Below are 64,876 nucleotides of genomic sequence, written 5' to 3' on the forward strand. Positions count from 1 at the left end.
TCAGATTGAGCTATATCCTGGGGTTGGGGAAATGATGCCCACCTATTTTCTGATTTTAAGTTGATAAGAAGTCTAGCTTTCTGCTGGAGTAATTTGGAGGCATCTTGGTGAAGCATCTCAACCCTCGCTGGCTCTGGGAACTAATGTCTGAGCCTGGAAACATGGGGGGCTGAGTTGGGGACATGGCGAGGTTGAACAGGGCAGCCAGAGGTGGGGGAATGAGGCAATTCTGAGGTGGTTCTGCACTTTCGTTTCCCCCAGTTGTTACAGAGACTGTATAGCTCACATTGTTTGGCTTCTCATGTTCAGGCCTTGCCTATTCCAGCTGCCTTGGCATGGTGGGGACCCAGGTGGTTGTTTTCCCCAGGCTGTGGAGGGCTGAGGACTCCATGCCTGTTCTCTGACTTTTCTTTCCCCATAGCAGATGGTACTGTTGCACACTCTCCTTTGCCATAGAAAGAGCTCATTTATGCCATTCATTGAGGGTGGACTCAGAGCTCTGCCTTCCTTCATCTGCCCCGGTCAGCGCCCCCACCCTATTCTGAAGTCACCCTCATGTGCTGACTTCCTCACATTGGCCTGGTGCAGCACACGATCCTGGGTAGCACTGGCTGCTGAGGCCAGAACAAGGGAAGTGCAAAATGGCTCCGTTCTCCTTAACGCTAGTGGGAGGCGCCATCCAAGTTTGTGGAGGGCTCAGGGTAGTGTCAGTAGTCCTGGCTGAAATCTGCATGTGCCTCACAAAACAGCCTATGGGAAGCAGCTAAGTTTATAACTGGAACCTGTGTTCCAGTCCCCTTCCTCTAGTTATGAGGAACCCAGGGGCCCTGCAGGATCTTAGCCCAGGCTGTGGAACCTTTTTTGGAAGTTATTTTCTCATCTTGTCTCTGTCTTTGGTGTGTTCACCTTGATCCAAAACTCTCCTTCAATGTCTTGATGCTTTAAAAGCCTTTGTGTACCTCACATTAAACATTTTCTGGAATGGTTTCCGCTTCCTCCCCTTTCACATCAACTGTTCAACTCTTGGAGGACAAACTTCTGTGGTTGGTTCCCCCCCACCCCCCAAGTTGCCAACAGCCTCATTGAAAATCCCAGGAGCAGCTGTGGTGCCTGAGACCACGGGCCCACACCTACCACTTGTAACCTGCCCTGTGGTTTCACCATACAGGAGGCTGCTGATTCCCATGACTCTGCCTACTCCCCTGGCAGGGATTTCAATTTGGGCACTCTCCTCTCTGGACACACAATGTCTGGAATGGTCTCACTCAGCCCTGTTACTCAGCTCTGGTGTTCTCTGCTCCTGTACCTAGATCCAAGTTTGTCTTGTGGTGGCTCAGCAGTTAATCCTGGGCTCCCTTTTGGCCTCAACAACTGGGACTTGTCCTCTTAAATTATCTTTGGGTCTGACCCCATTTTCCACATGCCTCCCCCCCAATTTGGTCCTGATTTGTTCCTGCAATAGCCTCCATGATAAATTTGCTCTTCAGCTGCTCAACAATGTTACCAGATTGTGGGATGCCTAACCCCTAAGTGGCATGACTTCAGCTAGTACCAGGACTAGCAATCCCCATGGGAGAAGGGCACATTTACCTTTTCAGTTTCCCACAGTCTTTCTGTCACTTTGAGGAAGAAGTCTCATCAGTTGCTAATCTCCCTTTGTATACATTGAGTGCTGCTAAGAATCTTGGCCTTCTAGAAGCCATGCCAACATTGTTTTCATTGTCCTTATTTTTACACTGACTTTCTCTTTATAGCAGTTGGTGCTGGTTTTTAAGTTAATGACTTTTTTTCTTTTAATTTTGAAAATTTTCATAGCTACAAAAAGTAGATTTACCAGTTAACATTTTGCCACAGTTGTTTTATTTATCGATGCACAGGTTTGTTTTTTTTTCCCTCAGTCCTTTGAAAGTAAGTTGCAAATGTGATATCTTACCTTGTGTACTTCAGCAAACATCTCTTTGAGAATAAAGGCATTTTCTTGAAGGCAGGGACTCCAACAGATATTTGTATACCCATGTTCATAGCAGTATGTCATGATGATGAAAAAGTGGAAGCAACCCAAGTGTCCATGGAGGGATGAGTGAACAAATAGGGTGTATCTATACGATGGAATGTTATTCAGCCGTGAAAAACGAAGGAACTTCTGATGCATGCTACACATGGATGAACCTTGAGGACATTTTGTTAAGTAAAAGAAGCCAGACACAAAAGGACAAATCCTGTGTGATTACACTTATATCAGGTACTTAGAGTAGTCAGATTCATAGAGACAGAAAGTAGAATGGTGGTTACTAGGGGCTGGAGGGAGGAGGAAATGGGGAGTTAGTGTTTAATGGGTACAGAGTTTCAGTTTTGCAACATGAAAGTTCTGGAGCTGGACAGTGGTGATAGTTGCCCAACGGTGTGATTGTACTTAATGCCACTTAACTGTATGCTTAGAAAGGGTTAAAATGGTAAATTTCATATTATGTGTATTTTGCCACAGTAAAAGGATAAGTAGTATAAAAGGTGTAAGTTTTTATTCTTTTTTTTAAAATAAGGGCATTGTCCTATAAAACCACAATAAACGTAGTGGAAAATCAACAATAATTGCATCCCATATTAAGAATTCCCATGTTGTCTCCCAAAATGTCTATCTCCCATTCAGACAGGTTCACACATTGCATGTGATATGTTCATGTTTTCTTTTAAATAAATACATTTGTTTATAAATAGCAAGTTGGTGTAAAGCACAGGTGGATCTCTGGGTGATGAAGGTGGTGGGTGTGAACTGACTAGGGTCAAACCAACCCTGAATGTGTAATGGTCTGGGTCCCTTTGGCACCGGAGCTGAGTTCCTAATATGTATGCCCCAGCCCTCCTAACTTCTACGGGAGGAACCTTCTACATCTTTACAGTAAGATCAGCCCATACCTCTTGGGGCTCTTGAACATCATCAAAATGATGAGTTGCAACTGGAACTGAGGAACTGAATTTTTAAATTTTATTGAATTCTAATTAAGATTTTAAAACGGATGCCAATTTAGTTTTGGAGAACATTGAAGTATGTTTGGAACATCTTGGGTATGTGAATCTACTTTTTCTTTTTTTTTTGGCCACGCCGTGTGGCATGGGGGATCTTAGTTCCCTGACCAGGGATTGAACCCATGCCCCCTGCAGTGGAAGTGCAGAGCCCTAACCACTGGACCGCCAGGGAAGTCCGTGAATCTACTTTTTAAACTTTAAACTTTGTAAAATCTACATACAGAGCAAATACTTTGAATGAAAAAGTTAGCTCCTGAATTGAGATGTGCTGAAAGTGTGGAGTACGCATGGATTTCAGACATTTAGTATGAAAAAAAACGTAAAATGTCTGTTTCTTAGAGTGGTTACACATTGAAATGATATTTTGGGTGTATTGGGTTCAGTGAAATATACTGTTAACTTGCTTGAGTGATCACATTTATTTCTGTGAGGCACATGTAGATATAGTACAAGTGTGAAGGATCTCTTCCTCTGTGCAGCAGCCTGCATTGCCACCCTCCACCAGGTCCTCCTTTGACTTCCTTTTCTAGGCTACTGAAGACTTTGGGCCCTATTGTTTTTTGGTGAATTCTTAGCTGGATTCTCTTTCTCATTTCTGTCCTGTCCTAATAAGGCCTGGGGGCCTCTGAGCCCTTGACGCTGGGCACACCTCTTGAAGCCTTTGCTTCTCCACTAAATGTTAGACTGGTGGAGGGAAGGGACCCAGATGCATCTCTCATCTGCGTAAGGCTTCTGGGGGGTGGGAGGAACATGGCGATACATCTGTGTTACTGGTTACATGGGAGGAGAAGACTTCTCTGCTCCTCTTCTGTGTAGCTCTTTGCCCCAGGTCCCAAGCAGCACAAAGATATGGGAATCATTGGTGGGAGAACATTGAGACCCCAGAGAGGGTAGTGGGGGCACCAGCCCAGTTCAGCTCTGCTCTCTGCTGGGTGAGACACGCCAGGCATTGAGTCTAGAAGAACTCATAGAATGCCAGAGAATTATGTGGAGAGGTAGGGAAGGGCCATGGACCTCAAGCTGCCTAGCATTGTGGGTCTCCAGCTTTCCCCATGCACGGCTTGCAAACCAGTTAACTAAACCCAGTGAGTGCAGGTGGCTTTTTCACTGAGATGTGTGTGTGCACACATTTTCATTTTTTTATTCAGTCATTCTGTGCACTAGACCTTGGTTTGAAGCTTCATGTGTGATGAACGTTAGTTCCACACCCTTAAGTGTTATTCCTGATTTTAATAAAAAAGCGGCAAGGAGTTCCAGGAAATGCTGCAGGTTCATTGGGAGTGTGATAGTCTGTGTACTGGGGCAGGGGTTTTGGTTTCTGATGGGCTGAGAGCTCCTCAGCAGTGAGCAACTCTTATTTTCTTAAGTGGATGCTGAGGACAAGCTGACCTGACCATGTCTGCCAAAGGAGTAAACTCGGGCTGTGCAGAATCTGAGTCTGTGAAATTCTGCTGCAGCTGAGGTCCCTTGGGGCACAGCACCTAGGGCTGGCTTTGCCAATGGCCACTGCCTGCGGCAAGGCCCAGCTACCCAGAGCAGAGTGGCTGGAGGCTTGGGATGGGGGAATGGGGGCACCCCACCCCCACCCCCGCCTTAGAGATCAAACATGCTTTGTGGTGTTCGACATTTTCTCTTTAGCACCTGTATCCACTTTCCTGTCTGTGTCAGAGTTGGGGCACTTGACCTCTGTGGATCATTTACTTCAGTGGGAGTTAGGTGGAATTAATGGCAAGCAGAAACATGAGTTTTCACAAAGAAACAGATCCCTATCAAGTTCTTTGCTTCCCTAGCTGTTCTCATCTGAAATAGTGTGAGTTTTGTCCCTGATTGGCTTCTTTGCACTCTGAAAGTTACTGAGATCTAGAGGGGGTTGTTATTTAAATCCACACATCCATCTGAAACTGACATGGGTAGATCCTGAGGGCAAAAGTAAACATTGAATGTTTGCTGAGGGCAGAGACCTCCTTGCAGTGCATGGAGGTGGCTTGCCCTTACCTGAGAGGAGAAGCACCTGTCTGGAAGTCAGTGGTGTGTGGAAGCCAGGGACACTCGGCCTGTTTCCCTGGGGCTGCTTGACTGTTAGAGCACCAGCCTTTGCTGTAACCTTGGCAGTGCATGTCTAGTTTAGACACTGTCAGCTCTCATTGTTATTTGGGTTCTGTACCTGATGAAAGGTGAGGCAAGGTAAGAGGAAAACTCATCTTAGCTGGAGCCACCTCTTGAGAGTGCCTGATAATGACAGATGTATCCTTCTTTTTCTCAGATCTTTCTTTTAAAATTCAGCTTCACAGTGAAGGTCAGAGGGTAATATCATTAAAGAAGAGGTCACCCATAAGCATTAGCTCTTCGTCAAGGTAACTGGGCTCTCCTGCATCTCTAAACTCTGAGTCAGTGTGTGCCCTTGTCCTTGATAGATGTGTCTGTTCCTGGCTCCTTGGTGTGTCTCCATGTCTCCTCTTGGCCTTTGAGGGGCTGATTTGGCCTTGCCTCTCAGTGAGGAGTCTTGGTGGTCAAGGCTGAAGCGTCACTTGGATGTCAGGATAATGGTGTCTGTGGAAGCTCTTGTGTTAGCCATCTTCCTGGGCCCCTTTTTCCCCCAGTAAGTGTAGTCTTGAGTCTGCCTCTCAGCTACCATTCTGCTGCTTTGAAGAGAAGCTTAGAGACATGATGTGCTCTTGTGGGGTTATCTCCCACCCTGTTAGCCTTGCATACTCATGGAGGTTGCTTCCCAGGGAATGAAATTGTAGGAAAGTTGGTTGGAATGTCACCTTTCCCACTCATGGGTCTATTCATCAGTTTTATGTTGTTTCCACTTAAACATAGCAGGACTAACTGTGTGCCTGTGAGCTGGCATGTTCTGGAACATTTCAGCCACAGACAGTAAACTGCTTCTCACCCATGTGGTGCTCCCCATCGGCTCTTGGAGGTTGTTCATTGTCTGCACTTCATTTACCTTCCTCTTTGCCTCTCAAATTCCCAAACAGCTTGACTTTGACCACTTGCTTGGAGGTAAGCACTAACATGTTTCCCTGGTGTTTGGTGTGCTAGAAAACACCATAGTTGTTTTTTTTTGGTACTAGTTTTAAATTTCATTCATAAGGACCATGAGCTTGGATTTTATCCTTTTGTTGGAAATGGGAGGGTTCCAGAGAACCAATGTGATGTCACTCTCAAAAGCTTTCTGATCTACACCCAGGCCACCCAAGACTGTACTTTGAGCCTTGTTTGGTTAATCCTAGTTTCTCACTCTTAGACATTTTCTTCACTTCAGTACTTTATCTTTTGTAAAGGGAGCACCATCTCCCATTCTTGCCTCCTTGCAGATTCTTCTGTTCTCCATCATTACCTATGCTTCCTTCCTACTGGGGAACTGTCATCTAGGCAGAGGAAGTGCCTCGCCTCACTGCCTGCCTTGGCTTTGCAATCCGCATGACTCTGTGGCCATATTGGAGTCCACCTCTCAAAGCAGGATCTTTCTACATGAAATAACAGCCTGTTTTGTTGGCATTTCACATTGTAGTGTAGGTTAATCTCAGTGTTACACCAGAACAGCTCCTTTGGAAAACAAAATCACTTAAAAATAAAAGGTTTAAAAGTAATGGCAGACAGAGAAGTAGGAGTAATAACTTTACAAGAGGCAACCAGAAGGAAATGTCAGTCTTACCTTACCTATGAAGGGCACAACCTGAGACCTAGGTCAGTGGGAATGCAGAGTTTGAATTAATGGCACTGTTATTTCTGTCAGTCTTCCAGCCTCTAACTTGGAGACTTGGGCAGGTCAAGCCTACTTTGAGAAGCAGTGCCTGGAGGCCAGCTCACCAGGTAAAGAGGCAGACAGATCAAAAGATGACACTAACAGAGAGGTCAGTGGGGGCTTGTGAAAGGGGGCAGATTGTTAGTTGGTTGTTTTTTGTTGTTGTTGGTTTTTTAAAATGTATTTAATTTATTTATTCTTGGCTGTGTTGGGTCTTCTTTGCTGCGCGCAGGCTTTCTCTGGTTGCAGCAAGCAGGGGCTACTCTTTGTTGCAGTGCACAGGCTTCTCATTGCGGTGGATTCTCTCGTTGTGGAGCATGGGCTCTAGGCACGTGGGCTTCAGTAGTTGTGGCACATGGGCTCAGTAGTTGTGGCTCACGGGCTCTAGAGCACAGGCTCAGTAGTTGTGGCGCATGGGCTTAGTTGCTCTGCGGCATGTGGGATCATCCCAGAGCAGGGGTCAAACCCGTGTCCCCTGCATTGTCAGGCGGAATCTCAACCACTGCGCCACCAGGGAAGCCCCAGTTGGTTGGTTTTTAAATGTAAATAGGTGTAGTGGTCCACAGACCAACCACCATATCCCACTTCATTTTATGGTTTCACGCACTCACCCACTTGTACATCTTTACCTCATTTCATCTGTATTGTGCATTTTGCTTTTCTAACGTAGCATTTTTGTCACCTACATTTCCCTCACCTTGACGCAAAGTCTAGAAATCTATGGAATGGGTTGCAAACTGAGGCCTGTGGGCCAATCTGAATTTTATCAGCACACGGCCATAGCTATTCGTCTAAAGATTGTTAGCAGGCTGCTTTCATGATACAACAACAGTAGAACAAGGAATTGTAAAGACTGTATGTCTTGCACAGCTGAGTATATTTACTGTCTGGCCCTTTGTAGGAAAAATTAGCCTCCCCTTGCTGTTTTAGTAGTTTTGATCTTCTCCATATCAAAGTTTTGCTTTCTTTTTAACTGCATGCCCATCTCAGGAACATTTTAAATTCACACATTGTCTGCCCAGATTTAACCATCAACACCATGACGTAAGCCGTGTGTCACGATGGAACCTTTTACTGTACCTCCAGCTGCTGGCAACTTTCATAGGGAAAAGATGGTGCAAAACTTTCACTGCCCCTAATTTAATGTGCCTGCTGATTGGTTTCTAAAGCAAAGGGACTGGAATTCTCATTGATGGGGTTTGTGGCGTGCCGGGGTCTGGCTCCTGGTCTTCCTGGCTGCAAGGTCCTTGTGGGCCTGGTTCCCTCCAGTGGGGGACAGAGAGCTAGAGTATGTCTACACACCCTTAGCAGGAAGGCTAGCTCATCTCCACTTTGGGTCGCCTGGTTCAAGGCAGCTGCCAGCTTGAGTTTGAGGTGATGGGGCCCCGCTTGGCAAGTCCAGGGGGTAGGGGGCGGGGCATGTACAAGCTGCATGAAGGAGGATTAAGGCTTCTAAGAGCTGCCTCAGCACACAGCCACTGGCCAGGCTCCAGACACGTCAGTCTGGCTGATGACACGAGCACTGTTCTCAGCAGCCGCCTGAGCCAGTCAGATGGAAAAGTAATCCTGTTTATGCTTCCCTTCTGACACAGATCACACTGTGGAACGGGCCTTCACTGTGAATGGGAAGTAGCTTCTGCTCTGGGACCAGGAGGAAACATACCTTTTGATATTAGTGTTCCATAGCCAGTGTAACTAACATTTCAAGGAAGATGTTCCTAGCACAGGATAAGATTTACTGCATATTGACTGGTATTGAGAAATTGCCAGGTTTTTACCAAAGTCAGGGTCTCCCATCCCCTTCTCTGTCCATGGTTAGACTCTTGCTCTTGCCTCTCAAGTGATTCTTTATAAGAGAACCTTGCAGTGATGAGGAGGGTTCCTCCTTTGTCTGAAGGGTGAATGCTACTGTGAACTTGTAATTTCTTGAGAGACTGGGGTCAGCTGGCATTGGCCAGCATTTTTCTTGGCATGAAACAAATTCAAGCCATAGCCACTCTGACCATTTACTGCTTGGGAAGCATAAATAATTTGGTCTCCACTCCTTGACCCCTCCCTCCCCATGGCATCAGCAGGGAAGTGTACCGCTGATTTCACCCATGACGTGGGCCAAGTCACAGATGGCCAGGTGCTGCGAGAATTATCTTGACTTTGATTTGTTCGCGGGGGTGAAATTCTTTGGAACTTGCTTGAGGGTCATGTGACATTCAGCTGCTTCTGCAGAGCGGGAAAGTCTGTTGATTAATACGTGCCAGGACATGGAGTTGGGGTGCCCTTAGCCAAACAACAGACCCTCTGGGCCCAGCAGTTGACTAGGCCTTTGCCCCTGGGCTTGGTGAGCAGAGGCAGCGGTGGAGCAGAGCACTTAGGAGACACACGGCCCCAGGTGGCCTTCTGACCAGACCACCACTCACTCTGTTTCTGTGTTGCCAGGAGGATGAAGATGAAGGTGAGGATGCCACCACCTCCCATGTAGGCTTGCTGTGAGGATTAAATAAGTGTTCAGTACAGAACATCAGCCCAGGAAGCAGCAGTTACCTACTGGCGAGCTTTTCTAGGCCCTAGCACAGATGTGTGTGTTGGTAGCTTGCATAAAGCTCTGCTGAGTATGGTCACTGTATTTCATGGGAGAGTTCATGAAGCTTTCCAGTTAACCTGCACTGTTCCTGCCTTCCCTTGCATCTTGCTCCCAGCGTGCTGTATCACTTTAGGATGGAGGTGAGTGAATAGACAGGACAGAGTCAAGGTGGGGTCACTGGGCTTCGTGGGCCCTCTGGGACACCAGGAGTTAAGGTGGAACTACAAGTACAGAGTGTAACTGTCAGCCTCTCACAATGGACAGAACTGGAACCGAATCTCCAGGAATCGGCCTTTCTCTTTTCCTCTGTTGCTTGCTTTCAGAAGCCTAGACCCAAGCCTACCCCATGTCTGTCCCGCCTCTGAATCTCCAGGGAAGAGTTTCTGTTGAAATATGAAAAACATTGCAATTGTGTTGGCTGCTAAATACTACCTGTCCTTAGATGAGTTGGAATGATAGCAAACAATATCCTTGAAAGCAGGAGTGCTTAATCAGGGGTCTATAAACATAGGAAAAGAACTGACATTTTTATTTTCATTAGCCCACCCAGAGTTTCCCAAACTTTCTTGGTTCACAGCATCGTTAGCATCTCAATTTTTTCATCATGATCTTAGGCCAAAGGAAATACCTAACAATTTTGTTTATTAGGTAGTTAGATACAAACAACTAAATAAATACTAATGTCCCAACAGTGGTATAGCTGTTTTGGAGGGGAGGGCACATAAATTGAAGGGGAAAATATGATATTCTTGCATTACTACAGCCAGTTCCTTATGGAATGTGTGTGCCTGTTGGGTACCGCACAACTCCTCAAACCTTAGAACCAGAACCTTAGACACCTGCCACCCACATTTCCTATCCCACGTTGGTTTTTACATGGTACAGTCGTCCCTTGGTATCAGTGGGGGATTAGTTCTGGGACACAACACACACACACTGCTAGGCACCCAAATCCGCAGGTGCTCGAGTCCCTTATATTGCAGCAATGTGGATGGACCTAGAGATTTATATTAAGTGAAGTAAGTCAGACAGAGAAAGACACATGTTGCTTATATGTGGAATCTAAGAAAATGATACAAATGAACTTACAAAACAGAGTCACGGGTGTAGAAAACAAACTTACGGTTACCAGTGGCGAAAGGGGAGGGGAGGGATAAATTGGGAGATTGGGATTGACATATATACACACTATTATGTATAATATAGATAGCTAATAAGGACCTGTTGTATAGCACAGGGAATTCTACTCAGTACTTTGTAATGGCCTATATGGGAAAAGAATCTAAAAAAGAGTGGATGTATGTATACGTATAACTGATTCACTTTGCTGTACAGCAGAAACTAACACAACATTGTAAATCAGCTATACTCCAGTAAAAAAAAATTTTTTTTAATGGCATGGTGTTTGCATGTCCTCTGTCCTGTACTTTAAATCATCTCTAGGTTACTTATACCTAATACAATGTAAGCATTATGTAAATAATTGTAAACACAGTGTAAACTCTATGTAAATAGTTGCCAGTGCACAGCAAATTCAAGTTTTGCTTTTTGGAACTTTCTAGAATGTTTCCCCCCAAATATTTTTGATCTGCTGTTTGTTGGATCGGCAGACACAAAGGGCCAACTATATTTGCTTTTTATCACAGCAACCTAAATTCAGGCTTTGTAAGATACGATATTGTCGAAAGGAATATGGTGCAGTCTAACATTATGAATTACCTTGTGCTGCTGGTTCCTACAGTGCCTCTCTGAGTTACTGTGACACATCCTGTGGTGCTTCAACACTCAGTTTGGGAACCAGGACACTGACCATCTAATGTCTCTTCATCTTTTTCTTCTTATTCCTCTAAACTGGGAATATGTTGTAAGATACCTGTTGGGAGTAGATCCAGAAATTAGACACACAGTTGGGTCATGCAGCCTTTTTTGGGTTGGAAACAATAGGTGAAATTCTCTTCCTGTCCCTTGACCTTCAACTATCTCAACACAGTACCTGCTGGCTCCCACCTCGACGACAGATCAGTGTGAAAACAGAGAGGGAACAGCGTATTTGGATCTTTCAGATGTAAAACTTTGATTGAATTGGTTGAAGACGGTATACTTTGTCATGAGAATCCAATTAATTCCTCCATATCTGCAGATAGATTTATAAGTTTGAGTTTTCAGCCTCCTTTCCCCATTGGGCCATGGTGCTGAGAGCCATTCATTTCCTGTAGGACTGAGAGCACACAGAGAGCACCCTGCGTGCCCCCTCATTGATTTACCCTGTCCCCATGCATTCCATCTTTTGCATCTGTAAACAGCGTGCTGCTGTGTGCAGGTATGGTTGAAGATGAACTACTATTCCCTACCCCACAGTCTGGGACTTGTGAAGAACAAAAGCCCAGCATGGTCACATGGCCCTTGCACTGTCCCATCCTGCCTTTCCTCCTTTCAGCTCTTCATATGCACTGGTATCTCTCCTGCCTCCAGACCTGTGCCTGTGTTATTGCATCAGTTGTGCCTTCCCCTGTCCATCACAAGCCTTGTCCCTCTCTGCCTTACCCACCACAGGGGAGTGCACACCCTCTCTGTCCATGGCCACAGCAACCCTGCCATTCTTTTTCACAATACTCACCCAGGTATTGCTTAATCACTCAGAGAACATCATGTCGACTGCAGAGTCCCTAAGCCTGGCATGTAGCTCAGATGAGATACATTGGCTGAGCAATTTTCTGTGTGAGATTGTGAGCTGATTTCCTTTTCCAGAGCTTTGAAATTGAGCTAGAAGCCCCAGGGTGACAATCATGTGTGGTCACTGTAGCCCCTGAGTCATTCACTGAGTACTTGCTATGTACTGAAAGGACAAGAGTAAAGTAAAGATGGCCCTGCCCTTGGGCTCCCAGGTGTGTGTCTGTGGGGCTGCCCATCAGAGTCACTAGACAGAGATCAGGGAAGCACCAGGTACAGCAAATGAAAGGCATGAAGGTGACAGAGAAGGTGCCCATTGTGGCCACCATGTTGTTCGGAGTATTGATGCTAGGGGCTGGGACAGAGGTAGAGGCGACCACTGTGGGAAGAATTTACCCAAGGTTGGATCTGTGCCTTAGAAGAGTCGTCCTGGCTCTCACATAGTGTTGCTCACCAGTGCCTCTCTTTCTTGGCCCACAGCAGACTAGAGATTCTGGTGTTTTGCTGCAATATGCATGAATGACTTCTTAAAGTTTCCCAAGGAGTTTACTTGCCCACAGTCCTGAGAGGGCTGAGCTGCAAGCTACAGACTGTCTGGGTGTGGTTTCTTGAGGTGCGAGTCCTGCCTGGGCCCCAAGTGGGTACAGAACAGGAGTCCAAAGCATCCCATGATTATCCCCATGGCTCAGTTGTCGTATTTCATGATCCCTCACATCGGGGCCATGGGTGTCACCTGTCATTGGTTGTTCTCAGAGCGTCGTAAGACAAACTTTGATATATTTATGGATCCCATCTCATCTGTCAAACACGTTATCATGCCTTCTCATTTGAGCTGGCAATCTCCAGCATTTTTTTTCCTTATAAATTGATCTCAGTTGTTACAATTATGTGGGTCTTGTGCTTAGTTTTTCATGTTACTTAAGATGGGCCAACCCATCCTGGCTGTTTGCATTGGACGCTCCTGGGGGTGCATGTTCAGCTCACAAATGGGGATTTCTCAAAGCTCAACTGAAACTTCCCAGGAATCGTGTCAAATTATGGGCCACAGCAGCCCATAATAGAAGTGGCCTATCTTTCCACTTCCTGGATAAGTTACTTCTATGTGCTCTGGTTTCCTTATCTTTAAAGTGAGGATGAGGCTAGAAGCAATCTCAGAGTTGTGAGGATTTAAATATCACTGTCAGATGTGAGCTGGCAGGCTAAAAAGGGTGTTTTAGCCTCTGTGGTAGAGGTAGTGATTTAAAGCAGAGATAAGACAGAGTTAAAGGGTCAGATTTTCTGTAGAAAAAGGTCTGTTCATTTTTTGAGCAGAAAATTCAGCTTTTTTGGCTCAAGGGCCCATGTGGGCCTGGCTTGAAGGTGAAGGAAAGTGATTGTGTCCAGAGTCCTCCATCCTTTGGCTTTGCTGAGAGTCCATTTGGAGAGAGAACAGGCACAGCCCAGCCCAGAAGCTCCAGAAGTCATTTACCTTGATTTCATCTTGCCTCGGGGACACTGCTTGAAGAGTTCCAGAATGTCATTACTTAATGGAAAATTTATGGGGCTGCTTCCTCCTGGTGGGATGGGCTTGTCTCGCCCCCCTCCCTCCTCCCAGCAACCTGCGTCCTTGTGGCTGACAGAGCTCCACTGTCCTAGGGCCAGAACGTCTCCTTCAGGGTGGGGCTGCTCCTGTCCTTTGTGTGCCATAGCTTACCTGGCACATGCTTGGCTGTGTAATTCCTGAGCTGCTTTCTAGGAGAGCTCTAATAGTGGAAACCAAACTGCACATCATTCTTGATCCTCACTTAATGAGATCCTCACTTAATGCCACCCTCCCTCCCATGCTTGCTTCTCCAGCACATCCAAGACTCCCTTCCTGACGGGGCCAGAGTTACATTCATCCCCCTTTGGTCCTCTGGACATGTTGATCCTGTTGCATGAAAACCCCTCTCCCAAACGACTCCAGGTGTCCTTAAACCCCAGTGACACATTTCCTTCTTTGTGGTGCTGCCCCTTTGTCAATACTTGTGTCCAAGCACTCAGCATATCCTGTATCTTTCTGTGTCTCATTTGTGGCCACCGTCTCCCCCTTCTGTCTTATTAGCCCCAAACCCCAGTTTCTGTTGTTGCCCAATAAATGATCATCCCCATCCACTTACCTATGGAGGGTTTGTGAGGGGGAGCTCCATAGTCTCTGCCATCTTGTGGATGTCTCTCCATCCTCCCTCCTTCCAGCAGTTTTCTACAAATTCTCCTAGCCCACTGGCTTCCCCACCTGGAATCTGCAGTAAGTCTTGGCTGGCTCTCCTCTGGAGAGGGTCACAGAGTAAGGCCACAGGCCAGGCTGCCCTCATCGCTCCCACTTTATCCTTGACCTTCCCTGTCTTGATGCTTGCATCCTTAACTGTGGGTTTTTTTCTTTTTTTTTTTTTAATGAGTTTACTGTTTTGTTTATAGTACCTTTACTTTGAAAGGAAACTAAATCAGGAGCCACACATGGATATCAGTAAAATTAAAAGCCACGAGAACAAAACAATGATGTTAAATTCCATCCAAATAATAGTATCGTCTGCTGACACCTCTGAGCACAACCTTTCACACTGGCACAAACAGGGACTTTCCTTGTCAATGCTGGAATGAGAATAAAAAGAAATGAAAAGAGGGGAGTAAGTAATTAAATGCCATCTACCTAAAGGCAGTCTGTGCTTCCCTGATGGCTTCAGGGACACGGTTCTGTGAACCCTCCCATGGCCCCACCTGAGCCCTAGCATGTCACTCTGCAGGTGGCTATAGACCCTGCTTCTCTGAGATTGAGGTCCCACTCTTTATCAACTAAACCTCAGAACTTGGAGAAATCTTTTCTTTCTTCCTTGCCCAGTCACTTTAGGAATGAAGGCATGCTTTTTGTCTGCAAAGCTCCATGCACAGCCGAACGCAGCTTCCAGGTACTGCCTCCTTCTCTTGCCTCCTTAGGCTACCCTCACATCCTGCCTTAGGTCAGCAGTCATGCTCTCAGCCAGATTCCTCCCTTCCACATTACACTCAGTGTCGAGTGATTCAGCCTAGCCCCTTGTTCTCTCTTCCCTCTGTTCTCTTCTCTGAGCAAGCCCTTTCTGATGATTCTACACCTTATCCCAGCCTTTGGATGCTCCCTCTCCCTGGATCTGTATGTGGCCTCATCCTGCTTTCTTTGGGGTATGTTTACTCAAGTCGAGCTCCAGGATCCACCCTGTCCTTTCCAAGCTCCCAGCCAGGTGCACTTCATGTACCTCCCTCCCACCAGTAGCACCTCCATCCCCACTGTCCCACCTTGATTCATTGCATGACACTTCTTCCCAGGACCACATGGCCCTTAGTTCTGGCCATACTTGTACCAGAAGTACCCCTGATGGGAAAAGGAAAGTGCCTTGTATCCCCAGAGCCTAAAGCAGGCCTATCCAGTCATGTCTGCCTTTGGAAACTATTGTAGTCCACAATGCTCCTTCGAGCTTGTTGTGCTATTGCAAAGTTTCATCAGCCCATTATCAAATTAAGTTGCTTAGGGAAATGTCCCTTCGTGGTCCTGAACTCCTAGCACACTGCTCTCTTGGCTTTGGGGATGCTTTCACGGCCTGCTGGCCAGCCAGTCTCCACCTCCAGTCCCCATCACATTCTTATGCCAGATGCCCATCTGGTTTTAGCTTTGGGTGTCCCTTCCCCATCTCTAGCACTGTGTGTTCAAGAGAGGTACTAGGGATCGGCTTTGCACCTGCAAACCCTCCCTCCTGTAAGTGTTCTCCCTGGGCTGGTGTTTTCCGTGTAGAGAACTTAGAAGTTGTCATAGGAGCTGTCCCTTTCCTCTTGGGTCTTGGGAGTTACCTGGGAGGGCGTAAACTCTAAATTCTTGCTGGCATCTTGAAAGCAGTTGGACATCATTAAATAGTTAAGTTTAGCATCAGATGCAAGATCACATCAAGACACCTAACTGGCACTGCTGTAACACGCCCTTCCTCCAGCATTGGACAGTTGCTAAGATCCAGAGTCTTGCATGCAGTGGCCATGGGCTGCTCCCGCACAGGTTCCCACCCTGCAGCAGCCTTTTCCTTAGGGCAGCACTCTCTTCATGTGTTCTCTCTGGCCATTTGATAGCTAGACCTGTAATCAACCAGAGCACCCTGGAAGGAAAGCGATCTCCTTGGCCATGTCAGTTTTGTCAGGCCTCGGGCCAAGAGGTCCAACTCTCCACAGCCCCCCATGATGAACTCACCACTGAGTTGCTTTTACATAGCAAGTTCTCCCCTTGTGCTTTAAAATTCGGTAATTTGCTGGAACTGCATTTACAGAAACCACTGTGAGAACCTTGTTTCAGATTACACTTAGACTGAATTATAAAGTAATTTATCAGCAACTAGAGCGCCTAGTATGTGCTAAGTGTGTTCCAGAAAGAAAGCTGTGACAGAGCCAGCCAGCTTGCTGTGTTTTTTCTTGTGCCCTCTGCCTACCAGCTCCTGTGGTCCTAAAAATCTTCCCTCTTTTCCTAAGCCCTTGCCTGACTTCCTCAGCCACAGAGGTTTTCTTACCCTCACTGAACTCCTAGGTTTATTACTGGTGTTGCTCATTACATGCAGGCAGCTCCTAGCTTACTTTCAGTCTTTCTTCCTCCAGGGACTGATCATTCCTTTTTCTTGCCCTCAGAAAGGTGTCGGAAAAATAGTGCACAAAAAGTGCAGATGATCAGTACTTTTGAACAGATGTTTCTTTTCATTAATAGAGTGAAGAAACTCGGCATTCTGAGTAAGGGGTGAGTTAGTGCAAGGGTCCCCAACCCCCATCATCGGTCCGCGGGCTGTTAGGAACCTAGCTGCACAGCAAGAGGTGAGCGGCGGGCCAGCGAGTGAAGCTTCATCTGTTTCTCCCCATCTCTCACATTACCACCTGAACCATATCCCCAGCCCCCACCCCCACCCCGCCTTTGTGGAAAAATTGTCTTCCACGAAACCGGTCCCTGGTGCCAAAAAGGTTGGGGACCACTGGGTTAGTGTGTTTCTGAGGACAGTTTGACATTAAAAACATGAACCCACTGCCCTGTGGTTGTCCTGTTAGAGTAACTGGACAGGTGCACAAAGTCGCCCTTGCAGCGATGCTCATGGTGTGTCTTAAAGCAGGCGTTGTTGAGGGCAGTGCACAGGACAGAGTGCTAATAAGGCACTGATGGAGGGGGGACGCTCATGTGCCACCCCCAAGCCTCTAGCGGATCACAGGAGGTGCCCCTCTACACCTTTATAAATAAGCTTTGAAAAGCTGGTTAATAGAACAGTAGGTCAAGTATGGATTCATTTTTATGTTACCACAGTTACCTTGTGGTATTTCTGTAATCAGCAAACATACATTATTTAAGTTACCAAGAAAACGTTCTTCATAAGTGTGAGCACTCAGCAGTGGACTGTGTGGGCTAGTCAGGAGTGGGCAGCCTGGCCTTCCTGCTCCGTCCTGCCTGGCCCCCACTCACCAAGTGGAATCACTCACTTGGCTAGATGCTTCATGAGCCACAAATACAAGTAAGAATTTTAATGAAAACGACATGATTTGGGGCTTGCAAATCATCCTCTCTCATACACAGTGTCCTGTAAAAACTCTCAGATGTGAAAACTTGGTTTGTCGCGTATTGTACCCACTTCCTGTGAACTCCATAGCTCCCACAGACCCTTCCAGCTCCTGGTTGATTCTAGACTCCATGTCCCGGCCCTCGGAGTTGGTACCTGATCTCTCTTCCCTACTGGATGGTGAATCTTTGAGGAGCACACTCACTGGGGCCCTTTTAGTCAGTGCATGGAGTGTCTCCCCAGCCAACCTGATCAGTCTTCACCAGAGGAGCTCAGCCTTTGGAGGCCACAGCCCTGGGAGATGTGTCATTGTGAGTGGCACCCATCTGCTGCCTGGTCTCTGATGGTAGCTTTTCTCTTCCCTTGTAGAGTGCCCAGTGAAGAATGTGATGGGATCAGTAGCATGTCTGCGGAGAGCGGCCCTGGGACGAGATTGAGAAATCTGCCAGTAATGGGGGATGGACTAGAAACTACCCAAATGTCTACAACGCAGGCCCAGGCCCAACCCCAGCAAGCCAACACAGCCAGCACCAACCCCCCTCCCCCGGAGACTTCCAACCCTAACAAGCCCAAGAGGCAGACCAACCAACTGCAATATCTGCTCAAAGTGGTGCTCAAGACACTATGGAAACACCAGTTTGCGTGGCCTTTCCAGCAGCCTGTGGATGCCGTCAAGCTAAACCTCCCTGTGAGTAACTTGGGCAGGGTCCGGGGCTGCCGTCCTCAGGTCTCCTCCTGTGTTGCTCCTGGTGAGGGTGGACTTACGGGAGGGTGGAGATGCCTTTGGAGTCATTGTGAAAAGCGCGGGGTCCAGCTCTGAACTCCAGCACCCACGAGGCCCTTGACTGAGTGGTTTCAGCAGTCCTGATGAATGGAAGTGGGGAAGTAGAGAAAACGTGCTCATTGGCCTAAATAATAACTGGTTTCTTTGATACTAGCATTCTGGGCAGTATTCTGTAGGGATGTTGAAACGGGTAGAGGGCTGCTTGCAGCTTGCCTTTCAATTCCATGGGGAGCTAAAGTGGGGTCACTTGGTTGTCTGGGCCCTCCCTCCTCAGATGTGGTCGGCTCGCTTGGCCCAGTAGGTTCAGCAGACGTGGTTGGTCAAATTGTGAGAGGGACTGGCTTGCTGCAGTACCTCTTCTCGTACTGGTGGTGTCATCATCACCCAGAGCACAGGGCAGGGAAAGGTAGTAGAATAACTCCCAGGGAGCCAAGTACATGGAGGTGGCCTGGATGGAGAGAGGGAGTATGGGTGCAGCTTTGCCTCTGGCTGCCTCTGCACACCCCCTCACACCTGCCCGCCTTGTTGTGGCCACACTGCACTCGCCTTTGTTCTTTTGTACCCCTGTTCCTCTCCTTTTTCCTTTGAGAGCTTTCCATTTGCCCACATTCCTACCACATGGTTCTGGAAACTCAACTTGTATCTTTTAACTGAACCTCGGGAGCAAACAGGATAAATGTGTTAATTTTTTCCCTTTCTTCGAAGCATCAAGGACTAATTGTCTTTAAATTGCCCTCTGCTATTTGCCAAATCCCACACACTGACCTGGGCGAGGGAATTGGAATTAGCTGATTGTTGCAGTTGACCCAGACGTGGGTTTACAAGTTAGAGCTGCATGGGTATAGGATCCTCAGCCTCTGCCAGGCGTCCGGTTTCAAGAAGGAGGGACACACCAGTGTGACCTTCTCCTTGCTTGAAAGTTGCTGTATCTGTAACAGCTGGCCGGCACTATCTGTCCATTGAATACCCATCATATGCACTCAGGGGAAGAGTCGGGAGTGGGGGAGCTGCAGGTCTGGGTCACGAACCAACTGAGGAAAGGGCATGGGAACGAAAGAAGGGTCCTCACCAAATCTGCACTTCAGAGGTCACTCTCATCATTGACCACAATCAGGAGTAGAGGCAGCGAGCCCATCACTGGGGGGAGGCTCTTGGAAGAGCTTGCTGTACCAGTTTCCAGCTGGGCTAATGGGCTGGGCCCTGCAGGGTCCGCAGATGAGGTGACCTTCCCAGAGCAAATGCAAAGAATGGGGAGAGAAGGAGCTGGGGGTTGGAATCCAAGGGGGGCCCACAGCTCTTATAGCACTGGAGGGAGGCGGGAGGCCAGGAGAATCACCCGCAGAGAGCAGCCCCCCAAGTTTCTACGTCAGAGACTATAGGGAGGTCAAACAGATGAGGATTCCAACCTGACCCTACTGTTGGCCTTTAGGAGGGCATTGGTGACCTTAGGAAGATGTGACGCAGAAGTAGAAACCAGATTCGCGACGGTGTGAATAAGAAGGTGAGGATGTGAAGCCATCATTTCAAGAAACTTGGCTTTGAAGGGAAAGAGCGGCAGGGCCAGATGGAGGAGGGGTTGGTTTGTTACAGGAAGATGCAGAGGGTGCAGAGGCAAGGAGAGCTGAGAGGGTGAAAACTAAGGGGAACTGGGGGGCTTGCGATCCTGAGAAGGCAGCATCCCAGCCAGCAGGACAGACACGGGTGGGTGGTCTGTTAGGCCAAGGGGTTTGGGAGTTTGAGGTCATTCTCTGAAGTGGAGGCCAGGCTCCCCAGGGGCCACAGTGTGACTAGATGTCACCCTCAGCAGCTCTGATGTAGGAAGAAGAGAGGTGGGAGAGCTAGGGGCTAAGCCTGAGGGGTGGGGCAGGGCTGTTTGGCTGGGAGCAATGTCATACTAATGCCCAGTTTTCCAGGGACACCCCCTTCTCCAGGAAATATTAATAGGGCCACCTCAAAAAAGGGTTCATTCTTTTCCTGTTTTCTGATGCCTTCTAGATCTTTACCTGTGTTTTGGCCCCTGTTCCTTGCTGGGCTTCTTATTAGAATGCTTGTGCCTCTTTAATTCAGAACACATGTACAATTGGATTGTCTTGCCCCTAAACCCGTCTCCCTTTCAGTCTTCTCAGCCCCCATCCTCTTTTGTCATCGTCTCACCTCCTCCTTCCTGCTCTGTCCTCAACCACTATCCTGTTGGGCCTTGAACCACTTTTGACACACTGAGGCCAATTCAAGCACCTGACACCATTCTAAGTAGACCTTTGGCCGTGGAATAAAATCTAAATTTCCCCTGGGGCAGATATATTTGGACTTGGTTCTCTTGGGAAAGGTGGTCAGAGCAAATGTAACGTAGAAAGTCTGGTTCAGTCACCCCTTGAGGCTGGGCAGGGCAGTGATCTTCGCCAGCCCTATGTGTTATGCCAGTGGCTTCTGTTCCTTTCTCATGGGTGTCAGAGCAACTCAGAACCTCACACCGCTTGCTCACCTTTTCAGTATTGTCCACCACTGTTCCTGGGCAGGACCTCGGTGCTTGCTAAAGCATAGGTCTGCCCCTCTGCTGTCAGGCTTCCTCTTGGACTTGGTTCTGATAACTTCACCTGAGTCTAATTGTGAGAGCTTCAGAGAATGTGGTTCTCAGTGGGGCCGGCTGGCTGTGTGCAGGTCCCCCTTCTTGCCTGGCTCTCTGTGGTCCTTCTACCTGGAAACCTGGGCACTGTCTGATCTGTCCCCAAATTCCTCCTGTGGTTGATTTTAAAAATAAGCGTTTGGTTTTAGAATAGGTTTAGATTTAGAAAAAGTTACGATGGTAGAAAAGAGTTTGGTTAGAAGGGCTTTAGGACATCTACACCTGCCATCTGGCTTCTTCTGTTCAGCACTTGTAGAGTAAGATCCGAAGGTTTGAGGAGTGGGTCTGCTGCCGGGTGGGAGGTCGGGGGGCAGGGGGCAAGGGGGGTGTTGTGTGGTGCTTTTTGTTCTGTTTTTACTAAGGATTGTGAGGGCCGTCCATTTGATTCCTCATCTGGCACTTAACCTGGTTAGTTGTTGAACTGTATCCAGATACTAGTGGATCCTTAGTGGTAGACTGTGCAGGTAAAAGAAATGGAAGTGCGATGAACTGAAGGTAGAGGCTTTTGCTCCTTGGTTCTTTAGTGTGACAGGAAGCAAGGGATCCAGTTGTTATGGGTGGGCTTGAATGCTGGTTCTGTAGGATTTTGCATTTTATTGATGTGGAAAATTTGAAGCAGGGAGAAAGTAGAAATTACCATGGGTTATTTTACCAGATAAGAACCGGTTGTATGCTTTCCGCATTACTTACTAAAAATGAAAGGATATTTTAACATCCAAAAAAATAGAGGAAAACATAGATCTCAGTAAAGACAGCCTAGCCTGTTCCCAGACAGGACAGTTGGCAAGCTTGCACATTTTTTCTCTAAATTGCCACCCAGCTTTTAGTAATCCTTCCCTGATCCACTTTATCTTGGGGTCCCCATGAGATGGCTCACTGATATCATGGAAGAGCTTAGGTCTGCATGTCTGTAGAATGACCTGGAGTGACATCCACAGGCCTACCTGTGAGTACTGCATGGCTGCAGAGGTGACACTGGCCTTTTGCTCTCTCTGCTCTCCAGGATTACTATAAGATCATTAAAACACCTATGGATATGGGAACAATAAAGAAGCGCTTGGAAAACAACTATTACTGGAATGCTCAGGAATGTATCCAGGACTTCAACACTATGTTTACAAATTGTTACATCTACAACAAGGTGAGATGTGGGGGGCTGATGGAGAAGGAGAAGGTAAAGGAGGAGGTGGGCGTGTCTGGAACCCATTGGGCAGGGGTGCTGGGTGCAGGTGGGATCAGAGTCCAACAAGAGGAGACCATTGGCGGCGGAGGTGAATGGGACTGCTGGTTTTGCCTGTGACTGGGTGTGTTTCTTTTGAGGCCAAAAACATTTTGGTCATGTCTCCAAGCTGTCCTCGTTAGCTGGAAGCATGTGCTTCTGATACCCTTGGGACTTTGGTTCTTGAGCATGTCTAGTAGAGAAGGTGTGAAAAGGACAGTGACGACGCATTAAGAAGTCTGTTTGGATGACACAGATTGTCAGGAAGGAGCCTACCAAGATATAGTTGTACAAAGGTGTGCTCAAACAGAAACGGAAAATGTGAGAGAGGGTACAGTGGGGCCCACCCGCCGCACCTGGAACTCTGGACATGACCATTGACAGCTAATGGCCATAGAATCAAGTGTCCCCTTGCAGGGTCTTACATGTAGACATAAATATCACTTAACCCAGTAGCCAAACCATTCAGCTCGATTGTGCCTTGAAGCCAGATGATTTGTTTAAAGTCTCAGCTCTCACCACTAGCTTTAAGGGAAATGTGGACAGATGAGGTTCTCCATTTAGAGCTGAGTGGGAACAGCATTGGCAGAGCGGGGACCCATAAGGCAGTGTGAAGTAGGCATTTCCCCAAGCCCCAGTGAGCTGCTTTGGGGATATACTAGGGAACATTATTGGAGCCCTGCTCATGTATCAGCGGCAAGAAAGCCTGTGTAATTCACATAATTCTAGTGAAGTTGCATTATGTCGGAGGAGGCTCTAGTGCAAGGCGGGGGGGGCCTGTGTGTGATTGGCAGTGCTTGATAGATACTTAAGGCATTGGGATGGTTTCTCAAGCCAGAGGTTAAAAGACTAGAGAGGCAGCAGACCTGCAGGCATATGAAGCTTCCATGATGCCAGGTAGGATAGCTGTGTTTTGGCCCTTCGGGGTTTAGATTGGGGAAGGACCCTGAATATGATGCTCCACACTTTGGGGCATAAGGTGGGGAGCTCTTGTTCTGTCTAGAAAGGTGGGGAGGGCTTTCCAACCCTCACCCCATGTGTGTCCTCTTTTAGCCTGGAGATGACATAGTCTTAATGGCAGAAGCTCTGGAGAAGCTCTTCTTGCAAAAAATCAACGAACTGCCCACTGAAGAAACTGAGATCATGATAGTCCAGGCAAAAGGAAGAGGACGTGGGAGGAAAGAAGCAGGTAGGGTACCTTCCGTGTCCCCAACACTATTAGCTTCGCACTGAAATAGCCTGTGGCAAAGTGGGGACCCATAAAGCAGTGTGAAATGGGCATTTCCGCAAGCCCCAGTGAGCCGCCTTGGGGATATACTGGGGAACAGTAAAGCAGGGAAATTGGCTTTATTTCTCCCTAGTCTTTGCCAGCCTTCTCCAAATTCACTGGGAGACTGGGAGTGGTGGGAAGACAACTATATTATACACTCCCTGCCTTGTTGCTGTTTGGGTATGGTGAGGCCAGGTTCATCAGGGGAACCAGCCCAGAAGGTCATATGACCATGTGACCCTCCAGCAAAGTAGAAAAAATTGGGCCTAGCCTTTTTTTTTTTTTTTTGATGGACTTCAGTTAAAAAGAAAGTATAACTTTTTCAAAGCATTTTTAAATTATTTGAATTCTTCATCCCACCAGTGCTATAGTCAGTCTTTGTTTTTCATTTTAGATAAATTAACCTGATCAAGGGCAGTTTTAATTAATACTACAGTCCTAGAGCCTTAAGGTTTGTTATTTGAATTATTTATTAATACACTTGTGTTGGAGCCATGTCTGCTATTTGATAGTCTTCTGAAGTCAAGCCCTCTTTGTCTATCTTAGCACCTACCCCTGCCCCCCAGCCTGACACAGGATTCCGAAGGCCAGCTGGTAGGGAGTAGCCTACTCATGAAATGTTTCTGTCTAGGAAAAGTTTAAACAGCTGCCTTCTGCATCTTGCCATCCGCAGCTCCGTGCTGCAGAAAGGTGATGTTTGCAAGGTAGCCTGTGCTGAGTTGTTTGCTTCTCTAAGGAGTGGGCTTTCACGTGACTTCCTATCCCGCGTGGAAGTAGTGGCTTCATGGGAGCAGAGGGGGTTGGCTAGATCCCCTGCAGTGCTGAGGGGTAGCCAAGGAGAGCTGGTCTTGAGGGTCACCCCTTAGCCATGGAACCTGCCCAGAGGCGTCCAGTATCCTTACGACCAAGGACCCCCATCCTCCCTGCCTGGGACAAGGGGTTTGGTCTTTACATGGGGTGGATGTAGGGCCTCCTGTGTTTCGACTCACCCACACAACTGCAGGGAGGCAGTCTGAGCCGGTCATGAAGGACAGCAGCCGTCCAGCCTCCCCCTGTGATTCAGAGAGGTGGGGGTAGCCAATTTCCAGAAACCTTGGCCAGGGCTGCCGATTCCGGCCCCCTGCCAGAAATGCTTACTCAGAAGGCAGTGTTTCTGGGAATGAGGACAGCTCTGCCTGAAAGCACCAAGGAGCATTTTTTTTTTTGCTGTCACTGTCCTGGTGCTAACTCTCACCGTGTGTTTCCTGTTCCTTTGGCTCAAGCCTTCATGCTCGTGAAGGGGTCTCTGTGCCCGAGTCCCCAAGTCAGGACTTGGAGCCAGGACACCCCAGGAAGTGTGGAATGTGGTGTGCCACTGCTCTCAGAGCCCCCTGGGACAGGTGGAGAGATTTGGCTGAGGTCCAAGGTATTTAGGCTGTTCTGTCTCTTAGACAAATAGTTACAGAGACACTGTGTGCCATGCCCACACCGATATGTGCTTGCCACGTGTGGCAGTGTCCCCACAAGGTCAGCCGGCGTGCAGGCATGGCATCTAACCACCTGTCCCTTTTATGATTGGTAGGGACAGCAAAACCTGGCGTCTCTACGGTACCAAACACAACGCAAGCATCGACTCCTCCGCAGACCCAGACCCCTCAGCAGAATCCTCCACCCGTGCAGGCCACACCTCACCCCTTCCCCGCTGTCACCCCAGACCTCATCGTCCAGACCCCTGTCATGACAGTGGTGCCTCCCCAGCCACTGCAGACGCCCCCGCCGGTGCCCCCCCAGCCACTGCCCCCGCCCGCACCAGCCCCCCAGCCTGTGCAGAGCCACCCGCCCATCATCGCGGCCACCCCACAGCCTGTGAAGGTGAGCGTCCTGTGCGTGTGTGTGGCCCAGCCTGACCACTGGCTGGCTCCGGTCACCTCAGCTAGATGACCCTTGCTTCCCCTTCCACTCCATTGTAGTGAGGCTTACAGAAGACAGTCACCTATCCTTGCTGATGCTTCTGGCTCCCAGGGCACTTGTGGGAATTTAGGACCTGGGGGGATCAAGCTGTGTTTAAATCAGCACAGCCTGAAAGCTGCTGTCTTGCTGACCCACAGATCGAGTAATTGAGTAACACCTCCCAGGGGGTTGCTGCCCCCCTTCCTGTTTCTAATTTAGACTGCATATTTGCAGATGCTGTCTAAATAGTCTCTGAAATGTGCCTCCCATGGGTGGCCAGAGTGACAGAGGTTGGCTCTGGGAGAGGTCCCTGGCATGTAGGAAACTGCTTTCAGAAGTCTCTTTGGCCTCTGGTGAGCAGATCCCACACTTAGTTGTGTGCTTTCTCCTGCCACTGGCAGGGTCCTGTCCCAGCTGCAGAACAGAGTGGTGGGACAGGGTTTCCCTGTTTTCAGTCCTTCACCTGTGGAATTTACCTTTGGGCCCTGTTCCCTGTGAGTGTTGAGACCCTAGAAAGGACCTGGCTTCAGGAGTGACCCTGAGGGCCCGCTGTGCCGGCCGCTGCCTCTGACCGTGCCTATCGCGCCTGTGCTCTCGGCAGACAAAGAAGGGGGTTAAGAGGAAAGCGGACACCACCACCCCCACCACCATCGACCCCATTCACGAGCCACCCTCACTGCCCCCGGAGCCCAAGACCACCAAGCTGGTGGGCCCCCGGCGGGAGAGCAGCCGGCCTGTTAAGCCCCCGAAGAAGGATGTGCCCGACTCGCAGCAGCACCCAGCGGCAGATAAAAGCAGCAAGGTCTCGGAGCAGCTCAAGTGCTGTAGTGGCATTCTCAAGGAGATGTTTGCCAAGAAGCACGCAGCTTACGCCTGGCCTTTCTACAAGCCCGTGGATGTGGAGGCGCTGGGCCTGCATGACTACTGTGACATCATCAAGCACCCCATGGACATGAGCACAATTAAGGTTAGTGGGTGTGCCCCTGGAGCTGGGGAACGGGCTCCCTGGGACAAGGAAGGCCAGCACCTCTGAGGCCTGTCCAAGAGGAGGGCCCGGTCTTAGTAGCTGTCTAGGCTCTTCTCACCAGCCCAGGGAAGCCCAGTGCCCCCTGCTGGAGATTATGGGGACATCATCTGAGATCATGTGGACATTTTGGTCACAGACAGCAATGCTGCCCTTTCCCTCATCTGAGGATGAGCCCTCTTGTGGCCCTGAGGCCCAGTGCCTATAGATACCTTCACACGGTAGATGCTTCTGGAGCGTTTGGGGAGCGGTGACTTTGCCAGGCTCTATGTCATGGAGAAGGCCTTGGTGTCTCTTAGTAAGAGGCACACAAGTGCTGGCATTTTCACTGTAGTATTTTGAGGCCTTTTTGGTTTTGTTTATTTTAAGCCTTTTGGCACTTTTCTCCTTCTGAGAGTGGAGTAAGCCTGCCCAAACGTGGGATGGGCAGAGCAGGGGACATTGCTGTGTTTCTTTTGACCAGTGCCCTGTCCGATGTCACAAGGACAAGTACAGGCCAGGTCAGAACTGGGCCCAGCCCTCCCTTTGCAGTTCTGGCTTAAGCACTACCTCTGTGGCTTCTCTGTCCACTTGCCTTTTAGCCAGGCACAGTGGGTGGGTTTGGATGCTAGCAGGGCAGTTCCTGGCCCTGGGACTTGCTGTTGGAGTATCTCCTTGTCTACCTGGTGCTGAGAACTGGGGAGATAACCTCTCCCCACTATGATCTGGGTTAAACCCAGAGCCATTGAGAAGTTGACTTGCTCCTTCCTACAGGCAGCCCTCCTTGCTGCTACCTCCCCATTGGAGCAGGGGCAGCCATGGCTAACCAGGACCCGTCCTGTCTTTCTAGTCTAAACTAGAGGCCCGTGAGTACCGTGATGCTCAGGAATTTGGTGCCGATGTCCGATTGATGTTCTCCAACTGCTACAAATACAACCCTCCTGACCATGAGGTGGTGGCCATGGCCCGCAAGCTCCAGGTGAGGCTCTGGGGGAGCTCCGGGTGTGGCATCCTGCAGAGGAGCAGGCTGGCTGGGGTCCTGGGTGGGCCAGGCCACTATGGGCCTTGGCAGATTTTGTCACTTGCTTTGGTATAATGCCATGTTGCTTTGGAAAAGAGTGGACTAAAGTCAGGATAACACATAAATTTTACATTAGGATTATTTCCTTATAATTAAAGCAGGGTGGTTGGTTATGGTCTTGAGCATTTTGGATTTTGGGGTGTTCCACTGAAAGCCCCCCACCCCCCTGCATTCGGTTGCCCTTGGCTGGAAGAGTGCGCATCCTGTGCATGGCCCAACCTCTTCTCCAAAACAGACCTGTCTCAAGTCGGCGAGGGACACTCTTGCCAGGTAGACAGTTTGTCACAGTTGTGAGCTGAAATAACTGCCCAACTGTGGGCATTTCTTCACCAGAGCCTTGAAAGCCTTTGTTTGCCTTCCTGCTTCAGGGTGGCTGCTTCTAGATGTTCTGTGTGGCCATGATGCACTAATGGGTGGGATTCGTGACCCCTTCAAGTTGATTCTGGGTGATGTACACTGTGGAGTGCACACATGGGTGGAAAGGGGGGCAGATTACAGCATAAATAGGTGAACTAACTCCACTTTTTTCTATTTAAAAAAGAAAGGAAAAGCATATACCCAAATTTAAACAGAGACCTATCTTTGGGTAGAACGATGAGGAGTTAAAAATTATGGAGAAAAAAGTCGATATTTAGTACTGTTATAATCTGGTTTTTTTTTATTATTATTATTTGAAATTACACATAATAAAAATTCCCAACCTCTTCTCACCAAGGCCCCAGGTTGCACTTCTGCTTTCAGGGTCAGAGCAGACTGTGGGCTGGGCCACCTGCTGTCACAAGGTACAGGTCCAGTCTGCACATCCTGCATCAGGCCCTCTCCTGGCATCTGGGTGGGGCTTTCTCAAACCAGGCTTTCTCAGCCATCTGTGAAATGCTTCCAGAAGCGAGGCTTGCAAAAGGCCTTTGGTGACCTGTGGGTTGGTGTCTATCAGAGGTCACCTGAGCCCTGCTTGCCCACCTGCCTCCCAGTTCTGTTAGCTCCACACATTGTCATGCATTCACCAGCATAGTGTCTCCTATGTCATCATGTTGGAGCCAAGGCATGGTCCCCTTTGTTCTTTCAGTGCAGCCTGTCTGGGTTAGCCTTTAGTGCCCTGAAACTCTAGGTGTTTAAAAAAAAAACAACTTACTAACATGGACTTGGCTATGGGTTTTTTTTTTTTTTAATTTTAATTTTATTTTTTTTCTGCTTTATAACAAATTTAATCAGTTATACATATACATATGTTCCCATATCCCCTCCCTTTTGCGTCTCCCTCCCACCCTCCCTATCCCACCCCTCCAGGCGGTCACAAAGCACCGAGCTGATCTCCCTGTGCTATGCGGCTGCTTCCCACTAGCTAGCTACCTTATGTTTGGTAGTGTATATATGTCCATGCCGCTCTTTCGCTTTGTCACAGCTTACCCTTCCCCCTCCCCATATCCTCAAGTCCATTCTCTAGTAGGTCTGTGTCTTTATTCCTGTCTTACCCCTATGTTCTTCATGACATTTTTTTTTCTTAAATTCCATATATATGTGTCAGCATACAGTATTTGTCTTTCTCTTTCTGACTTACTTCACTCTGTATGACAGACTCTAGGTCCATCCACCTCATTACAAATAGCTCAGTTTCGTTTCTTTTTATGGCTGAGTAATATTCCATTGTATATATGTGCCACATCTTCTTTATCCATTCATCCGATGATGGACACTTAGGTTGTTTCCATCTCCGGGCTATTGTAAATAGGGCTGCTATGAACATTTTGGTACATGACTCTTTTTGAATTATGGTTTTCTCAGCCTGGCTATGGTTAAACACACACTCAGACTTGAAGGTTTGTATTTCTCCTGGCTGTTTATTAGTTTTATTTTATCTGAGGTTTTTTGTTTCGTTCTGTTTTATGTTTTTGGAAGGGGGACTCTCTTTAATTCAGTGCTATGTCGTCTGCTTTCTTCACAAAGCTTCCTTTTTCAGTATTTACTTTTGCATTTCCCATTCTTGAAGCTGATCAGGGTTTATGACTTTTCTGCAATTCTCATATGTAGCCACTAGGTGGCAGTGGTGCCCAGAGAGAGAGAGAGAGAGAGAGAGAGAGAGAGAGAGAGAGAGAGAGAGAGAGAGAGGCGCACCCACCCCCTTTCCCCATTCTCTCTCTCCTTCTCCTCCCTGGGGACTTGGATAGCATTTGCCCAGATTAATACCCATGCCCTTTATTTGCCCTCATGGAAACAGCTAAACCAAAACAAGTTCTCTGTCAGCACCAAAGATCACTATTTTAAGCGACTTTATTTAAAAAGAAGAAAGAAGATATTCTCTGATACAATTTAGCTCTTCGTCTTCCTAATTTTTGTGCCTGTTTTAAGGGTTTTTTTGTTTCTTTTGCTTTTTTTTCCTTCTGGGAGTGGCTTGAGCGTGCCCAGACACGGGATTTGCTCATAGCAAGGGCACTGAGATGTTTGCCACAAAGCAGCCTCTTTTCTAAACATTGACTCCAGATACCAAGCTGGATGGGACAAGGTCCTTGCCCTTGAGGAGGGTTCACTTCAGGTGGGGGGAGGGGGCAGTGCGCAGTGGGCCACTCAGCATGGGGCTGCCTCTGCCCCCAGCTTGCTTTGTCCCTTGTAGGGTGGGTCTCCATGCTGTTGGAAGTAACATGCCAGGAGGCAGGTGGGGGTGCCTGATTCAGCCCAGTTGACGTGGCAGGCCCCCTGTGTGGACTTCTCCTCTAGAAGGCAGTTCCTGTATTTTGTAGCATTTTGAGCTGTGTTTTCTTCTTTCTTTCGAAGCTTTCTAGGATCAGCATAGTTTAGGTGGCAAGATTGCCCACTCGGGAGGAGGAGTAACAAAATCCCAGCCCTTGTTTGCCTCAGTAAGAGGTGGTGGGACCTACTGTCTCTTAATTAGGCTGTGCCCAAAGACTGGGATTTACCCAGAAAGTTTTACGGGAAAGGATCCACTTTATTTTCCTCTTCCAGCCTCTAAATTCTGGGCCTTTAGAAAACCCACATCCTGCCACCTGGCAGCTGTGGTCACATAGATAGTCAGGAGCCCCTGGGCTCAGGGTTTCCTTGGGATCCTGAGCGTGGCTTGAGCTGAGGGCTGCTAGCCTAGCTGGTGGGCCCAGAGCCGCTGGTGGTACTGTCCTCTACTCTCTGTTCTATTGTGAAGTGAGGAGTAATTTAGGAAGTTTTGCACCTGTGTGGATTACCAGAGTTTTATTTTGAGAGAAAGTGCAAATTCATGGTGGTACACAATTGTTTTTACGGCAAGGAAAAATATTAAACTGAGAAAAGTGTGTTGGGGTCCTGCATTAGATCCCAGAGGTAGGAAGCTTTTGAAGCGTGTGTGAGAGTGTGTTTGTGTATCTGAGTGTTCAGTCACGGCCGCATCTCCAGCACCTGGCACCTCATGCGCCTCCACGGCCTACATTCTACTCCCCACCTCTGTGCCCTGGTTATGCCCAGGTATGGCTAAGCCTCACAGCAGTATCCAGGCATGGCCAAAGAGGGGCCGACTGGGCAACACCTTCTCCTTGGGTCTCCACCTGTGCTCAGCTGCAGGCTGGTTTGCCTGGGAGTCTTCGGACACTGCAACCTCCCAGCACCTGAGCATCTCTCTTTCACTAAAGGGGAAGGGGGGAGCTCCCTCCATGAATCTGATGTAGCCCAGAGTAGATGGCCCTGGTCAACATTCCAGCGAGAGGAGATACTTACTCTCTGAAACCAGTGTTCTTTCTGATGTCGAGAATTGCGACCTGGCTCAGATTCTTGGAGTGGGGCGGAGGTAATGTCACACCAGGAGGAGCAGATGGGTTCATCTGAATACGCTGCCAGCTCTAGTGCAGAAGCCCTGAGCCCCTGTTCCCCTGGTGGGTGCTGGTTGTTGGTGTTCACTGCTCCTTCCTGTCACTGTCCTCCCTCATGACATACTTGCCCTGGGTGTATCTCATTGGGTTTTACCATCCTCTTGTCTGCCCCCATGCCTTTTTGACCTTTCTTTTGTACCGTCCTCCTTGGTGTCTGCAGCTGTTGTCCTCCTCTCATTCTTAGGTCTCAAGTTCCCCAAAGGCTCTTTGCCACCCCTTGCTGTTTCTACCTTAGCACTTAGGGCACTTTATAACTATTTGTGTTCACCCCTTGCGGGCAGGGAGCACATCATTCTTGTTTACCACAGAGCAGGTGCAAGTCTCAGCCACTTGGGAAGGTTTTCTGCAGCAGCCCTTAGCTCACTGGCACACAGGCCCGAGTGTGTTTCCCAGTATGTCCCCCACTTGGGCTGGTGCAGGTGGGAGGATGGTGGGTCACTCAGCTGGGCACAGCCAGGAGGCGGGCAACCCACCTGGCTTTTGTCTCATGCTCCTTGCTGTTTGGTCTTGGGGCTTTGAGAGGGCAGGGGCCAGAAGCAGCTGGGGAGGGGAAGGAGGCCTTAGGGCGGGTGCCACCCCCATTTCTACAACAGTCACAGCCTGTGCGGCAGGAACAGGGATGTCCTTGTGGTAAGGGTAGAGCTGTCTGGCAGCTGGCATGGGGGGCTAGGTTCACAGACCAGTGGCACGAGATAGCTTCCACTTGGTAAAGTGTCACCTCCCAGCAGCACCAAGTGCTTGGCCCTGCTTGCCACCCTTCTCCCTTCTTGGGGTCTTGATGCCCTACCACCTTAGACACATTTCTCTAAGAGCAGGCCTGGCTCTTCCAGATGCTCGTGTGGGTCAGTCATGGACCTGAGCCTGCCCACATCCAGGGCACCGTGAGCAGAGAGGGTCTTGCTCACCTGGTGTGAAGCCCCCCCTCTCCCTGGCAGCTTGAGTGATAATGGTATCTGGTCATCCCTCCTGTTTGTCTTCTCTTTTGCTCTCAGATCTGCTCCATGATTTATTTCTGATTAAATTAGAAATTTTTTGCCTTTCTAGTACTTAAACTGAAAACCACTCAGGTAGCAGAGTTCAGGCAGCACCTTGCTGAGAGGAGAGAACCTGCCTTGGAGGAGGCCGAACCTGAGTAGTCTGGAGGGGAGGGGACAGTACCACAGTTGTGTGGATTGCCTTCCCTGCTGCCCAGGTCACTCTTTTCCAGTTTCCTGGGGGCGGGGAAACCTGAAGCTGCATTCCAGAGACATCAAGAGAGTCTTCTAGGGTGGGCTCTGTCAAATACACTCAAGTTTGAAATAGCAGCCTTGGAGCTCGACCCCACAGCCCTTCTGGGCCATGCTGCTCTCTCAAACATAGATTCACACTTGAGGAAGGCCCCCCTTCTGTTATGTGAGTTGCTGTGTTAACTGACTTATTCCAGGCTTAAAGCAGGTCTCAAAATCCTACTGGAAAACCAGGTCTCAGGAGCTCCTGGGGTGGGATCCTATGCTCAGTCAGCCCAGGGTCTCTGCTCACGTTGCTTGCACCTCACAAGGCTGGCTCTCTCCCATAGCCTATCCTCAGCGCCCCATATCTCGTCTGTACCTTTCTCACATTTCTGGTGTACCCTGGAGATGCCTCAGGCAGTGGCATGGCCCTGCTCAGTTATGTGCCCACTACAGCGAGGACTTGATCTCCTCACTGGCTGTGGGCTCTGTGCTGGGCACACTTCCACCTTGGGACCTTTGTTCCCTCTGGAACTCTAAAACTGCAGACCCCACCCGCTCCCTATGGGAATGTGAACCGTAAGACCCCTGTTCTGTTCACTGTTGTGTCCTGGTGCCTGGCCCACCGTCCAGAAGGCTCCCTTGAGATGTGCTGACTGAATGAGCATCAACCTGATGGGAGCCTCAGAGCACTCTTTCTGTGGGTCCTGTCCGGGCCTGCCGTCTGTCAAGGATCCCCAGACTGATGTCCTCATTGGGCTGGCTATCTCCTGTGATGTGAGTCACCTGTCCTTACCTCGGCTGTGTCTCCCAGGGAGTGGGTGCCAGGCCATGTCGGGAGCACCTTTCTCCCCAAAGTGAGATTTGAAAGAGGAGTGTTGAAAGAGTTATCAGGGGGCCCTTGCCAGCCCCTCACCTTAGTGATAAGGAAGGGGGTCACCATTGACTCAGCCCTCTTTGTTTCCTGTTGAGTCACCCCCAGCAGCCAGGGATAGTGTGACGCTGGGCCACAGTCCAGGCGCCCCCAGGGCACCCAGCAGCCCTCACGGGCACAGCTTCCCCCTACCCCTCACCTCCAGGATGTGTTCGAGATGCGCTTTGCCAAGATGCCGGATGAACCCGAGGAGCCTGTGGTGGCTGTGTCCTCCCCAGCGGTGCCACCGCCCACCAAGGTTGTGGCCCCGCCCTCATCCAGTGACAGCAGCAGCGATAGCTCCTCAGACAGTGACAGCTCCACTGATGACTCCGAGGAGGAGCGAGCCCAACGACTGGCTGAGCTCCAGGAGCAGGTGAGGACACAGGCAGCCCCATTTTCAAACCACAACCCCCCGCCACCCCCTACCTCCCCCTCAGCATGAGTTCCAGCATGAGCAGAATTCCCACTGGTCCCCTTGTGCCAGGTCAGGTGCATATTGTTCATACTTAAATGTACACTGTGGGTATGGAGATGGGGTGACGTGGCCGTTCCCTGGGCAGAGGTGAGGCTTTTGTATCCTTCTGGTATCTGGAAGGAGGAGGCCGAGCCAGCATGTACGTCTCTCCTGGGGCTTCCTGGATGCTCCTCTCTCTACAAGCTGGCCATTAGGCCTTTAGTGCCCACATGTGTCTATGCACTCCTTTTTTTTTTTTTTTTAATATTTATTTATTTGGCTACGCTGGGTCTAGTTGCCGAGTGCGGGTTCTTTGTTGCGGCATGTGGGCTCTTTTAGTTGCCGCGTGCGGGCTCTAGTTCCCTGACCAGGGAATGAACCTGGGCCCCTTGCAATGGGAGCGCAGAGTCTTAACCACTGGACCACCAGGGAAGTCCCTGTCTATGCACTTTTGCCCAGCCTCTTTAGGGACCCTCTTCTTGGAACCAGCATGGTCATGGGGCTTGAGTGGCTCCTCTGACAAGGGGGACACTGGGCCACCCTGTGAGTTCAGGGTCTGGGTGGGCATGGGCACTTTGGATATCTAGTGAGACAGCAGGTCGTGGAGCTGAGGGCCAGAGACCAGGGTGACGGGAGTATGTGTCTTGTTTGTCTGCTCCACAGCTCAAAGCCGTGCACGAGCAGCTTGCAGCCCTTTCACAGCCCCAGCAGAACAAACCAAAGAAAAAGGAGAAAGACAAAAAGGAGAAGAAAAAAGAAAAGCACAAAAAGAAAGAGGAAGTGGAGGAGAATAAGAAAAGCAAAGCCAAGGAACTTCCTCCCAAAAAGACCAAGAAAAATAATACCAGTAACAACAACACAAGGTCTGTGGGTCACCCCTACCCCCACCAGTGCCCCTAGTCCAGATGGGGACAGTGGGGAGGGAGGCTGCCTCTCTGCTCTTTTTTCTGGAATGGGCCTTTGAGGGAGAGAGGATAGCAGGTAGCATGGTGCAGGCGGCAAGACAAACCACAGCAGCCCCCCAGCTCACCACTTGTGGTCTCAACTGCAGCCATGTGCTCCCAGGAAGGCGCTGCCAGTGCCTCCTGTTTCCTGTGAAGACCACTGGGTGGGGGTGGTCTCTCTCCAAGCCCTAAATGGGGGGATATGTGCCCGCCTTCCCCCAGGGACCCATTCTTAATGGTGTCTGCATCACCCCTTCGTAGCAAGAAGGAGCCAGCACCCATGAAGAGCAAGCCCCCTCCCACATATGAGTCGGAGGAAGAAGACAAGTGCAAGCCCATGTCGTATGAAGAGAAGCGGCAGCTTAGCCTGGACATCAACAAGCTTCCTGGTGAGAAGCTGGGCCGCGTGGTGCACATCATTCAGTCGCGGGAGCCCTCACTCAAGAACTCCAACCCCGACGAGATCGAGATTGACTTCGAGACCCTGAAGCCATCCACCCTGCGTGAACTGGAGCGCTATGTCACCTCCTGTTTGCGGAAGAAAAGGAAACCTCAAGGTGCCCTTGGGCACCCTGGGGCGGTGGGGGGTGCGTGTTGCCAGTCCTGGGTGAGGGAGAGGGCTGGGTAGATGGGCCAGGCTGCTACCCTTGCACCTCTAGTAGTGAGGCCCCTGTTGGCACCTTCAGGTAACTTTGCCTTCCAGTCTCGGCCCTCGTTCTCTGCAGGCTTGCTTGCTTTCCGATTATAAAATCTGCGTTCTTGACATAGAAACCTCTGAAGGGTTGTGACATCAGACTCAGCCTTAGGCTTATTGGTGCCTTTGTTGATCTCTCTGGCTGTTGGCCATCTGCGGTCCACCTGCACCTAGGTGTCCTAAGCCTTGCTCTGAGCAGCAGCAGCTTTCGTCCTTAGCTTCCTGCCTCTGAGTCTTCCCCAGAAGCCACCCCCCTACGTCTTTGGGGTCTCTGGGCATGGGGGGTGTGGCTAGGAGGAAAGGCATTAAGTTGGCACTGTGCCTGCTTGCTGTCTTCTCTAGCTTGGTGTGACACCCCCCCTTCCCCACCCCCCAGGTCTTCCAAGCAGCTCTTTTGTGTTACCAGTGCCTTGTCTTGGCTCACAGCTTTTGCATTAGAACCAGTAGGACTTAGGATCCACATAAGGGCTTTGCACACAGCCTTCATTCCAGCCCGGACTGACTCCTGGGGTCCTTGGCACACACACACACCCCTTCCTCCGCCCAAGGTGCCACACAGTGACACTCGCCTCAGTCTGCACACTGAGGTGCTGGGAGATCCCTTGGGGCTCTTTCCTTGTCTTGTTTTGTCTTTGACTGTCATGTCCCCTTTAGGTCCTCTTTACCCACTGTCAGAAAAGTAGCTGAGGGAGCATAATCCCACTAGTCCCTTGTGTTAGAGAATTCCCTCCTGCCCTGGTCTCTTAATCCTTGATGAACCCTGTAAAAGGGTATTTTGAGAGATTGGAGGGACCTTGAAAGTCCATTGTAAGCCAAGTGTTCGGTTGGCATGCATGGTAGGCTAGCTGCTTACCATTGGGAAATGTGGGTCTGGCCGAGGTTCGGAAGGATTGCAGCCGGCCATTAGGAGCAGCCTTCTGGCTTGTGGGACTCAGGGCCGTGCCTGATTCTGTCCCTGTTGCTTTATTGCAGCTGAGAAAGTTGATGTGATTGCTGGCTCCTCCAAGATGAAGGGCTTCTCATCCTCAGAGTCGGAGAGCACCAGCGAGTCCAGCTCCTCTGACAGCGAAGACTCTGAAACAGGTTAGGTGTCTAACTTAGAGTCTTGTCGGAATCCTGCCTGTGCTCCATCCTGTGTCCAGGCTACCAGAGACCAGAGATGGCAGTCATAAGAACTTGCTGGGCCCTCCCATCTGTCCATCTACCTGGTCACCGTGTTAATCTCTAACTGGGGGCAGGGGTAGCCCTGCACCTGCCCCCACTCTACCCTCGACCTGGGCTGGGGCAGGGGAGACAGGTAGCCAGGGGTATTGACACTGCAGAGACCTGGGAAAGAAGGGGTGGGGGCAGATGATGGAATTCATCTTAGCGTGACCCTGCCCAGCCTCACAGTCTTCCGTGTGTCACAGTTGCATGCAACACAGCCCTTTCAGGTGATGTGCTTTGGCAGGTGTGGAGCAGCCTGCTTTTGGCCCTGCTGTTCCTGGGGCTTAGGACACTGCCATCCTCCCCATAGTGTGCTCACTGCTGCATTGGCTGCTCCTAACCGCACGCACTTGAACATGCGTGTCCTGTACCTCTAACAGTTCCTTCTCTCCATGCTCCATGGGCGTGCATTTGTATCCACTGGTGCGCCTGAGCAGCAGCTTTGACACGGGAGGTGGGGGCAGGTGGAGATGCTGAGAGCTGTGCCGGTGGTGGGGAGAAGGGGACCTTTCCTCCAGATACAAGCCCTCCTGGTTATTCTCAGGGGAGCAGATGCTCAGACTGGCCCAGAGGAGAGGCTAGGGAAGAAGCCTGGTGACTAGCCTGTTCTGTGAGGTGGAGCTGGCCTTCTCTGTCTGGGTGAGCAGAGTTGTCCCTGGGCAGGTCTAACTCTATCAGCTGAGCAGACAGTCTGTGGACCACCCGTGAGCCTGCCCTGGGACCCTGGGTGTGCCCCTCCAGGCAGGCTGCAATGTGCACATCCACAGTGGGAAACGTGTGTTTGGGCAACGGAGACTCCTGGCATATTCTTTCATGTACCTATTTTATCCCTGATATTTTATTCTAACTGGAAATAAACGATAAGCTCCACTTTGTTCACATAAATAATGTGACCTGGGGGTGCCAAGGAAGTTTGAGGATCATTTGCAGCAGTTGGAAAGAGTGAAGCAGCTCTGAGGTGTGTGGGTCCACAGGTCCTCCTGTGGGCTCAGCCTGCCTCTGTCCAGGGAAGCTGGGGACAAGGGGGCCTCTGGGTCTTGTCACTGCTCCTCTTCCCTTTTACAGTAAGGACACCAGGTTTCCCAAGTGTCGGAGGAGGGCTCTGGACTACCTCATTATCAGTGGGCCAAAGTGACATGAAAGTCATTAAGTATATTCTGTATTTATTGAGCTCCTATTGTATGCAAAGATTGCTGTGAGTAGTTTGCTGGCTGCCTCTTTCTCCATCCTTTACCCTTTTTTCTTCCTACTCAGCTCCCCCTTCCATTGCTTTTTAAAATCTGTCTACCAGCAGGGGGCGCCACATCTGGTGCTTGCTCAGGCAGAGCTGGCCCCAGGCCAGGGCCCAGTGCCCTTAGCAGGGTGAATGGCCATATTCTTGGGCCCAATTAGCATTCCTGGTGGCTGCTGACTTCTCACTTTCAGTGCCAGCCAAGCCTCAGGTTTGTCTTTCCCTCTGGGGTTTTGTACCTCCTGCATTTTCTAGCAGGCTGCTTCTACTAGGGGTTTTGTAGCCTTTTCTCCTAAGGATCTGAACAACCAAAGAATACCCCAGAGATTGAAATTGGCAGCGGACCTGATAGCTAAAACAGCATGGTTTGGCCCCACCCACTGTGGCACCTTAGGGGCCCATGACCATCACACCTGATGTCCCCGTTGCGAATCTGTGACTGTGGCCTTTGTCCCTGACTCCTGAGCCTCTGATCATCCTACAGCCCGCCTGCTGCCGCCTGCTGTGGAGTGACCATGACGGTATTTCTAGCAGCTCCCTGCTGCTGCTGAGATTTTTTTTTTTCCTCCACATTTTTCCCCCTTTTAAAGAAGCTGGAAGGATTGTGCAACAAGTAATCTGAGAGTCCTGGGAACAGCTGTCCTGGCAGGAAGGAGGGCGAGATTTACAGTCTCAGAGCCGCCAGCCTGCAGGCTCTCAGGCTCCGGCAGTCCAGCCCTGGCGGCTCCCTCGGCTGCCTCCAGCTCCTTCCTCTTCCCAGGCACCCTCCCCACCTTGGGTTTTACGAACCTCTCTTTTGACTTCGTGGTCCTGACTTTTCCTTTGCCTTCTGTGTGCGCTGGAGAGCTCTGTCGGAGGCCAGCTGAGAGCTTTTACTCTTGGGAGGGACCCACCCTGTAGGTTTGTGCCCTGCAGCTCAGATGCTACAGGTTCCAAAGTGGGAGCCTGTGCCCTGGCACCACTGAATGTGGCCATCTGCCACCCCCATCCTGCACAGGAACCTGCACTTGCTCTCTGGGCAGCTCCTCCAGCAGCTGCTCGTGCTGGGTCCATGGAGCTGGGTAGATTTCTCTGACCAGTTACAGGTGGTTCTGCCTTGTGGGGGATGGGGCCTCGTGGGGGGCATTGAAGGTATTTCTCTTGGTGTTTGGGGGCTTAATTGTTTTGCCCTTCTTGTTCTTGTGTTTCCATTTGGATTAGTGCCGAAATTCCTAAGGGCCTATATTTGTCAGTTCTGCTGACACAGCCCCGAGACATGAATCACCAAAAGAAATTGAACCAGAGGCACTAAGTTGGGGCTAGGGCAGTGGTACGTGGACTTCTCTCTGGCCACTGTCCATAGACAAGGATGCTGCTAGCTGCTCAGGACATGGGGGCTGGTCCTTGGGGCAAGGCCGCTTCAGGGAGGCAGTGCGTCCACAGACTGGGGCAGAGGGGGTGTTTCTTTTCCAGCTCTGTCCCAGGCCACTGTGTGTTCCTCCTCCTGTCCAGCAGCATGCAGCACTGCTGGCCAGTCCCACCACATCTTTTGAACCCAGCTGTTAACTTGAGTCGTGGTCTTCCACTGAGCTTTGATTCTGGTTAAACTCTGAATCTGCTTGAGGGACAGAAGGCGGTGGTACAAGTGCCACCCTCCCACTGCCCCTGAGCCATCTTAAGCTTTCACCCCATCACATTGCTGATGTCTGGCTCTTCCCAAATGCCACCCACAAATCTTTTTGGGCAGGGGCGGCCACACAGTTCCTGTCGCTCTCAGGAGCACCCCTGGCCTGGGCTGGGACAGGCGTTCAGGGAATTCTCTTGGACTTGGTTTTGGTCTTTTAGTTGCAGAGGGAGCACACTCCAGCTATTTTAGTCTGGTTTCCTTTTCCCAGGATCGGAGCATGTGGGTGTTTCTTAATAGCTCCAGGGGGAAAAGGAATGCTTGATGTTTTGGAAGGATTTGAGCTGGAAAGTGCAGACAGAGGCCATGGGGCATTCTTCCCAGACAACCAGCCTCAGCTTCCGACCCCCTGGGGTCTTGGAAGGACTCGGTTCCAGTCCCATCTTGGGGCCTGCTGCTGCCCACTCCAAGGGTGTGACGCACGCTCTTGGGGAGGGGGTAAGTCCCCTGGTGGGGGTGGGGGTAGGAAGAGATCTGGAGGACGGGGCTATAGCCAGTCTGCCTGCACTGCCAGGTGACCCTCACACTCCCATACACACGCAGGGACGGATTTTAGGGCTTTGTGGGTGAAGGTGAGCCTTGTGGAATGTGCCTTGAATGAGAGACCAGCCGGTGGGCGGGTTTTTCTCACATGCACACTTGGGGACCATGGGAGTGCAGTGTTGGTTGCATCTGTGACTAACAGAAGTATCTGCTCTGGTATATGGGTGGGAATGAGCCCCACATCCCCTCCCCAGTCAAGGGGAGCTGCATTCGACGCCTGGGACAAAGAAAGGACAACTTTCTTCCTCAACCTGTTTTTATTTTTTGTTTTTTCTCCTTAACAGTGTATGTAACTGGCTCCTCTTTTTTTTTTTTTTTTTTGCGGTACGTGGGCCTCTCACTGTTGTGGCCTCTCCCGTTGCGGAGCACAGGCTTCGGACGCGCAGGCTCAGCAGCCATGGCTCACGGGCCTAGCCGCTCCGCGGCATGTGGGATTTTCCCAGACCGGGGCACGAACCCATGTCGCCTGCATCGGCAGGCGGACTCTCAACCAATGCGCCACCAGGGAAGCCCCCTGGCTCCTCTTCTTATAATTTTTTTTGGTTTGTTTCTTGCGGTTTATAGGAATGCAGAGGTGAGGCTGTTAGCTAGAGTTCCTGCACTCCAGATCTCCTTTCTTAGGGTCTTTTCCTTCCTCCACCCAAACCGTGAGGAAGGGTCAGTATCACCTCCTTGAGATAGACAGGTGCAGAAAAGCAGACCCTGGGAGATAAGATCAGAATCGGTGCGTAATGCGCATGGCACACCAGGCTGGTCTTCAGAAGTGATGGCAAGGAGGACAGGCAGGGTAGCCTCTTAGATGCAAAGACCAGTAAAGGAAACACCAGCATGCACTCGGCGCATATGGAACTTGTTACTGGAAGCAGTTCTGTCTAGAAGCATAAACAGCATTAATAGGCTCAGGCGGTTCTGGAGAAATCCATGCGTGCCAGGTCCGAGGCCCTTATAAGGGAAAGGTGGGTCTGTCCCCACCTGCAGCTGGCCAGGCAGGGGGTGGAACTCCTAGTCTGTGGCGCTATTCTCTCGTGCCCTGACAGCAAGCAGGGCACAAGAGGCTGGCTTGGTCTGCAGTTCTTCTGTTCTTATGACTTGAACGGTACATTCCACACCATTTCTCTCACACTGGTTTCTCTCTCCCTCTATGTAGGTCCTGCCTAATCATTGGACACGGACTCTTAATAAAACGGTCTTCAGTTCCAGATTCCTTCCCAGCAAGCTATAGCTTAAGTCCATTTTCTTCCGTGAAAGGGACAGGACTCCATCAAGTTATGGAATTCCTCAGAGCCCTGGGCCTGTCCCCTGGGGTGGATTAGTCATGTCCAGCAGCTCACGCCTAGTCCCGCCTCCGGGAAGGCTGCCTGCCTGGCTGCCCGCCCGGGCCTCCTGTGTAAAGACTGCCTGGCTGTCCTGCCCCGCCTCCCTGGTCGTCTGGGGTCTTCTGGGTGGGTGGCATCTCCCAGAGGGTGATGACAGTCCCCCCTGCACACGCATACATGTGGTGCTGCTCCGTGTGCAAGGCCCCAACACAAATAAGTTTTCTCTCCTCATCCCTCCCTCTTTTTGGGGGACTCTGGATCCTAACTGCTTCCCTTCCGGACCTTGCAATGACGTTAGCCCAGGGAAGATCTCATTCTCCCTAAGGAAGAACACTGTAACATCTAGAGTTTCCCCAAGTGAGGAATGGGGCTTTAGAGGTGAGGCCAGCTGGGCCCAAAGGCTCACTGGGGCTGTCCCTCAGCATGCCTTCTCTCTGGTGACCTGTAAGGCTCCATTAGCCAGAGGCTGTCACCAGCCACAGCTGATTCACAGCCCCCTGGAGTCCTCCTTTCTATTTTCATTGTTCCCACTGTTTCTGTTGGGCATTTTTCCCAACTTCTTTGGCCTCTTCTCCTAAAGTCACACAGGGAAAGTACTTCCTAAGCTGCCTCCCGATCCCTCCCTTCCCAGGTACTTAGAAGCAGGCTGCAGGAGCTGCCAGGCAGGCCATTAGTGAGGGGCGTCTGGGGAGGTGTGGCCGTGTAGCCAGTTGACCTGGCTCCTCTAGCCCATCATCCTTTCCTTTGGTGGGGGTTGGGATCTGGGCTAGTGACAGGAAAGGGTTCTTGAAACCCAGAGCACTGGACCAGTCAATCGTGAGGGTATCAGAGCCTTCGGGCCCTGTTCATGCACATGCAAGTAGTCTCCTAGTCTTCAGTCCCCTAGAGTGATTACAGCTGCGGGGAATGGGACAGGTCAGGGTGGCCACATAATCCAAGCCCTCTGAGAGGCACTGAATAGGCTTTTTTTTTTTTTTGCTCTAAAAATAAATGTGGGCCCTTTTTTGGTCATGAATCCAGCATCTCAACAGAAAACTGCCTGACGTGAAAAGTTCCCTAAGGAATAGCATCTGCATTTCAGAGAACTTTTTTTGTTTTATATATAGTTTGTGTGTACTTCTTCAAGGCCTAACCATCTCCTGGCATCTTGGAGTCTGCCTTCTGCTGGAGCTGGAAGCAGGCTTGAGGAGGTGCAGTTGGCCACCGCCCGTGTGGAAACCCTGGCACCCCTCCCCAGCTCCTTGGGGCCTTGGGCCCAAGCAGCTCTAACTGCCCCAGACTGGCCTTGGCCTTGGGTTCCAGGTTCAGCCTCCCCAGAGCCTCCAGGGCCCTGCAGTGATACTTGGGAGTTCCTAGTCTGCTCCCTGATCCTGTAGCCGGTCAGCTTCCAGTCGAGCTCATTCGCCAAACAGACTATTTTGAGCTGCCCTTTGGCCTGTCCCTGATGTGTTCCCAGTACAACTCAGCCTGGCTAGGGTCAGGGAGCTTCATGCCCGGAGATTCCCACAGGACAGTTGGGAAGCTGCTGGCATTGTCTTTCTGGGAAGATTCTCCTGTCTTAGAACAAAAGTCAGGCTAGATTCCCACAGTGTCGGCCTGTATGCCTCCCCACCCCTCCTTCCCACTCGTGTGCACATGGGCTGTAGCCACGGGCCAGCTCTCCTGTGTGGTCCTTGCACCCTCGCTGTCCAGGGATCCCGTCCTTCTTGCCCATGGGGCTTCCGTCTGGCAGAGAACCTGATCTTTAGATTCAAGCTGTCACCTATGCCCAGTGCCCCAGGAACAGAGCAGAGAGAGCAGAAGCCCACTCACTCCTTGTTGTCAGCCTCCAGCATGCGGACGGTGGGAGGTGCCAGCCGGGCCTGAGGAGTTGCTGTAGGAGGGGTGGGAGGCCTGGGCGTCTGCTGGTGCTGAGGCTCCCAGCCGGTTCAGTTGAGGGGCTACGCACCTCTGCCCTTACCTTCTATCCTGTCTCCTTCCCTTGAGTTGTGGGGGAGTGGGGAGGAATCAGTGTTTTAATCAGATTTTACAAAAACGTTTTAATTCTTTGTACAATTACCATCCTATGTAAAGATGAAACTTGTGTTGAGTTCAAGATTTTTATGGAATAAAGATCACACAGTACTTGAGGCCATCTTCATGTAACCCTTTCTAGAGAGTTTTGTGTGGGGGTGTCTTGGGGCTGGTGTGTTGTGAAGTTGTGCACTTCCTGTCTTGTCTTCCTACCAGTAACTCCAACATGAGGCTCAGGACACGTGAGCCAGATGTGGCTGTCCCAAAGAGGCTCCAGCACCCCTTGGTCCCCACTGCTGGCTCCTTTAGTCCTCTGGTCCTGGTGTTCTGCTGTGCACCTCCCACCTTCTCTCCCACTCTAGACCTGCCCCTCCCAGCACTTCTGTGGAACCCTGGGATGGTACTCCCAGTGACCTTTCTAAGGCAGCTGAAAGCCACTCCCTGGATCCTTAAGGGCCCCATTGCACTTTTTCCCCTCTAGTTCACAGGTGGGCCTCTCTGCTCATGGCTGCAGGGAGATGGTGAGGTTTCAGAGCCACTGTCCCTCTTTTGTGATGGAAAAAAGTGTTTCCCCCCAAGGCCATGAGATGACAGGCCACCCCTACCCTGCCCAGCCTTCTCCCCATGACACAGTGGCCTCTCCTGGTCAGACTTGACCCATTGGTCCCCTCCCTCCAAAGGCATGCCAGCGTGCAAGCAGCCGCCCCCAGCCTCCCTTGAGCTGCAGTTTCTGTTACTGGAATCCATGCTGGGAGAGGAGCCCAGCCTGGAGGAATGCCCCGGCCTCTTTCTCCCACTCCCTTGGGTCAGCAGCCTCTGTGTACCGTGCTTTATCCCTGTGTGTGTAGGGTCCGCTTGGTCCTGGGCCTCCAGCTTCTCCTCCTCCATCCTGCGGCTGCCAGACGCCCTGTGGCCTGATCCTGCAAATCACCCAGATGGTTCCCTTTTGTATGTGTGACCCTCAAGAGTGTCCTCACCAGCTTTTGTATGTGACCCAAAGAGTTCTGCACCCAGTATCCTGGCATCTCTCAAGTCTGGGTTTGGGGCTGGGCCTACAGTTCCTGTGTCCCAGGTGTCCCTAGTCGCTGCCATTTGTATGAGACATGTCTAGCTGCTGAGTTTTGTGTCACTGTCTTATCACTTGCATGGAATGGTGAGCTCTTGGAGGGCACAAAGTCCCTTCTCATCCCTTTTGGTGACAACGTCGCACCAAGGCTGTGCACCTCACAGAAGTTTAGCACGGCCTTCCATGAAGCAGCTACCAGTGGAGCTAGCCCCGCTTTGGGCAAAAGCATGTGTCCTCCAACACCAGCAGCAAGAGCCAGCACCCTGGCAAGGAGCTCAGGGAATGCCAGGCAAAGCCATGAGGTGCCTCTCAGTGACAGGAATCCGAAAGGCACCATGGGTCCCACCTCCCACCTGGTGGTTGGTGACTTCATTTCCTAGCCCTTGAGCACTGGCTGGGCTTTCTTTCCTCCTCTGAGGTTTACACCCAGCAGTGTTTGGCAAGGGACATCCAGCTGGCAAAAGTTCCTTAGCATAAGCTTCTAGAGTGGGTGCAGAGGGAGTCATGCTGGCTCTTGCACACTCCTCACCCCAGATTTATCCACACAGTGGTGGCAACAAGCCCTTGGCTCCTGAGAAACCGGGACACATACTGCTTTCTCCCTGCAGCACATTAACTGTATCCCAACACAGGGACTTCTCTGAGGCCGGTCTCCTGAGAGGAAGGGGAGTCTGAGTCTGGCCAGTGGCCGCCTCCTCTGCTGGCAATGACATTGAGTACCTCCCCCATTGGCTCCTGCGTCGTCCAGGGAGGCTGGCTGGCTGGCTGGCTTGCTTCTCTTCCTCCACAAAGTGCTCATGCTTGTCAGCACTCTCCTCACCTGTCCCATGGCTCTGTGGCCAGGCCTTGGCCCATGCTGGCACCAGTGGTCTTTCTCACCCCAACTCACACATCTGTTTCCTCTGGGAGGATGGGAAGGAGCGATCCTCAGAGGGCAATGCAGTTGGAGGCCACCGAGTTGTTACTTTTTAGCTGTGTGACCAGAGCAAGTCCCTTAACTTTTCTGAGCCTCACTTTGCTAATTTGTAAAATGGACAAGATCATTTCAAACACCATGGTTGTTCCAAGGCAAAGCAGGTTGGGGTGCAGGTGCTCAGGTCACTGTAGAGGCTTCTGACCAGCAAATTGGAGGAGACGTTGGGCAAGGAGGTTTCTCGTAGCTCAGTTCCCAGTGCATTCGGGTGTCATCTTTTAATGGAGCTGGTAGTCTGGAGATTGGCAGGCAGCTTTTCAGGCATGGTCCCTGCTAGGAAAAAGCAGCAGGCAATTGGGTAGGTGGCACCCCACATGTCTTTCCCTCCCCTGTGACCAACTTCCATCCCAGACAGAACCCAGCCACCCTCCCTCTCACTGTCACCGGTCCTTCTCCTGAACTCATTCTCTGTTTTCTCCTTGCTCTGCGTTCAAGGCCAGCTCCCAGTCTTCTCCCCCGTAGGCTCACCACCTTCTCTTTTCCTCCACAGAGATGGCTCCGAAGTCAAAAAAGAAGGGGCACCCCGGGAGGGAGCAGAAGAAGGTATGTGGTTTCGGGGGTGTCCTTTATAGCAGGTGAGCAGTGGCCACCTGCCTTTTTGGGCCCAGGAGGGACCCTGTGTCTGACCCAGACGGGTTTGGCCTGCCTGACGTCAGCCTGTCTGTCTGTCTGTCTGCAGCACCATCACCACCACCATCAGCAGATGCAGCAGGCCCCGGCCCCCGTGCCCCAGCAGCCCCCACCGCCGCCCCAGCAGCCCCCACCGCCTCCACCTCCACAGCAGCAGCCCCCGCCCCCGCCCCCTCCGCCTTCCATGCCACAGCAGGCAGCCCCTGCGATGAAGTCCTCGCCTCCGCCCTTCATCGCCACCCAGGTGCCCGTCCTGGAACCCCAACTCCCAGGCAGTGTCTTCGACCCCATTGGCCACTTCACCCAGCCCATCCTGCACCTGCCGCAGCCCGAGCTGCCCCCTCACCTGCCCCAGCCTCCCGAGCACAGCACTCCGCCTCATCTCAACCAGCACTCGGTGGTCTCTCCTCCAGGTGAGCTGCAACCACATCCACAACAGTGTGGGGAGGTCTTACCACAGTGACAGGGCACTCTGGGCGACCTGCAGAACCCCTCTTAACCTCAGTTATCTCTAAGGGGAGGTTAGCAGCTTCTCGGGGCCATTATGGAAATTACACAAGAGGCCCCAGAGCAGGCCTTGCACAGAGAGAGAGTGTTTGGGTACAGAAGACACTGATTCAGATGTTCTGTTGGGCCAGGCGTGGTGTGAGATGGAAAAAATATGTGATCCTCTGTAGCTCCCAGTCAGGGATAGGGGTTTGGGAGGGCACACACCCTCATCCGAGAGTGGACATACCTGTGGGAATCAGGAAAGACTTGCTCTGGGACCTGAAGGGCAAGTGCAGCAGTTGGAGGGAAGGGAAGGGAGGAGAATTGGGGGCGTGGAGCACGGGGTAGGATGATGCTGGTGAGGGGCCTGATCCTGTAGACCTCCCTGGATGCTGTCGTTATTCTGGAGCTTTTGGGAAGCCAAGGATGGTGGAGAGGTTGCCAGTTGGAGGGAGACAAGTAGGAGGTCAGGATGGAGGAGAAAGGCTGGACCGGGGGCCACGGGGTGTGTGAGCCTCACCACCCTGCTACTGTGTCCTTCCAGCTTTGCACAACGCACTGCCTCAACAGCCATCACGGCCTAGTAACCGAGCTGCCGCCCTCCCCCCCAAGGCTGCCCGTCCCCCGGCCGTATCACCCGCCCTGGCCCAGCCTCCCCTACTCCCGCAGCCCCCCATGGCTCAGCCCCCCCAAGTGCTGCTGCAGGAGGATGAAGATCCGCCTGCCCCACCCCTCACCTCCATGCAGATGCAGCTCTATTTGCAGCAGCTGCAGAAGGTGCAGCCCCCCACACCACTACTCCCTTCCGTGAAGGTGCAGTCCCAGCCCCCGCCCCCTCTGCCCCCCCCTCCCCACCCCTCAGTGCAGCAGCAGCTACAGCAGCAGCAGCAGCCACAGCCGCCACCCCAGCAGCAGCACCAGCCCCCGCCACGGCCCGTGCATATGCAGCCCATGCAGTTCCCCACCCATATCCAGCAGCCCCCGCCGCCCCCAGGCCAGCAGCCCCCCCACCCACCCACGGGCCAGCAGCCACCCCCGCCGCAGCCTGCCAAGCCTCAGCAAGTCATCCAGCATCACCCTTCACCCCGGCACCACAAGTCAGACCCCTACTCAACTGGTAAGTGTCCTCCCACCAGCACTACCGTCCTGCTCCTGGGTTCTGGGGAGGCTGGTGCTAGGCCCAGAGTTTTGTCCTCAAGAAGCCAGATGGGTCAGTTTGTGCTGCAGGCTGAGATGGGCTCAAAGCTGAGCCTCGAAGGCTCTGGGTTGGTTGGAGAGAGGCAGCTGAAAGGGGGCGATGATACTTGATGCAGTGTTTTAATCAGGTGTCCATCTTGCGTGCAAGCCGAGATGACACATTAAGGCCCCAGTGGGCCATTTTCTTGGAACTCATGGTCAAGAGTGTTAACTGTGCATTGTGATTCCTGTTAGGTGAGGAGGCCAGAAGCCCAGGGGAGGCACCTGCTGAGCCTCTGGGGATTGGGGCAGGCTTCTTGGAGGAGGTGACCAGGGGATGAGCAGGAGTTAGCTTAACAAACAGTGGGGTGTGAGGTCCAGGCAGAGCCAGGAGCAGGTCTGGGCAGTGTGGTCTGCTTGGGAACCTACAGAAACAGGTGCTCTGCTTTTGGTGTCAGGAGGCCCCCCTGGTGGAGCCGGGAGGGAGAATTAGCCTGAAGCTCACAGGTAGCCCACGACTCAACCGGGAATCATTGCTGTCTCCTGCTCCCAGTCTCCAGCCTGATCTAGATCCAGGTTGCCATTTTCCAGTCAACAGCATTGGGCAGGCCATGTCCTCTTGCCTTTCCTGGGCACTTGTTTTCTCGGTGTCTCTGACCAAAATGTTTCGGCTGACCATGGTAGGGCAGTGTTTTAGTAGATGCCTCATGGTGTGGTGACACATTGACGTTCCTGGACTTGGCATGTAGATCGTGCATCCTGGCCTGGGGGTGGGGGGTGTCCAGTGAGTGCCACCTACAAATTGAATAAAGCTGTTGACTTTAGGCTGTGACTGCTCCTAAACCCAGCAAAAGCTGCCAGGTGCCAAGTGGATCACTGTGTACCCTGAGCTGAGAACAGCTGGCTGTCCTCCCTGGGAAAGACCAGTGGTGGTCCCGGCAGCTCTGCAAATGTGCCTGTTTTCCACCCTCAAGCAAGCCTGGGTTTCCTTGTGGAGACCAGTAGTGGGCAGGTGATGAGATGCCTTAGGAAGAGTCAGCATTTGTGGTGGGGCAGGGCAGGTCCCCTCTGGCTACCTGTGCTTAGAGTCTCTGGGCCCATCTCCCCCTGAGTTTCTGTGGCCTGCAATGAGTCACAGGGAGTGACGTGTGTTGGAGCATAGCTGGGGGCTTTGGGCCAAAGACCAAGTTGTTGGAGTCCAGGGAGGTTTAGCAAGCATCCCTGGGCACCAGGCCAACTTGGAGGTACCGCCCCTGAGCTACTGGGCTCCCCTCTAGGTGCTGCTGGATGAAGCCTCCAGCAGGCAAGAGATTTCTGCAAGTCATAGGCCTGAGAACCTGCCGTTGCCCAGGTCAGCCTCAGTAGGTGCTCCCAAGGGAACCACCCAGACAGGAGGCTGTTGCAGTCGTGTGTTTGCAGATTGCTGGCAGGCCCAGGCCAAGGCTGCCTGGGTCCCCCCAGCCTTTGGTTGGATGAAGGTGGGTGGGCTGGCCCACTTTCTGCTAGAACCATGAGCCCAACACCTGTTCTGCCAGTTCTGCTGTGGTGTAGGCCAGGTCCAGGCTTCTCCCCATTGTGTGGGCCTTGCAGGTTGAGTTGTATTGGGGAGGTTCCTGGGGATCTGGCCTTAGGCCCGAAGCAGCTGTCCAGCAGACCGGCCTAGCCACATGGGGACAGCTGGAAGCCCAGGCTGCCTGCTCCGTGGGGTTATTGACATCCCTTGTATTTGACCCAGGCCATACCATAGGACCACCTAGAGAGCTTTTAAAAGATACTCAAGCTCAGATCCCACCTGGGACCAGATGTATCGGCACTTCCTAAAGTTTCCTAATGGAAACTTTTTTTTCTGACACACAGTGGTTTCAAACACTAGGATTGCGCTCATGGCTCCACAAAGCCCTGCTGCACACTGAGCACAGGGCCTGACATGCAAGGGGCTGAGCCGTTGTGGGGCTTCCCTTGGGTTGGGAGGGCCTGGCTGGGCCCAGGGCTGGCAGCCTCCATACCAGACATGCTGATAAGCTCCTTGTCCCTTCTCCTAGGTCACCTCCGTGAAGCCCCCTCCCCGCTTATGATACATTCCCCCCAGATGCCACACCAGAGTCTGACCCACCAGTCGCCACCCCAGCAAAACGTCCAGCCTAAGAAGCAGGTAAAGGGCAGGGCCGGGCCACAGCCCCCAGGGATGGGTGCAGGCTGGGGCCAGGGGCGCCCATCCACCTCACCAGCTGCCATGGCTGTGCCGTCCCAGGAGCTACGTGCAGCCTCCGTGGTCCAGCCCCAGCCCCTGGTGGTGGTGAAGGAGGAGAAGATCCACTCACCCATCATCCGCAGTGAGCCCTTCAGCCCCTCGTTGCGGCCGGAACCCCCCAAGCACCCAGAGAGCATCAAGGCCCCCGTCCACCTGCCCCAGCGTGAGTGCCCTCTCCAATCCCAGCTGAGGTTGAGGCCCCCAGGCCTGTACTGGATGTGAGCCTCCTGTGGGCCGGTCAACCGTGCCCCACTGAGGTGGGTTGGGCCCAGGCCCATGGGCTATTTCTGTTCCAGGGCCTGAGATGAAGCCCGTGGATGTTGGGAGGCCTGTGATTCGGCCCCCTGAGCAGAATGCACCCCCACCAGGGGCCCCTGACAAGGACAAACAGAAACAGGAGCCGAAGACGCCAGTTGCACCCAAAAAGGTAGGAGCAGTGGACCCATGAGTGCCCCTCACCCCCACCCCAAGGAGGTGCCTTGGCAGGTGTGTCCTCAGACTTTGGGCCTCTCTGGAGGAGTCCAGATGCAGCAGGATCCCTCACTGGCTCCCTGGTCTCTCTGCCTCGCAGGACCTAAAAATCAAGAATATGGGCTCCTGGGCTAGCCTGGTGCAGAAGCATCCCACCACCCCGTCCTCCACAGCCAAGTCATCAAGTGACAGCTTCGAGCAGTTCCGCCGGGCGGCCCGGGAGAAGGAGGAACGCGAGAAGGCACTGAAGGCGCAGGCTGAGCATGCAGAGAAGGAGAAGGAGCGGCTCCGGCAGGAGCGCATGAGGTGGGCGCGGGCTCTGGGCAGGTTGTGGGGCTCCCAGGGCTTGCACTCGTCCCCACGTGACACGGAGCCCTGCTCTGCTCAGGAGCCGAGAGGATGAGGATGCGCTAGAGCAGGCCCGGCGAGCCCACGAGGAGGCACGCCGGCGCCAGGAGCAGCAGCAGCAGCAGCAGCGACAGGAGCAGCAGCAGCAGCAGCAGCAGCAACAGGCAGCTGCTGTAGCCGCTGCCGCCACCCCCCAGGCCCGGAGCTCCCAGCCCCAGTCCATGCTGGACCAGCAGAGGGAGCTGGCCCGAAAGCAGGAGCAAGAGCGAAGGCGCCGGGAAGCGGTGAGCTGGGGGACTCTGGTGGGCACTGCTGGGCACAGATCCACCCCTGGAGGAGTTGAGAAAGGGGACCCTGAACCTGGAGGGGGCAGGGAGGCTCTCTTCCCAAGAGGTGGGGTGCAAGCAGAGAGCCATTGGGTGGGTACTCAGGGCAGAGCTCCTTCTTATCTGCGCCACGCTGGCCTCTGGGCCTCAGAGGTGCTCTGGCCCAGTGCAGGGGAGGTTCTGGGGTGTGGGCCCTGAGGGAATAGCCCATGCTGGAGGCCAGGGGTGAGGGTTTGGGAGCCACAGCAAGGGCAGGACACCGAGTTTCACTTCCTCCCACTCTCCTCTCTCCTCCAGATGGCAGCTACCATTGACATGAATTTCCAGAGTGATCTATTGTCAATATTTGAAGAAAATCTTTTCTGAGAGCACCTAGGTGACTTCTGACTTTGATTTCCTGGCAAAACGTTGACTCTCCATAGTGTTAGGGGCATCAGTGGAGGCAGTAGCAGTGGCAAGGGGGTAACTCCGGGCCTGGCTCTCCTGCATGCTATGCCTGGGGCAGGCCTGATGGGCAGCTGAGGACTGCAGAGCCTATCTGCCTTACAGCCAGCCGGACGTCCCGCCACCACCCCCACAGGACGTCGGCTCAGAGCACGCCTCGCCACGAGCAAGTGCCGGCCAGACCCAAGCCCCAAGTCCCCGCGTGTGGGGCAGAGGCCCTTCTCTCTGCCAAATGTCTACACAGTATACACAGGACATCGTTGCTGCCGCCACCGTGACTGGTTTACTGTCCCCAAGAACGTGACGTTTGTGACGTCCTGCCCGCCGGGAGTCCTCCACACCCCAGCTGCCCCTGCCCACACCCAGGAGACTAGGGCAGGCCTGCAAGAGCTGGAGGTGGCGAGGGCGCTGGCCCACCCCCTTGCTGGCACTGACTTTGCCTTGAACAGACCCCACCCCTCCCTTCCTCTCCCCCCACAAGCCTTTAATCGAGAGCCGCTCTCTGTAAGTGTTCGCTTGTGCAAAAGGGAATAGTGCCGTGGAGGTGTGTGTGTGTCCATGGCAATCTGGAGCGAGGTGACTGTCACACGCGCGTGTGTGGGCCGGCCTCGCCCGGCGAGTGAGGCCACCAACCAAAGTCAGTTCCTTCCCACCTGTGTTTCTGTTCTTTTTTTTTTTTTTCTATATATATATTTTTTGTTGGATTCTATTTTATTTTTAATTCTCTCTTCTCCTCCAGACACAATGGCACTGCTTATCTCCGAAATGGTGTGATTGTCTCCTCATTGAGCGGCGGCTGCCACCGCGCTGTGGGTAGTGTGTGACCGTGGCTGTACTGTGTAGTGAAACATAGTTGGCATATCTTTGTTTGAAGTTTGTTGGTGACTCCACCAAACTGGTGTAAAAAAACTCAAAAAAAAAAACCCACAAAAAAAACAAAACATACAAAACACACAAAAAAACTGCCTATATTTTACTCAGTTTCAAACTTTACTAGTCTATTTTTAATTATAAAACCAGAAAGCCACGTTTTCTTTTCTTTTTTTTTCTCCCCGCCATTCGTTGGCTGCTTCTTTGTTTTTTAACGTCAAATCTGTTTCTGAGTTGTTGTTGTTGTGGTTTTTTTTTTTTTTTTTTTTTTTTTTTTTTTTTTTTTTTTTTTTTTTACCAGGAGAGGAAGGGCCAGGGGACGTGGTGGGCGCAAGGGGCCAGGGGCCACAGGCCACAGACTGAGGCAGAAGCTCCCCGCCTGGCGCTTGGCCCTACCAACCGGCTGCCCCTTCCCCCCGCTTTTTTTTTAATTTTATAATTGGAGCCCTTGGTGAGGTTCCATGTGCCATGAGAACCCACTCTACACCATGACGCTGGTGCCTCAGTGTTGGCCAAACTCTGGAGTCACTGACTGGTTTGACTTTCATACGGTGAATATGCATTTGGTCTGTACTGATCATGGAATAAACACATCTCTCTTTTTTAATGCTGGCGTCTCCCTGACATTTCTTTGTGAACCACCTGTTGCCTAGGCTAGGCCCAGGCGCCCCCCACACCACCTCTATACAAGATCTAGTGACGGGGGACCATGTGTCCTGTCCCTAGTGTCCCTGGGCAGGAGCTGACCCCTATAAGCTGAAGCTGTGTCAGGGAGCCCAAGTACCCATTCTTCCTGTGGACCCTGGCCTAGGTTGGTGGCATCTTCCAGCAGAACCTGGTCAAACGCCAGACAGTGTTCTTCCCCTTTGCCCTTCCTCCATCCTGGTCCCCCACTCAGCCAGAGGACTTGAGCCACTTCTCCTACCTTGCCTGCCTCTGCTGAACTCCTCCTTTCATTTAAGCTCAGGGTTAACCAGTTATTCTTAGATAAGTGTACATCCCCCAAAATAGGATCCTCGCCCCCCACACCCCCAAGCACGCACACACACCCATTCCTCCCTGAGAAAGCTTGCCAGGTGGACACGCTGCCAGTCTGCCTGTGTACCCATTTGTACACACACACCGCAGCCACAGGGCAAAGGCAGTACCCAAGAGCGGCCCCCAGGATGTAGGATGAAAGTATGTGATTTATACGTCTGCAAAGACACAAAGTGACTGAAACATTTCGAGCACTGTTTATTAACCCACATCCCACTTTATGTTTTTCAACCAGAAAGACCCTGTATCTTGTGTTTGGAATCTGCCAAACCTCTCAGCTAATGGTGTAGTTCAGGCATTCAGCCAGAGACCTGCCCCACTCCTGCTACGCAATCCTGCCCCCTTTCCCTCCCACAGCACTTCCTCATAAACCACTGTGCTGGTTCAAGTGTGACTTATATTTTGGTTCCTTGGGGTTTCTTCCATCTCATCCCACCCCCTCATTTTTGTTCCGTGTTTTGTTCAGAAACTTCCCCAGACCAAGTCTGACTGTTTAGCTGGAGAAATGGTTTTGTCTGCACCTTCCTTCAAAAGATTTAATTCTGCTATGGCCCTTTCCACACCTCCCTGATGGGTGTTTCTCTTAACTGGGTTGTAATTAGAACTTGGATCTACTATTTAATTTCTCTGGCCATTTCCCAGTCTCTCCCACAGTACTAGAAATCTTAGTTCTATACAAGAGTAAGAGGTGTGTACAAGCCCATACTGTACTGTATGCACGGATCGCTTGGCCAATAATTATGTCAGTGAATCTGAGACTTGTATTAAACACCTTAGACATTTGTAGAAGGGAATTCGTAGACTTTTCACTTATATACTAAAGTTTTTTTTTTTTGTGCAGTTCTCATTGCAAAAATAAACATTTGTACTGAATATAAAATTATCATCCTGTGACTACTGCTGTCTTTTTGCTTAAGGGTAGAGATTGGGTGGGGTGGGGTGGGGCAGTAGCAGGAATATAGGAGTCAGTGTTCTGTAGCAGAAGAAGGGAGGTCCACAGACACCCACCAGCCATGGCTGGTAAATGCAGCCAGGTTAGAGGACTCAGGGATACCGGGATCATCAAGTGGTTGGAGAACTGATTTGATGGAAAACGTAAATGAAATCAAGGCCATGATACAGGCTAATCATGCAAGAAAAGGTGGGTGATAAATGCAAGGCAAACAAACGTCTGTGCAATATAGACGTCTCTTCGGCTCTGAGATGCATTGTTAATGAAGCAGAACCACATAAACCACTATTTCCCTTTAAATAGGGACCTATGGACTTACTTATGGTCCCAGGACAAGTATAATGTTTAGCAGCCTTGAAAATACAAAGGTAAGGTTAACAGTGGTAGGTGTAAGGGAAGATGGGAGGTGATAAAAATGGGGTAAAGTTAGAGGAAACCAATAGGAAAACTAACCATGGATACAGCTCCTGCAGTGGTGGTGACAATGAGATAGTCAATGCCCCAAATTGGTAATCAAGAAATAGCCACATAAGCACATTTAGAGATAGCTAAATGTGCGAAAGAAGAAAGCGAAAATCGTTCCAGTGGCTGCCTCCGGTCGGAAGGAAAGATGGAGCCGAAGACTGCTGCTTTTCTCAACTCCTGGACTGCTGCTGAGCCAGCTGTTAGGCTTTAGGCAAATGACACTAAGTCATTTGCCGAATATCAGACTCTTGGTCTATAATACAGGAAGGTAATAATAGTACCTACACTTAATAGGGTTGTTATAAGGGTTAAATGATGAGCGACCTTGAAGTGTTCAGGATCTTGGGAGGAAGGTTGCGAAACTGGAGGAGGAAGAAGCTGCCCTGCTCGCCCAGTCTTGCTCTGCTTCCTCTTTCGCCCAGAGCCCCAGTGATTCGACCAGCCCCGTTCTCCGGCGGCCGGGGCGGGCCCTGCCCTCTAGGTGTTGGTCTCCCCGCCTTCTTTGGTCGCCACTGGCTGAGCCTCGACCTCAACAACTGCGGATTGGGTCCCGGGCGGGACCTGTCGCCTGCACATCAATGACCGCCATTGTCCAATCACAGCTGTGCAGGGGCGGGCCGACGCGTCCGCTGGACCAACTGGAGGCCGGCGTGGGGTAGAGGCAGCGGGACCACCGTTGGAACCAGGGCTTGGTGAAGGTGCTGCTAGGTCTCTCGGAGCCAGACCGAGGGGAGGGTCGCGCGCTCCAGGGCGGGGAGCCACCAGAGGGGGGGTGGCGACAGGGGCTCCCGAGGCCTCCTTTGGCCGCGGCGACCGCCCGAGTCTCCCTCTTAACCCCAGGCACGGCACTGCCTGGCACCCCTTTCCGCTTCCGGGCCCACCTGACCCGCCATATTAGTTCCGACTCCGCCCCTCCGTCTCATTGGCCCGTGTCCAGGCCGACTCGCGGCTCATTGGTCCAGCTCTCGCACCCAAGTCATCCAGGCTCAGCCTCGGGCCTTCTTCGCCCAACGTTAGGGCCGCCTTCTCTAGGCTCCACCCTCATTCCCACCCTCCTAAGCCACGCCCCTAGCCCATACAACGCTCCTAGGCCTAGTTGGGCCCGCCTTTCCAGCTGGTAGGCCGCACCTACCCTGCATTGCCCCGCCCCTTTGCGCTAGGCTCCGCCCATTTCACCCACTGCGCCCCCTGTCTCCCGTTCGTGCAGGACCTGAGCTCCCTCTAGACTTTAGACCCCACCCACACACCCAACTCGGGAGTCCTACTAGGCCCGGTCCCTTTCTTAAGCCCCGCCCAAGCCTTTCTAGGTCCCGCCCACAGTCCTAGCCCCTAGCATCCCTTCTCCCCAAGGCTCCACCCCAACCACCCGAGTCTGGTCCTCGCAGGCTCCACCCCCGCACCTCAAGCCTTGCTCCCTGTCACTGTCGCGCCTGTGTGTTTACCTAGCCCTTAGGTGAGTCGTGCGCGGTGGCGGTTTCGGTCTGAGCCGCCCGCCTCTTCTCTCGGTGTGTTCTTCAAGCCCCGACAGCACGGGGGAGCCCCAGACCAAAGGCGGCGGGGTCCCCAGCCCGGATCCCGCCTCGCTGCTGCTGCCCGCGTCCCCCGCCCATACCCCAGACGGCAACGCGGTTGTCCCAGGACGCGACGACATGCCCGAGCTGGTGGTGACGGCGCTGCTGGCGCCGTCGCGCCTCACTCTGAAGCTGCTTCGTGCCTTCATGTGGAGCCTCGTGTTCTCGGCGGCGCTGGTGGCCGCAGCTGTCTATGGCTGCATCGCCCTCACGCACGTGCTGTGCCGGCCCCGACGCGGCTGCTGCGGGCGCCCCCGGCGTACCCCACCCGCCTGCTTGAGCGACCCCACGCTGGGCGAGCACTGCTTCCTGACTCTCAGGGTGAGCATGCGGGGTCGCCACCGGGCTTTCGAGGATCAAAGAGCCTGTGTGGGGCCGGTGCGGGGGTGGCAAACGGTTGAATACAAGTCTGGGTGCGCACGTGGCCTGGGGGAAGAGGGGTATTCAAGCCCGGGGAAGAGGAGATTCCCAAGTCTCAGACTGTGCCTTCCCCCAGAGTTCGGGCCTGCGTCTGCACTATGTCTCCGCTGGACGGGGCAACGGGCCCCTCATGCTGTTTCTGCATGGCTTCCCGGAGAACTGGTATGTCTGAGGCCCAGAGGCCAGGGACCCTCAGGGCTAGCGGGGAGGTGAAGCCCGGACCACCAGGGCACCAAGGAGGCAGGGACAAGGGCTGGGCAGACTGGGCGTGCAAAGTATATAGGGTCTAGATAGGGCGCTCCGGGACAGGGGTCTACATGAAGACAGATGGGGACAGGAGGCCCTGAAGGGATGGGATGAAGAAGTATCCATGTTGAGGCTGCCCTGGATCCAAGGTGCAGCCCACCTGCTGCGGTTCCCTTCTGGGAAGTTCAGGGCAGGAAGGTGGGGTGGCCCAGGGCCCCTGCTGGGTGTAGGGCAGAGGTGTATTCTGGGGACCCTGACTCAACCTCCCTCCCTGGACCACCTGACAGGTTCTCCTGGCGCTACCAGCTCCGGGAGTTCCAGAGCCGCTTCCATGTGGTGGCTGTGGACCTGCGGGGATACGGCTCCTCTGATGCACCAAGGGATGTGGACTGTTACACCATCGACCTGCTGATGGCAGACATCCAGGATGTCATTCTGGGCCTGGGTGGGGATGTGCCCCCATCCCAGCCCTGGTGTCCATCACCCCTGCCTCACCTCTACCTGGCATCTCACTTACACTAGTTCCTCTCACCCCACCCAGGTTACTCCAAGTGCATCCTTGTGGCCCATGACTGGGGTGCACTCCTAGCCTGGAATTTCTCCATCTACTACCCATCCCTGGTGGAGCGGATGGCAGTGGTCAGCGCTGCCCCCATGTCGGTGTACCAAGGTGTGTAGGGGAGTCCGGGATGCTGGGATGTGCCTGTGTGAAGGGGTGTGTGTCTGTGCCGGCACTTCTCTGTCCAGTCAACACTCCAGGGGCTGGGGACACAGTGGGGAACCTGGGTCTCTTCCCCCGTGGTGCTCCCAACCTACAATCAGTGACAATACAGTGCTTACATTTTTGTGAGCACTTACGGGTTACAATTGCTTTGACAAGGAGCCTGCATAGAGTAACCTACGCAAGCATCCTGAGCTATGAAAGTGTTATTATCCCCATGGTCCAGATGGGGAAGCAGAGGGGAGAGAGGTTAATTTGCTTTCTTCTGGTAGGGAAGACATAGATAGCTAAGCAACTACAATAGCATGAGATGCCATCTCTGGCTACCCACTGTCCATCACATCACCTGATTTGAATTCCCAGAGTTGTAGTCATAGCTGTATGATCTTTCTCTTTCTTTCTTTTTTCTTTTTTTTTTTTTTTTGGTGGTGGTGTTTCTTTTCTGTCTCCGTCTCCAGCTTCCTGAGGGCAAGGGAGTTTTGTCTGTTCCATTCACTGCTGTGTCTCCAGAGTCTAGAACAGGGCCTGGTACACAGTAGGTGCTCAATAAGTGTTTGCTGAATGAAGCAGGGGAAATGCATCCAGGCCTGGGTGGGGGAAGCACGCCAGTGGCTGTGGGGGCTCCCGGGAGCTGTGGAGGAAAGTGCCCCCATTCTGTGGGTACAGTGACCACTTGTCAGAGAGGCAAGCTGGTGCCTGGGCCAAGAGGAGCGTCGAGTGTCCTCACAGGCTCAGGCCGGTAGCAGTGGCATTCCTGAGTGTTGGCATATCTGTGTGCATGACCTGGGTGTGGGTAGAGTGCAGAGGTGTGGGGCCACCCGAGAGCCAGGCCTCATGCCTGCCTTCCCCTCCCCCCAGACTACTCTTTGCACCACATGGGCCAGTTCTTCCGTTCCAACTACATGTTCCTGTTCCAGCTTCCCTGGCTGCCCGAGAAGTTGCTGTCCATGTCTGACTTCCAGGTGCAGTATGGTGAAGGCCCAGGGCTGGGTGGAGGGTCGTGGGTGGGACTGAAGGCAGCATCCTGCTGTGTGCCCAGATCCTGAAGACCACCCTCACCCACCACAAGAGGGGCATCCCACACTTGACCCCCAACGAGCTCGAGGCCTTCCTTTATGGCTTCTCACAGCCTGGTGGCCTCACTGGGCCCCTCAACTACTACCGAAACCTCTTCAGGTAAGGCCAGACCCAGGGCAGAAGCTCAGGAGAGTTCTGGGGGTGCGGGTGGGGGCAGCCGTCCTTCTGCCTGTCTGTCTGTCTTGATCACAGGACCTTTCCCCTGGAGCCCCAGGAGCTGGCCACACCCACCCTGCTGCTGTGGGGGGAGAAGGACCCCTATTTTGAGCAGGGGCTGGTGGGGGCCATCAGCAGCCGTTTTGTGCCAGGCCGGCTGGAAGCCCACATCCTGCCAGGCGTGGGGCACTGGATCCCCAGAGCAACCCTGAGGAAATGCACCAGTACATGTGGGCCTTCTTGCAAGACCTGCTGGACTAGTGGCGCTCGCTCACTGACCTGCATGCACCCGGGCATTCTCACAATGTATTTACATGGGTGAACATCTGATGCACACAGGTGTGGAACTCCTAGATTGCACACAAGTGCGTCTGTGGGTGCCCTCAGGCACGCCATCCCCATATGCTCACACACAGTCATGAGTGTATGCATGTGTGAGCAAGCACTTTGACCCCAGGAACCAAGTATGCCTCTCTGTGGAGCTGGATGCTGAGTGTCCTATCTCTCCCCTCCATGAGGCCCCGCTCTTCTCGCCAAGGGCAGTGCCCAGAGTTGCATAGACCATGAACTCTGACCTGGCTTCCACCTCCAGTCTGAGTCTTCAGCTAAATACCGCTCTGTCCAATATAGTACTGGTAGCCGTGACTGGTTATGTCAATTTAAATGCCAATTAATTAAAATTAAATACGATGAAAAATTCAGTTCCTCAGTCACACTAGCCATATTTCAAGGGCTGAATTGAATCAGAGTAGAAAGTTCTATTGGACAGCGCTGGTGAGGGTATTCCTAGCTTAAGAGTAGGGGGCTGGCTCCTGACACCTCACCAAGGGAGGACCCTCATGGGCAGGCAGGTGGATGTCCAGACTCCTCTCCAGCCAGGCCCTGAGCAGCTCCCATGATCTCCCTCCTGGTCATGACTCCAGGCCTTATGAGGTCAAGTTCTCTAGCCACTGCCTGGGAAAGATCCCTGGAAAAACAGCTCTCGGGTCTGTTAGGATATGTGAGATTCTGGACTCGGCACAGGAAGGGACCAGCTCCCTGAATAGCCATCTGGGGTCTGAGGCCTGTCTCTCCAGTTCCTGGAATCCTCTGTTCCAAATTAACCATAGTTGCTGCTGATTCTTTCTGGGGACTCCTGGCTCCAGCCTCCAAGTGAGGGCCATACAAGCCGAAGGTGAACCACCCAGCCCCAGGCTGGTCACAGCAGTAACTTCTATCTCCCTAGCATTTTCCTGGCCTCTGGGAACACTGTCATGACTTGCAGCAGCGTGATAAATCAGTCTGGGGACCCAGCAGACCTCAGAAATACATTCTCTTATCTCTGGGATGGGTCTGTCTGGCCAAAGCCTGCCTGCTGGTCACCCCCTCTGTACTCCCTTGTCCCCAACGTAACATCCTTTCACTCATCTTATGTGTCAGGAGCTGTTCTAGGCCCTAAGGATAGGGTGCGAACAAGGACACAGCCCCCATTCTGGAATTAACTGAGAAGAGGCAGAGAGAGCTATGCAGGTGTGTGATGGGGCCCAGGAAAGGCTTCCCTACCTGGGGGACAGACCTTTCAGGGAGTGGGAAGCAGTAAATAGGAAGGTCAGAGGCTGGAATAAGCTTGGGCTACTGGAGTAACAGCGTGGAGATTAGTGCCTGCTGGAGCAGAGCGAGGGGCGGCGTGTGGAAGAAGAGGCCACAGCCAGACCGCTAGGGGCTTCGAAGAGTTTGGATTTGATTCTCAAGGGGAGCCAGGGAGGGTTTTCAGCAGGGGAGGGACATGGTTTGCATTTTGAGAAGCTCCCTGTAGCGGCTGAACAGTCCCACGCAAGAGCGAGAGCGAGGAGACAGGCTCAGGGCTGCGCACAGCTTCAGGACCGGACGGTCCAACAGCCCCGACAAGAGCCGGGACCCCCAGGGCCCTACCCATCCCGCCCCCCGCCAGGGTGGGAGCAGTGCCCCTCTGGGGCCGGGGAGATGGGCGAGAGGAGGAGGGAACCCGGGACCTCATCTTGGGGCGAAGGTTTGGGGCGAGGAGGCCTGCGTGTAGGATGAGGACCGTGTGTCCAGGGGGGCGGTGGGTTTAGTGACCGTTGCCAGGGTGACGGGGAAAGGGCTGATGGTTAACCGGGATGGGTAGCGGTTGTCTGGGTGACCGAAGAGGCCCAGGAGAGGGCTGACGGGAGGCCTTGGACAGTTGCCGGGGTGACAGGGTCCGCTGACGGTTGCCAGGGTAACGAGAAGGCGCCGTCTTCCTCCTCCGCTGCTGCAGGCGGGAGAAAGGCGGTGTGGTGGGGAGGGGAGAAAAGCGATCGCGTTGATTGGTCAGAGTCCTGGAAAGTGAGCCAATAGCGACTAGTGGCTCGGCCGAAACCCGCCTCTCCCAGCCTGAGCCAATACGGGAGCGTCTTTCTTAGAGCCAGGGGCTCAGAGACCTCATCACTTCATGAGGGTGCCGGCCCCCGGAGGGTTTGGACTCTGGCTGAAGCCCCTCCCAGGCTCAGCCTCTCCCTCTTCCTTCTCTGAGCTCCCGCCTCCAGATCACCTTACATCCTTTACTCACTCATCATTCATTCATTCGCTCACCCACTCATTTACCTGTCCTCGCTACCAGCTGTAATCCGTGGCCCCGCACCAGAGGAGGGACGGGGGGACAAAGCCGGGCAGACTCTCCCAGCCCTAGGTGGTCAGGCCTGAGTGGAATGAGGGACCGGGGGTGAGGGGTGGGGCACCTACCTGGAGGAGGGCAGGGAAGGCCTTAGAGCTGACTCCTGCAAGAATGTGCTCCAATCCACAGTAACCTCCCAGGCACGGGTGATTTAGCATTTCTGTGAGACTGGGAGGAATGTTCGGGATGGGAAGATGTAGGATTACAAAGGGCTTCGAGTGCCAGGCCAGGAGCTTGCTCCCCAGTGTGGTGGGGACCGCAGGGGAGGGTCCCGGACAGATCTGTGTGTCTGGAATATTACTTCGGGGTTGGTGAGGGGGCAGGACCAGGGACGGAAGATTGAGGGTGGGGAGGCCTGGAAGGAGGATGGGCATGGTCCAGGCAGTAGAGGATGAGGTCTAAGTCCAGCACTTGGGGGAGGAGCAGATATGCAGGGAAAGCCAGAAGCAGGTTTGGGGCATGTTCAGCCTGAGGGGGCTGGACCCCTGAGGCAGGGACCTAGAAGCACCTTTGTCTTTAATGGGTTAAAGACAAAGATGACCGAGCAAGCATCCATGTACGGTGGGGTAGAAGGGCACTGAAGCTGGGAGAGAGAATGAAGTCTCCCCAGAAGAAAGTGGAGAACAAGACTGGAGACTGAGCCCTGGAGGCCCCCAACATCTAAGGGACAGGCAGAGGAGAGAAACCAGAGAGGTAGGAGGGGAAGCAGGTAAGCATGATGCCTCAGCAATGGGGGGGTGGGCGGGAGGTCAGGAGGAGGGGCATAGCCCATGGTGTCAAAAGCTGCTGAGAGATTGAGAGGATTGAGCCATGCAGATCATGAGGGAGGAAACCTGAGAGTGGGGGCTGAGGACAGAGGGCTTGGATGCTCTGAATGTGGTTAAGCAGGGATGGGAGGGAAGAGTGGGGACCCCAGTCAGGATCCTGGAGGGAACAACTGGCACATTCAAATGGGACAGTTTGAAGCAGGTTTGCTTCAGGGACCATATACAGGAGGCAGGGTTTGGGGAAACCAACAGGGGTTAGTGCAGCACCCCCAGCAAGCACCCCTGGAGAGTCATTACCATCTCCGGATCCCCCTGACCTGACGGGGAAAGGGGAAGGAAGGATGTTAGCAGAACTCAGGGAGAGGTTTGTGTGGACTATGTGGACAGGGCCTTTGGTCAAGCAACACAGTCAGCCGAGGTGGTGACCCTACAGGGAAAGATATAGGAGAATTAATATCTTGTTCTCTCCTCCCCCCACCCCCACTTCATCTTCTGCCAGTGCCTCCTATTGGGCAAACCCACCTGGAAGCCAGAGGACAAGGATGTCCATTGATACAGTCTGTAGAGGTCAGCCTCTTGGGGCATAGAGCAGAGTGGAGAAGGGGAAGAACGGAGGGAGCAGTGCGGGGGTGGGGGGGAGATGCAGGGGAGAGAGACAGGAGCTTGGGGAAGGGCTGTTGTGTGTGTGAGAGATGAGCATTTGCTGCAGATTTCACTTTGTCACAGAAGAGACCTCAACCTCTGGCCACAGGAGGAGGTAATGAAAAGCCCTAGGAAGGTGCTCCCCTTCTCTGAAGCAGGAGGAAAGGTGGGAGGACAAGTGCCACACCTGCAGGAAGGAAGGAAGACAAGTTTCAGCAGCCAGGGAGGCAGGGGGGCAGTTAAGGGACATCGGAGTGTCAGTTCAGAGGTGAGCTGGAGGAGGCGGGGTCCTGGGTGAGGCCATGGACGAGGAAGGCTGGAGTGGTCTGAGCCCAAAGCCCATGAGACCAAGACCTCCACTGAATGTCCTGCCCAGTGGAGGGTCTTAAGGCAGGGAAACCACTGCCTCCACCCCAGAAGGGGTGGGGTATGGCCTCCCTGCTTCCCCTGCCCAGAGCGGCAGAGCCAGTAGGTGCTTGATTACAGTTAAGTTCCCTTCTTTTCATTCCCCTTTCTTCCACATTCAGCCGTCACATCCACTCCTCCTCCAGGAAGCCCCACCAGCCCCCATCCCTTCCTCTGACTGAGCTCTGATCTAATGGAGGCCAGACATGTCTGTGTCCAGACAGGGACATCTCAAAGGCTGTCTCTGAGCAGGTTCAGGTCCCAGCTCCTGGGTCCTGCTCTTCCCCCGAGATGTGCTGGGTATATTCATTCATTCAACTGACAATTATTTTACCTACTATGTGCCAGGCTCTGTGCTAGACATTGGGGATTCAGTAGTCAGCAAGACAGAGGCCCATAGAGCTCAGAATGACATGGGAGCCAGGTAGGGTCACATGGAGTGGTCGGAGTTGAAATGGAAGAGGCTGTAGGAGCCCGAGGAGACCATGGGAAACTGCAGGGAAGGTTCCCTGGGAGAAGAAATGGCAGTGTAATTTTTTCCAGCCTCAATCACATCAGCCTCCCCCTGCTAAAACCCTCCAGTGGTGTCCACTGTACTTTTCATACAACCCCAGACCCTTTGGCCCCTTGGAACTTGGCCCCCATCAGCTTCCCTGAGCTCCCTCCCCTTGCTCACTCTGCACCCAGCACCCTGGCCTCCTTGCTATTCTTCTTTTCTACCCACTCCTTTATCCTCTGGGCCTTTGCACTTGCTGTTCCCTCTGCCTGGAACACGCTTCCAGGCTGTTTGCCTCGCTGGCTTGTTCTCCTCCTTCAGATCTTAGTTCTAATGTCCCCTCATCAGCGAGGCCTATCCTGACCCCCTAGAACTGAAATCTCTTCATCTCTCATGCACATTCTATGGTTCTTATTTGTTTGCCTTGTTACTTGTCTGTCTCCCCTATCAGGGCAAAAACCTCTGTCTTTGTCACCTCTACCTATAATAGGGCCTGGCACCAAGTAGTTACTAAGTATACGTTTGTCAAATGACTGAATGAAGGTGAGAAGAGCTGGAGGGTCAGAGTGAGCCGTCAGGTGAATGGAGTCTCCCGAATATGAGAAAGGTGCTCCTGGCAGAGGGCACAGCCTGTGCAAAAACCGGGAAGCCTGGGAGACAGGGAAGGGGAACTGGCAAGGTGAGGAGGGTG

At 52.3% G+C, this 64,876-nt stretch overlaps 2 protein-coding genes across 3 annotated transcripts; both read left to right on the forward strand.

Moving 5' to 3' along the window:
* Positions 1-17,975: 17,975 nt before the first annotated feature.
* Positions 17,976-51,628, forward strand: BRD4 (bromodomain containing 4; the record flags this gene model as incomplete). Of its 2 annotated transcripts, XM_079703212.1 has the most annotated exons (19): positions 17,991-18,275; positions 21,998-22,135; positions 23,267-23,402; positions 25,045-25,334; positions 26,014-26,379; positions 27,266-27,394; positions 33,632-33,841; positions 34,586-34,785; positions 35,128-35,423; positions 36,533-36,643; positions 46,062-46,114; positions 46,251-46,614; positions 47,235-47,807; positions 49,909-50,018; positions 50,118-50,280; positions 50,414-50,544; positions 50,689-50,894; positions 50,977-51,220; positions 51,560-51,628. In XM_079703212.1, the coding sequence occupies 19 exons, from the start codon at positions 17,991-17,993 to the stop codon at positions 51,626-51,628; spliced, it is 4,074 nt and encodes a 1,357-aa protein (XP_079559338.1). The 2 variants fall into 2 exon arrangements, with proteins under 2 accessions (XP_079559337.1, XP_079559338.1); XM_079703211.1 differs by having other exon boundaries at positions 17,976-18,275; positions 49,909-50,280.
* A 5,052-nt stretch (positions 51,629-56,680) lies between these two features.
* On the forward strand, positions 56,681-59,483 carry EPHX3 (epoxide hydrolase 3; the record flags this gene model as incomplete). Its single annotated transcript, XM_079703232.1, is given in 8 exon segments — positions 56,681-56,923; positions 57,099-57,184; positions 57,556-57,713; positions 57,810-57,938; positions 58,848-58,951; positions 59,029-59,165; positions 59,259-59,413; positions 59,416-59,483. Coding segments are annotated over 8 exon segments (1,080 nt in total).
* Between the last annotated feature and the right edge of the window lie 5,393 nt (positions 59,484-64,876).

Source organism: Hyperoodon ampullatus (assembly GCF_949752795.1).
Source record: "Hyperoodon ampullatus genome assembly, chromosome: 4".
NCBI lineage: Eukaryota > Metazoa > Chordata > Mammalia > Artiodactyla > Ziphiidae > Hyperoodon > Hyperoodon ampullatus.